This window comes from Melanerpes formicivorus, unplaced genomic scaffold (genome assembly GCF_026170545.1).
Source record: "Melanerpes formicivorus ecotype bairdi unplaced genomic scaffold, bMelFor1.0.p_v2 SCAF_19, whole genome shotgun sequence".
Lineage (NCBI taxonomy): Eukaryota > Metazoa > Chordata > Aves > Piciformes > Picidae > Melanerpes > Melanerpes formicivorus.
In genome coordinates, this window is record NW_027142371.1 from 11,224,447 (window position 1) to 11,296,130 (window position 71,684).

Sequence of the window (71,684 nt, forward strand, 5' to 3'; positions counted from 1 at the left end):
GGCCAGCTGTAAAATAAATACATGTGTAAATCAACGGGGCACACTTCAGACTTTGAACTGCAGAGCCAGGGAGCCCAGCTCAGTGTTTTCACAAGCTGACGATTGAGCTCTAGCCCTTTGTAAACTTTTACTGGATTGCCATGGACGTGGCAGGAGTAAACAGTCTGCCTCAGCAATTACAAACACGCGAGGAGGCTGCGGCAGCGGGCGGCCGCCCGGGAAGCCGTGCATGGCACCGCCAGACACGGGGCCGGGTGACTCACGCCCTCCCCAGCCATAAACCCCAAGGGACTGGTAGGAATTGCAGCCTGGCTGGACTGGAACTGGGATCGGGGCCCTTGGAGCAGCTTTGCAGTGGGGGCATCTGGGTGACGCTGCTGCTCCCCGTGCTGCCTTATTGACCGCTTAAATCCTCCGCAGATCAAAGCGGGGCTGAGAGAGTCTTCCTAATGCTGCTTGAACTACACTGACCTTTTCCTCTGGAACCTCTGTTAACTCCTGCCCATTACTCATTGTAAACAAAAGGGAGATCCAAAGAGTTTCCAAGGGCCAAGATGGATGGGAAATGTTAGGAAGCTAGTGAAGGATGCTCAAGCAGATGACATGATTTAGGGAAAGCCAAGGAATTCAGAGCCGCGTGGGCTGGAAGCCCTCCGCCCAACGTTGGAACACCTTTAACTTCATCTGCGTCTTGTGGAGAAGTAGCTTAGAAAAGGTGATGAGCTAAAATGCTGTGGTGGCTCAAATGTGACTTCTATAGTCTGGTCATGGGTTAGACAGGAGAGCGCTCACCAGCCCTGCCATGCACATGCCATGTCATGGTTTGCAGCTGTATCAGCCGATATCATCCCATCCCATTGGAGGGACCTTGAACTCCAGAGCAGCTCTGCTTGGAGCTTTGAACTTTGTGGCTCAGCTCCGCTTCCAACACAAACACTGTGCTGCCATATGGATATTTGGCATCACAGTTTATCCTCTCCTTTCATATCTTATCCTCTTTGGGAAGTCCTCTGGTATACCTCACGTTTTCTTTTCTTTGCAAAGACCATGTGCACAGGCTCAAGACAACATCAAACCCCATCACGGTCCATTATTCTTGTTGCAAAAATGCCCTTTTATTCATGCAATGTATCAGAAATGTCTGGTTAAACTCTGAGGACATTTCTGCACACACTGCAAAGGGAATGAAGAGCAATGCACCCTCCTCCCCAAACATGAGACCTGTAGCATGGAGGTGAGAGCTGCTGATGGACGCCAGCCATGGCCAGTCCTGGGCTGGGACCCAAATTCTCCTGAGTCCCTCCTGGTAGTCAGGAACATGCTGATAACTGAAAATGAGATGGAATTTTCATGCAGTGGTTTCTTAGGTTCATATTCAGGCACATTTGATAGTTCAGATAAATTCTTTATGCTCTCCACTGAGCTGCTGGTGAGCTGAGCCCAGCAAGCTGCTCTCCTTCCTGCTTGTCCTGCCCTCAGACAAGGTCAAAGTGCAGGGGAACTGTGAGTGCCTGCTGGAGCCAGCATCCTTCTCCAGGCCATCTCCAGCATATCTGCATCCCAGTTTTAATTTAAGCATCTTTTCCCAGCCATATTCCCCTCTGGCTGTCTGCACCAAGCCCTTTATCTCCCCTTGGCTGGAGGCAACGGCACAGGGTGCTGCGTGGTACCAGCAACGCCAGCTCTCCATCCTATGGTGAGCAGTAACACAGAGCTGCTCTCACTTGCCACCAGCCCTGCAGCACTGGCCAAGTGACTGCTGTGTGCCCAGGCATGCTTCCTCCCCCAGGGCCCCTCTGGGCATAGATCAATTAATCTCTGACTTTTCCCCATTCCCTCCCTGTGCAGCCTGGCCCTTGGCCCAGGAATTTTCCTCTGGCTGCCCATGGAGTCCACTGCAAACCTTCAGGAAGGCATGCTCCTGGCAGCCCTGAGGCTTTGGGGATCTTTGTCATTAGTTTGTGGGGATTTAGGTTTTTTTGGGAGTTGTGGTTTGTGGTCTGGTGCTGTGGGAGAGAAACAGAATATATCACACAGGAACTGGGCAGTTTGGTTACTTCTCATTGTTGTGGGTTGGCTTTAATGGAGCTGCAAGTGTGGGATGGGGAAGGAGAAGAGAGGAGGCATAACCACCCCACCATGCTGCCCTGGAGCAAGGGGCTTTATGATCACTTCAGCACTGACCACAGAGCGTTTACATGGACAGACTAAAGTTACTGCTGCTGCTCTGCCAGGTCAGGAGCAAGATGAATGAAACACTTGAACATGAAAAGCGAGAGACCACTTTCACTCTGAGAAGCTCAAGTTTTGCAGGGGAGAGGGAGAGCCGAGCCTTTGCCAGGGGATTTGGGGTTTGTGGTCTGCCGGGCACACAGTGACCTCTGCTGTCTTCTCCCCAGCAAATCCAACCCAGCAGGAGAAGGCAGCTGGACAGGCATCTCTTTTGGGCAATACGAGCTGTGATTATGGGCTGGTCGATGCTGCATTAATTGCACTGCAAAGTGCAGCCGCAGCCAGGACGCCGCACGCTCACCCCAGCCATTCTTTAGTGCCATCTTCAGGCAAAGCTTTAATATTGCTGAGATCAAAGCGCTGAGTGTGGCACTGGCCGGGCAACCAGTTCCTCATCCTGTGATGCCCAGGCCTGGGAATGATTTTGACACTTGCCAGGATCCTTATGGATGATCAAGGTCAGCAGGGATTTCCCCAAGGACTGCGGTGACAGGCACAGTGTCTCTTGCTTGAGATTAGGTACTGAGAAGTTTTTCCAGGAGCTGGAGCAGCCACAAGGTAAACTCCTGCACAGGAGGTAGTGTCAGCACTTTTCTGAATAAGTTTTTCACCTACAACAGCTGCTTTTGGGTCCTATTTAGAAATGGAGTAGCAGAAAGGGCTGTGCTGCTTCCTCCATTCTACCGGGTGAGATTTGGAGGGAGGATGGGGACATGGGGAGGGTGAAGACGGGGACATGGGGAGGGTGAAGACAAGGACTCCAAAGACAGCAGCCGTGGCACTGCAAGCTCTAAAATACTGATTGCGCCTCACTTTGCTCAGAGTGCTCCCAACAATATTTACTGGTGTGCATGAGAGCTGCAGGTCTGGATGTACAGCCCAGCTAGCCAGGCTGGGGGGATCTCCACTGTCTTGGGGAACTGTGATGCTCTGGAACAAGCAGAGGTATTATGGTGTTGCCTGCTCAGGACTGGAAGCAGTCACGTTGCAAGCTGGCATGCACATGCTGGGAGCATCTCCTGTGCTGTGGATAGAAGCAGTGAAAGGAGCTGAAGGGTCCCATCCAGACCCAGAACCCCAAGCAACTGCTGGGGGGGATCCCCAAATCTGTCAGAGCTCTGAAACACTTATATCTCAAAACTATGTCCTGCAGCTTTGGCAGTGTAGGGATGCAGCATGAGGAAGGCTCCAGCTCTGCTTGCCTCCTGCACACATCTGGCGCAGACATGGAGCCGATCCTGCAGACTGCTGCTTGTGCTCCTCTTCCGCTGGAGGATTTTTCAAAGACCAGGCTTCCTCCAGCTGATTTACAACACTTTTTAGAGCAAAGGGGCTATTCCAGAGAAGCCACCAATTATGTTGATGAAGAGCCTGACAGTAAATAGTGTCTTTTCTCCCTCTAAAAGAAAAAGACACGGAGGGAATTCAGCATCTTCCCAACATCAAAGCTAATAACAGAAGTGAAGTGAGACTCTGACCTTTAACAGCCTGCCTGTTAGTGTGGATTATATCATGTCAGCAGCCATCTGCAGTATAAACTATACCTGCCTTTGATGAGACCTCTTATAGACCTTTAAATGGGTGGAAATACTGCATGGTTTTCTGTGGAAAGGAAGCCACAGGAATACCAAGGCATTAGCTCTGCAGCAGATGGGATGAGAGTGTCCTGCCTGAGCTGCTGGATCACTGGCACTGCTAAGGCACTTGTGCAGCTGTGTCTGGGAAGCTGGAGCTGGGGCAGGTTGTGGATGTCCCTGCCAGCCCCAGGGGTTGGATATTTCAGAGTAGTTGGGCCAGTATCACCTTTTCCTGAGAGCAGAATGAGGTTGTGCCTCCTCTCTCCTATCAAGAGTTTATCTGTCTGGAAACTTTCAAGGTTCATCAGTCTGATTGACACATTCATCTATTTGGGCAGACTCTATCTCTGTTTTTGCTGGTCTTTCTTTTCTTTCCATCCAAAATGCCAACCCTCAGGTGCTTTGGGGATAGACAATCCCCTTGAGATGCACCATCCATCTTCCTGCAGTGTCCTTTCTGGTTTCATTAGGCGCTGGAGCAAACTTCGGGTTCCTTAGGTGATTAACCAACTAGCAAGACAATATACTTCTAATTTTGCTTGGGGTTTTACCTCCTCTTTCATCTGGAGACTGGGGAACAGCAAAATATAAAAAATTGCAGGGCTAAATATAGCAGGAGCTACTTCCAGTAACATATTAATCTAAGTGTCCAATAATTAAAGCTAAACAGGAGTAGAAAGTCTGTGTGAAGCATATGCATTGCCCCTCTGAATACCAAGTGCTGTCATTAGGAGTGTGGTAGCAGCTACTGGTGACCATGAGCCAGCACAGGCAGCCTGTGCTTACCACAGGGAGGGTGTAGGGAAATGCAGGTGACATTTAACTATTTGAAACAGTAAGAGAGTCTGGGAGAAACATTTGGCTTCAGGCCAGTTCTCCTGCAGATTACATTGGTGATTCCTGGGGGCAGAGCAGTCCTTTGCTTAACAGCAAGCACAGCACTAACCAGTGCCTGTGTGGAAGGAAAATGAGCTTCTTGCAGACACAGAATCACAGAATATTAGAATTCTATTGGTTGAAAGGGGAAAAAAAAAGCCTTTAAGATCACTGAATCCAACCATTATCTAACTTCTCCAAGTCTGGTGCTAATCCATGTCCCTCAGCACCACATCTACTCATGCGCCAGCAACAAACTGGAGAGAGCCCTTGTAGCTCTGGTGCCGTAAAGCTGAGTGTCCAGCCCAACTCTCCTGGGCAAGCTGTGGCTGTTTGGTGCTGCCATGCACCTTTGCAGGGATGTTTTTGGATGTCTCATCAATTTGCAGCACAGTAAGACCCCCACATTACTGCTGCTGTTTCTGCTATGACCCAGCCTGTGTGAGGGGATGGTGCATGAAGTGTTCCACCTTGAAGTCAGCTGTCAGGCTTTGCTGTGCTCCTGTTTCCAGTAAGGATGGAGCTGTTTGCTGGTTGATGCCAGAGGTGAATTAGGGAACCTTTTGTGCTGACATAGCTGTGCTGGCCATAGCATTGAAGGTTCCAGGCACAGCCTTTGCCCCCACCCTGAGACTCCTGTGCAATCTGGAGACTGATCTGTCACCCTGACAGCGCAAGGCTCAGTGCTGGAGCATTCTGGCGCTGCTTTAGTGTGGTGAGATGTGTATGAAAGCTCTTCTGCACTGAAGCTTTGAGCGCAGATAAGGGCAGAATGGGATCAGGGATTGCAGGTGCTGGCAGTAGGAGTTTTCCTTCCCTACAGAAGCACCTAGGTGTGTTGGAAGGTGATAGCCATGGCTCCCCACAGATGATCCAGAAATAGCAGGTCTGATGGAGCCACAGAACACCACCGAGCAGCTGATCTAATTTCCTAATATGTCAAAACATCTCCTTGACTTCTCAGGGGGACTTCTCCCTCAAAAGGAAGTTTTCTTAACCACATCAGTAAGAAAAGCAAAATGGAGGAGGCAAAAAAAGAAAGAAAAGAAAAAAAAAAAAGGAAGAGAAGGCTCCAAGGTGACCTAATTGTGGCCTTCCAGTATCTGAAGGGGGCCTACAGGAGGGCTGGGGAGGGACTTCTCAGGATCTCAGGCAGTGATAGGACTAGGGGGAATGGAATGAAGCTGGAGGTGGAGAGATTCAGGCTGGATGTGAAGAGGAAGTTCTTCCCCATGAGAGTAGTGAAGCCCTGGAATGTGTTGTCCAGGGAGGTGGTTGAGGCCCCATCCCTGAAGGTGTTTAAGCCCAGGCTGGACGAGGCTCTGTCCAGCCTGACCTAGTGTGGGGTGTCCCTGCCCATGGCAGTGGGGTTGCAACTAGCTGATCCTTGTGGTCCCTTCCAACCCTGACTGATACTATGATACTATGACGCTGACACCTGGAGATAACCCTTAAAGGCCAGCATTGGGCAGGATGACTCTGCTCCTAAACAACGCTGATTTATTAGGAAAACTCCTCCGTTTACAGTCCATAAGTTAAGGGCTCAGGGCTCTCTGCAGGGTGATGCTTCACTCATCAAGGAATATGGTAATCATGTTTTATGGAAATGTCTGAGACTCCTCTCGGCGGGCCCCGGCGATTCCTGTTATGAAATACACAACGCTCGCACGTCTCAAAGTCCTACACGTTGAGCCATAAAGACAAACATGAGTGATCTTGTATCTTCTGGGGGCTTTATGGTGTTGTAAAATATGTTTTATGTTCCAATCAGCAGCGACAATTTATGAACAGAGAGAGCTCGAAAAGATATACCATCAGACTATGTATTTTAATATAGTTTGAGAGAACTGTAATGCCTTGAATGACATTTGCTCTCAGCACACATGGAAAATGAATAGTAATGTGGCCAAGACGGATGGCTTGTTTCATCAGGAAGGGTCTTCTGTGCAAGGAGTTTTATGAGTGTGATAGACAGTAACTAGTTAGCTTAAGGAAGAGGATTTATTGGCCACGTGGCTACCTTCGTTCTAGAGAGCTCACAGTTTCTCAGTGCCTTGTTTGTGAAATTTGTTAGCATCAATTCCAAGAGGGATTTTATTGTTTCTTTCTTCCCCCCTCCCCTCCTCCTCCTCCTCCTCCTCCTCCTCCTTTTTTTGTTGGTTTTGTTCTTGTTTTTTAAACCCTCCTCATAAGTATTAAAATTAGAGCTGGAGACAGACACCAACCATTTTTTTATTAATGTTTCATTTTATTTACACAATGCCTCAGTTGTAAGGGATGGATTACGAAGCGCCACCGAAATGATCTGTTTTATATGCAGCTCCTCTGGGGAGCGAGAATAAACCTGCTCGGAAGTGGAAGGCACGCGGGTGTCAGGCAAGAGTTAGAGCATGCTCTTTGTTGAGTAGTGGTCACGTTTAAACATCCCATCTTTAAGATTACACCCAGTATTTATTGCCAGTGCTGGGGTTTTTTTGGTGTTTTTTTTTGTGAGTTCAGCATGTTTTGGTAAATTATCCTCAAAGCTTCTGTTGTAATTCATCTTTGGTTAAGCATCGCTGCAGCGCACGGTATGCAAAAGGATGCTCAGGCTGGTGGTGGTACAGAGGCTCCACTCTGCCAGCTGAAAGCAGCTGTTGAGTCCACAGTGACCAGGCTGTGCTTCTGCTCCTGTGCTCAAACTCTGGGATGGACCCAAGCGTGGCTAAGTTCTGCCATCCCACACCCGAGTTTCTTTTTGCTGCTCTTTTCTTTTGCCCAACCCACACTGTACTCTGCTTTGGTTAGGCCGCACCTTGAGTCCTGTGTCCAGTTCTGGGCCCCTCAGTTTAAGAAGGACATTGAAACACTTGAACGTGTCCAGAGAAGGGCAATGAGGCTGGTGAGAGGCCTTGAACACAAGCCCTATGAGGAGAGGCTGAGGGAGCTGGGATTGTTTAGCCTGGAGAAGAGGAGGCTCAGGGGTGACCTCATTGCCCTCTACAACTACCTGAAAGGTGGTTGTAGCCAGGAAGGGGTTGGCCTCTTCTCCCAGGCAACCAGCACCAGAACAAGGGGACACAGTCTCAGGCTGCGCCAGGGGAGGTTTAGACTCGAGGTGAGGAGGAAGTTCTTCACCGAGCGAGTCATTCGTCATTGGAACAGGTTGCCCAGGGAGGTGGTTGAGTCATCGACCCTGGAGGCATTCAAGAGGAGATTGGACGTGGCACTTGGTGCCATGGTCTAGTCATGGGGTCTGTGTTGATAGGTTGGACTCGATCATCCTTGAGGTCCTTTCCAACCTAAGTGATACTGTGATACTGTGATACTGAACACCAGTTCCTAGAGTCCTGTGACAGAAGAAGACAAGTCCCCAGTCTCATACCAAAGTGCAGGGTTTTTTCCAAATCCACCACTAGCAGAGAAAATTTGGAAAATCTGCTTTTTAAAAGCCTCCCCTCGAGAAAGCAGGGAGAAAGGTGACATCAGCCAGCTTTGCTTTCAAAGCAGGTGGGAGTCTCCTGAATGAACCGGCTTAGGATTTATTTAATGCTGGGGATTGCAGCTGTAGCTTGCTAGTCTGCAGAGAAGCAGAGAAGGTTTAAGGAGAGGAAAGGGTTTGGAGGCTGATGGGTCACTGTGTGAGCAGGGGACAGAGGGAGCAGCACAGTTCTTGCCCAGCTGAGCTCACCAAAATCTCCTCCTTTTGCTGTGGTGTGGCTGTGGGAGCTGCATGCTCAGAATGGTCAAGACCTGACCCACAACAGAGGTGCTCACAAGCCTCCGTGGCATCAGCATCAGCTGCTGCCACATCACCAGAGCAAAACCTGCCCTGCTTGTCACCTCTGATGCATTTATACAAAACTTCCAGTGCCAACTGTGGCTTGATGCCTGCAAATCAATGGCAGATTGTGTCAGGAATCAATGAGGACAATCCCAGCTGGCAGCCCTGTGGTGCAGGCAGCACTCTGAGCCATGAAGGACTTCTGTCAGCAATGGACTGAGTCAACAACAACTTCACTGAAGATAAGAGGGCTCCAGGGAGACCTTGTGGCAGCCTTTCAGTACGTAAAGGGGTCTGTAAGAAAGCTGAGAACAGACCCTTTAGAAGGGCCAGTTGGGACAGGACAAGGGATGATACATTTAAACTGAAAGAGTGAGATTTAGATCAGAAGAGAAGGAAGAAATTATTGACACTGAGGGTAGTGAGGCACTGGAATAGGTTGCCCAGAGAGGTGGTAGATGCCACATCCCTGGAACCATTTCAAATCAGCTTGTCTGGGGCTTTGAGCAGGGGAGTTGGACTAGGTGACCTTGAAAGGTGTCTTCCATTCTAGTTTCTCTGAAAGAAGTGGCCATGAAACATCGAAGGGTGAAGCATAAGCATTGCTGTATCACAGCTGCTTTTGCAGGAGCTTTTGGACCGTGAGAGTGGAACCAGGGAGCTATTGATGCTTTCAGAATACTCACACCAGAGCATCTAAAATCTCTCAGTGAGCTCCTAGTCCCCCTAAAGGCAATGCCAGAGGTGAACATTTCATTCCTTAACATCTCCCTTATTGAACCTCCTGATTTATTGTTACTCTAAGAGTTTTATTAATGCTGTTGCCTCTCCTGTGCTTAGTACATGCCCCTCCACAGTAATTAAGCATTAGCTAATATCTGCTCATTGAAAACCATAAGGGATCTTTATTATCAGGCAGGAAAAGACTGCATTGATTTAGAAGACACAGTTCACATGGTAATTTCCGTGCCACCTTAAAAATCACTGCAAAGTGATCTCTGGAAGGTAATAAACAAGATGCAAAATCACCATGATAACATAAATCCTCGTGAACTCACTTGATATTAATAACGACTCTGTCATGGGTCCATCCAAGGGAATTGCTTTGTAATGCAGTATCAATGTCCCATTAGCCTCAAGTGTTACTAAAGTAGAGGGGGAAATGGGTTGCTTTATAGGATATGTGGGATTTTATGAAACTCTTGTGTGTGGAGAGGAATGGGAGCACATGGGTGTACCCAGCAGTGATGACATCTGCTGAGGGTGAGCAGTTTGTCCTTTCAAACCTCTGTCACCTGTGTCGTGTCCGTGTCCCCCCCCCCACCCAACAACAACAAACTGTCCTTAAATTCAGGGCAGGAGAAGCTGAAGCAGAGAAAATAATCCCTAAGTATCAACATTCTTGTTCCAGAAGGCAGGAGAGACAAAAGGCTGATGGATGCATCTCCTCTCTTGCTGCCCGCCTCTGATACATGGGATGCAACCCCAGCTCTCAGGGTGTCACGAGGAGGCAGGAGCAAAGGAGGTGGATCAAACCCTTCTGGCTGGCACGTGGTGAATTATGTGTTAGCTCTACACACAGCCATTCATTAGAGATTTACCAGCTGCTTTTTGCCTAAATATTTGCTTAAAACCCTCAGCATATTTCATTCCATAGATTATTTTTTTCCCTACCAGTTATGAATCAGGGCTAAAAGCGTTTCAGAAGGAAAACACACTTTCCTGAAGTCAGATGTTGCATTCAATCAAACTCCAGGAGAACCTGAAGACCACTTGGAAATAAGAAGGGGGCTGGTGTGCACAGTGCTGGCAAACTGCTTGTTGCAGATTTTGGCTAGGGCCAGCAACTGGGACCGAGTCACCTGGGACAGAGCAGAGATCAGCTCATTTCTGCAATTTTCAGCCTTTTCTACTCCAGCAGAATCAAGAAGAAAAATGGTTCTTTTTTTTTGCTTTATACTGTTTAATTTTTCCTTTTCAGTGGTAGAAGCCAACTTTCCTGTCACCCCTCTGAGTACACAAGAACGCAGTAAATTTTGCTGTCAGTCTGGGAACACTTCTCCAACAGCCCTGGAGCTCTCAGCTGATGCCGGCCCTCGCTCAGAGGGACCAGTTGAGGGTAGCTGTACTGGCCCAAATGGTGGTGGGAATCACTGTAGCCAGGGATATGGGAAGGCTACTCCCTTTTTATCACTTTATTTAAGTTTTGTGGCCACTCTGAAGTCAAGATTCCAAACTTGCACTGAAGTTCTGAAATTCTGCCTGGAAGTGGCAAGCATATTTACAAGGGGTTGAAAAAAATCTTTGCATCTGCCTCAGCTAGCCCAGGGTTTTCCCCTGGAGCTTCCTGAACTGAGGAATCATAGAATGGCTTGAGTTGGAACTGAGGAATCATAGAATGGCTTGAGTTGGAGCCTGAAGGATCAGCTGGTTCCAAACCCCTGCCATGGGTGTGGACACCTTCCACTAAACCAGGTTGTTCAAAGCCTCATCCAGCCTGGTCTTAGACAGTTCCAGGGATCTTGAAGCAGTATTGAGTTTCATCCAGTGTTAAGATATTCTGGGATAATTATATTTCAGAAGTCTTCCTTTTTAGTACAGCCTGAATTTTTGTGCCATGCCAGCAGGATGAAGCAAACAGAGACAATCCAGAGAAAGCCCAAATTCCCAAGAAAAAACTGCTAGAATTTGCATCCAAAGTCAGAGGCTGTCTCCAGGCTCACCCTCCTCATGCACATCCAGATAACTATCAACTGCTAGGTGTTCAAGAGGGGATAGGTGTTCAAGAGGGGATTGGATGTGGCACTTGGTGCCATGGTTTATTCATGAGGTCTGTTGTGACAGGTTGGACTCGATGATCTTTGAGGTCTCTTCCAACCTTGGTGATACTGTGATACTGTAATGAACCTGGATGCCCAGGGAGGTGGTGGAGTCACCATCCCTGGAGGTGTTCAAGAGGGGATTGGATGTGGCACTTGGTGCCATGGTTTAGTCATGGGGTCTGTGGTGACAGGTTGGACTTGATGACATTTGGGGTCTCTTCCAACCTTGGTGATTCTGTGATTCTGTGTGATTCTGTGATTCTGTGTGATTCTGTGGATGAGCTTTCAGCTGAGGAGCTGAATCCTTCACCTCCACCTTTGTGGAACAATAGCAACAACCCCCAGTAAGGGAACTGGTGCCAGTGGGCACCAGTGTGTATTGCAAGCACTTTACCAATCCAAACCAGCTGCAAATCTGCCCCAAGTGACTTTATTATTATTGTTTGGTTTTTTTTTCCTCTAGCAGGTCCTTAATCCACTGGGTTAAAGCTTTACAATGAACAGAGTACAGAGCAGGAGAGCCCAGCACTTCAGATTGCAGCTGCTCGAGCCACTCATCCCCCTCATCTCAGTGTTTGAAATAAATCCTTACATGGGTATCTTAAAGAGCTGGACTAACTCCCCAAAGCATTAATGGGTGTTAAGTGGTGTGCTGAGATAAGAGTCCATCCCATTGTTCAGAATGACCGAGAGAGCTCAGGGGTCAAGTGAAATTGTGCTTATCTGCTGGCAAGTCAACCTTTTTTTTCCCCTTTCTTCCTGTGTTTGCTGTCTAGAATTTTCTACTGGAGGAGACCAAAAAAAGGAAAGTGTAAAGTAGCCCCTGTTTTAATCAGGAGTCAAGGGAAAGATTTTTCTGGGGGCTACTGGCAGATGAAAGGCAGGCGCAGCACTTTGGATGCCTTCTCTGCTTGAGGGACCACAAATTATTGTAAATTAAGGGGAAGTCAGAGCTCCCCTCATGAAAGAAATAGTGCAGAATAGTCCTTTTTCCCCCCCTACTAAATAATGAGCAGACAAAAGTCACAGAATCCCAACATGGTGGGGGTTGAAAGGGAATTCTGGAGATTATCCAGTCCAAAGTCCCTGCTAAAGCAGTCACCCACAGCAGGTTGCGCAGGATCACAATGTCCAGGTGGGTTTGGAATCTCTCCAGAGAAAGAAACTCCACAACCTCTATGGGCAGCCTGCTCCAGGGCTCCAGCACCTTCACAGCAGAGAATTTTCTCCTCACATTTAGGTGGAATCTCCTGAGTTCCAGTTTGTGCTCATTGTGCCTTCTCTTATCACAGAACAGCACTGAAAAGAGCCTGGTCTCACCCTCTTGACCTCATTGAGAAGATGCCCTCTCAGGCTGCTCTTCTCCAGGCTAAACAGCTCCAGGTGTCTCAGCCTTTCCTCTTCACAGAGATTCTCCAGTCCCCTCACAATCTTCACAGTCTCCACTGGACTCTCTCCTGTAGCTCCCTGTCTCTCTTGCACTGGGGACCCCAGAACTGAACACAATACTCCAGCTATGCCCTCACTAGGACAGAGCAGAGATGGAGAAGTCTCCTCACTACATTTTTTCATGAACAGAAGTTGAGAGCTGGACCTGCCAACTTTCTATTGGTGCCCCTGAACAGCTAGAGCTCCCAAGGATGGCACAATGAGAGCCCACAGGGCACCATTTCTGCCCTAGGAAAGCAATGCCAGCAAAGCACTCAGAGCTCTGCTTTTCCAAGCTGTGCTGGACCCAAAGTTTTTTGTAGCTGTAGCCAACGTGTTTCGGAGTGAACTGGGTGGGAAAAGGTCCCCAGCTCTGGAATGGACTTTCTGTTCTTGGCACAGCAAAGTCCACTCTCACTACCTGGGATATTCGCCCAAGATTTGATTAAAAGGTTGTTGCAACCAGGAAGAAATTAGGTTCTTATGTACTGGGATAGGTCCCAACACATCCATTTCATGGGGATGGCTTGCAGAGCAAACAATGGCAGTGGTCTGGGTATACCTTACCCAGGGGCACCTTTGCTGGTGAGGTGACATCAGAAGAGAAGGTGAAGTAGGAGAAATGCTCTCTACAAGGAAATATCTGGTTTGGTGGAAAGGGACCAGCTCTTTTAAAATAAAGACCATGAAGTCACAAGGGAAACAAGCTGCTGAACTTCTCTTCAGGGCGGTTCTCAGGACAAACTGTAAGTGTTTTGATCCCTCTGTGACATGGATCAGGCTGCTGGGCTATGCACAAACTGTTCTGTATAACCCTACCTGGTTTCCAAAGCTCTGCAGTTGTTCTGAGACCTGAATCAGCATTTAGCTGGTTGGTTAAATTCCCAGTGCCACTGAGATCAGTGGATGCTTTGCACTGACCTGCAGCAGGACCAGGATCTTACCTCCCTGTCCTTCTCTCTGTTCCCTTTCTGGTCATCATGACAGAAGGCTTCTCATGACTGCAGAAATTCCTTTTGATGTGAGTGGTCTAATTCCAACCAGAGCTGTGACTGGAGATGTAAATGAAGCCCAGTTAAAATGAACAGCTGCAACTCCCAGAGCCCAGCTGTCTGCCTGCAGAGCACACCAGGTAGGCACCAGCTTCACTCCCTGCCTTGCCCTGCAATCTGATGGCTCCCTATAAAAATATTATTTGAAGACTGAAACAATCAAATGTGCTCTTCCCCACGCTTGAAAACGCTATATCCATACACAATGGCAAGTATTGAAATGAGAGGCAAAGAACAAGCCTCTCTAACACGGTGTGTCAAAGCAATTTGTTGATAACCCTGGAGGAGCCCAGGATTTCCCCGCAGCTCTCTGGTTCCGGTGATGAAGGAACCCTGGAGCGCCGCAGAGTTTGGTGGGGGAGGCTTTGAGGGAGCTATCAAGTGTGAGCGCCGAAATTAGGATGTATATTCTCCTTCCTTCTGATGAATAGTTCCACTCAACATCAGCCAACTTATTCCTATTGACAGACCTATGAAATACTTGCAGAATCAACAGCTATAAAATGGGTGGCAATGCACTGGCACCATAAAGCCGTAACGCTCATGTCTATTGCAATCAAGGCTTTTAAAACCTAATTACTTCTGGGTGACATCAGTCATATATTTTCATGTGAAATTACAGGGGCATGCAAGTGCCCAGCAAAATAAAAGAAAACAAATGATGCCCTGTAATAAGGGAGAAGTGAACTATCATTTTTAATCTGGCATGAAAGCTCCGACTGATGAAGCTTAATACAACTTGTTAAAACACCTAACAAGCGAGGAAGTGATTAAGTATTGTCCTTTTGCCTCTGGGAAATGGGATCTGCTCTCAGCAAGCATGCAGTGACTGAGATAGCCCTTTGGAGCTGATTGAGCTGCACATAAAGTAACTTCTAATGATCTCAGTCCACTTTGAGCCATAAAGATTTAGAAGGGACAATATTTTAGAAATGATCAAGTTCCACTCTTTTTATTAGGGAGGATAAAACACCTTTGTGGAGGAAATTAAACAGAATAAATTGCTGGAGCCTTCTGCTGCTTCCATCATTTAGCAGACACCAAGTGGGAGCAGGAGCTCATCCACAGTGGAGTGAAGCGAGGGGAAAAGCTGGATCTGGCTGCCAACCCGAAGCTTGAGGAGTGTCCAGGCTGGGCAAAATCCTGTGTCTGGTAAAATCCCTCTGAACAGCTCCTTCGACCTTATATGTATAGAAAAGGACATAAGGACATCTCACAACCTCCAGCTCCATTACCTTTCCAGGTACATCCTTGTGAGATCTCCCTCCAACCCTACGGGGAAACTGAGGCACTCAGAAATCACAGCAGGGTTTGGGCCTGTTGCGGGGCCTGGGGCTTCCCAGGTTCCCCCTGAGCTGGAGAGAAGGATGAGTATCCTTCAGAGGAGAACGCAGAGGGCTCCAGGGATGCTTCCAACCTGCTCTCCAAATTGCTGTGCTACTGCCAAATCACCTCCAGTGCTAATCTCTCCAGAGGGAGAAATGCACAGAAGTGCCTGGTTCTTGCAACAGACCACGGCAGAACCTGCTACAGTTTGTTCTGCTGACTTTTATTAAGGACACGTTTTTCTGGAGATGTTTCTTTTATGGTGCTTAAATTAAGTTTTCAAGGTTAATTGTCCAATTTGATGTCTTTGCTTCAATAAATAATTCAGAGACAGTTTACGTCCTCCCATGTGAAGATGCTACTGAGGTTACAGTCGCAGCCAGGCACTTCCTCTGCTGTGCTATTAGCTAATGTGCTGAAGGTTTTTCCACCTCATTTTGGAACCATTTATGCTCTTTGAGAGGACATTTGAATGGAACTGAAGTTCACTGGAAGAGACCATAATGAAGACAGCCAAAGCCACCAAGCTATTGATAAAGTCACTGCCAGCGCTGATTGTCCACTGATTTTCCTGTTGTCAGCCACCAAATGGCAACAGCACAGCAATAATTCTAGGTCTTAATAACAACCCACCAGACTTCAGTTCAGCAGGTCAAATGGAGGAGCCTTTTACACGCTCTTTGGGGACTCTGAAGAGCAGCTAACTCAGGCAACCCTTTTCTGCAAGCCTCTGAATTGCCACCGGAGTTGACAGAGATGCTGTTAGAAAACACCACGCTGCTAAACTGCTGTGTGGTGGGCACGAAGTTGCTTCTCTTAGTCACATTTTTATAGCTCTCCTGCAAACAATCTACACAACTGGTTTTCCTATAGGCTTTATATAATGGGATCATAACCCTGCTGGGACTGCCAGGTACCAATGAAAAAAAACCAACCTATAAATCATAAATATTCCTGCAGTGCCTTAGTGCAGGTTCCAGGGCTGGAGGAGTCCCAGGGGAGTGCTGCTGGGCACTGTGTGTACTCCTACCCTCAGGGACCTAGACCTGGCTAAAGTGAGGGATGCTGCTTCTCTTATCAACGTTGGAGGGATCTTGTGGGACCAATTAATTATTGTTCATACCATGCTGTTGATACATGAAGCAAAAGGTTCACAATGCTTATTAAATCCTTGTCTTTTCCCTGCTAAACAAGCTCCATGCTGAGTGAACAGGATTTTTTAGCAAACCCACCAGTCCTGCTATCTAGAGGTGCTTTATAATATCAAACCCCCTTCATCCCTCTCCAGCACCAGCACAGGTCTGCTGGCACCTCATTCGCCTGTGGGTCAGGAGGTCGTGGAGGATTCAGGTGAGAGCTGGGGCTGGATCAGTCCCTGTGCTGACACTGCAATGCAGCTCCGATGCAGAGCTCCTGGCAGAGGGACATTGATTCAATGGTACAGTTGCTGTCCTTTAAACAAAGGTCATGTTGCAGGGGCCGGCTCTGCTCTATGCGTACCCGGAGGGGAGAACTGGACTGGGAGTTTGGATAGGAGTGAGATGCTGTGTCCCGTGTAAATGGTAGGGGTAGAAGGGGAGCCCTTGGTCCATTCACCCCATGCTGAGGTTTGCCCTGTGCTGAGAATGCTCTCCCAGGCTTAACAAACCGTGGGGCATCAGTATGACCTTGCTCTGCAAGGACGTGGGGGTCCAGCAGACTAAAAACTGGTACCCAGAGGATGATGTTTCCGTAGCCGTCTGGTTCCCCCACCACCTATTTGCTGATCTACTCACAGAGAAGAAGAGGAAGAAGAAAAGACCTGAATTTTGCCTGCCAGAGCAAATTGTGGCTACAAATATTCTCCCTTGGAAAAAAAACCTAAACAAACAAACACCCCCCCCCCAAAAAAAAACAACAACCTATTGGCAACCTGGCTCATAGCTGAGGAGGGCTCACAGAGCAGCAGATTCTGAGCAATGTATTCAGGAGGCATCTGATCAAAGCTATAAAAGGTGGGGGGGAGGGGGGGAGAAGAAGGAAGGGGGGAAAAAAAATCATCAAGGCAACATTGTAAAAGATGATAGTTGTTAAATCTAATTTCAATACTGTGTGTGCATAACCTCTAACTCGGAGGCATCTAAGCATTCCAGACATGGCCAGTGCATTGTAATTTTTGCATCATTTCACATTACTCACAAGGTACATTAGATGGACGCTGAAGGATGAATTATTCTTTTCAGCAAAACATTTTTGTGGAGTAAGTAAATTTATCTTGTGGGGAGAGTAAAAAGGAAGAAATATGGCATTAAAATGTGCAGATCTGAGTTGAACACATCTCTCTTTTACAGGGAAACCATGATTTAAGTGCACTCTATTACTAATGTTTAATAAAAGCCATAATTCAGGATGTCAGGCTGAGGCTGTGTGCATTGAAACTATGATTTGGGGGAAAAATGACACAGACATTTTTCAGTACAGTAGCTCTTCTTTAAGCCATTTGTCTGCAGGCCTAAATTAGCTTTGAAATGTACTTTATCTTCTCTAAAAAGGCATTGATACAGCGATTATGTTTTATCAATTAATTTTACCCAGGGCACCTGGAGCGAGGTGCCTCCTGACCTTCCCCTCCCTGGCGTTCACAGGGCTGCCCTGGAGTATCAGCAGGTCACTTTGCCACCCTTGATCTGTCCTTCTGCAACAATCTCAGCTTTGAGGGACGTTGGGAAAGCTTGTGTGTTCACACACTAAACCTCCACCTGCTTGCAAGTGGTTCTGTCAAGACATTTGCTGTTCCATAGGTGTCTCACCAGCCATGTTTTCAAGGTGGAGAACCCCTTGCACAGCCTGTACCATTGGCAGTAGATTGTATATTGCTCCATCAATGTTGGCTCTGAGGGGAATGCAGGTTGACTGATTGATGGAGAAGCAAAGCAGCTTTTGCATGTCTCTTCCCTTGACACTTTGCAGCCCAAGCTGGCAGGCAGATGTGAGCAGAGCTGACTGCGGGTTGGCCTCCTCTTGCTATATGGTTGATAAAGATTCTTCTGAAAGTGGCAATATCAAAGATTTTGGGGCTTCCTTTTGCAGAGCAAGCCTCCAGCCGTACCACAGTGATAGCAGAACAGCAATGCTGAGCTCAGAGCTGCATCCCTAGTGTCATAGCAGCTTGATGGGACACTGGCTTGGGAAGACAACCAGAGCATTGCCCTTCTCTGATCACATCACCACCTCTGAGCGGGTAATTCTACCAGTAGTGTCCCTCCTGCAGCTCCATTAGACACGTCATTAAGGTCTGTGTGTTCTCCTTTAGGTGTCTGAAATGCAGACTTATTCTTCCCTTGAGGTCCATTGGGCAGCTGTCACCTGGGAGTTTTTGTGCCCAAGACTGCAAACCCAGGCTATGAGGGTTAGATTGGAGCCTCAAGGTGTTTGTGGATATGTAGTCATTAGATATGCTCTTGACTTTGTTCTGCTTTCTGTTCCTCTGCTTTCCCTCTATAAAAGCCTTTTCTAGACTAGAAAAAGAAATAAATCATCAGCTGGTCTGATCTCTGCTCTGCACCTTCACATGTGTGCAGCTACCACTGAGCCTGTTCAGCTCCTGCTTTTCAGTGCTTTGCTCAACCTCCCTTCACGTTTAAGGAGGTTGGGGACAGCTCTCCTGTCTGCCCTAGGCATGCTGGTGTCCACAGCATTCCCTTAGTGACCCCAGCTGCCCAGCGTGGGGGCTGAACTGCTCTGCAGTCTGCCACAGATTGATCCTGACCTATATGATTAAAAGTCACACCATGATTAAAAAAAAATCACAACCCATTTCTCCCTCTTCCACTTCCCTTTTCCTGCAGTGCAAGGTGCAGGGCAGTGGGGCCTGCCTGAGTGGGAGCACACTGATAACTGAGGAGACCTTGTGCATCTGCTCAGGATGCTGCAAACCTGGCAGGAGCTGTCTCATTGCAACCGCTCCATCCTTGGGACTGTTATAAACCGCTGCCAGGACTGCAAGACCTTCCCAAAGTCATGTACACAGGTCAGTAACACCTGGATTTAAACCAAGCCAGAGCCCAGAGCAAGCAGTGGAGGGGGCTGGTTTACATCGGTGGGGGATCCGAGCCATTAAATATCACTTTCATTTACAATCTGACCTGCAGCCAGGACATTTATTAGCACAAACCAATTCCCCTCAGGGCAGGCAAAGGCTGAGGGTTGGATACCATGTCTGGCCCTCCCTGAGCCTCTCCTGGGGACATGCTACCTGTGAGAGGCTCTCCTCCCAGGCACCCCAGCACCCACAATTAAAGTCTCCTTAAACTTTAAAGGCATACTTAAATGTGTTTTTATGGCCCCATTACTTTCTCTTTATAACCCTGGGTGAAGGCTGGAATCCTGTCCGAGGCATCTTAAAGGTTATATGTACAATTAGCTGGTTCTCATCACATCCTTGAATATTTCACTTCATAAGCCAAAACAAACCCCCATAAATCTGATGCCAGTGACCATACAGAGCAGGAGGGGGGCAGCACTGGGGTGAGGGGACTCCCACCCCTCCCGGATATTAATGGGTGACTCAGCTACAGAGAAAACGGTGCTGGATGAGAGCTGGAGCTGCTTCATCATGAGTTCAGCAGGGATGCAGGCTCCCCCCCTCTCTCTTCTGAACCTGCCTGTGATGTTGGGGCAGAGTCACTAATGACAGATGTGTAAACTTGTGCATGGAGAGATGCCAATATTTTGCATACTTACACAGTGCTGCCATAAATATTAATGTGGTGCTAATATGGGAAGTTCCACCAGCTGTGTCCATTCTCCAGGGATACTTCAACTATTTATATTCGGGGTAATGAGCAAGCTGTTATTATATAATCAGGCTGTTGGAGAAGCCTTTGGAAGGAAAGTTTTGCTGAGCATTAACTGACAAGCAGAGTGTGTTTGGAGCCAGGAGACATCACAGATTTAATGATGGAGGGTTTGACAGAGCAGAGGCAGGACAGGAGGAAAATGCAAGAGAGGGAAGAACAAGGTCAGGAAGGTGCTGCTGGGCAAGGTCCTCAGTAATTCATAGAAGCACAAAATCACAGAATCAGAGAATGGGTTGGGTTGGATGGGACCTTGAAGATCACCTAGTTCCAAGCTGCTGCCGTGGGCAGGGACACCTCCCACTAGCCCAAGGTTGCTCAAGGCCACATCCAGCCTGGCCTTGAACACTTCCAGGGAGGGGGCATCCACAGCCTCCCTGGGCAACCTGTTCCAGTGTCTTACCAACCTCACTGTAAATAATGTCTTCCTGATACCCAGTCTAAATCTCCCCTCTTCCAGCTCAAAGCCATTGCCCCTCATCCTATCACCACAACCCCTTGGACAAAGTCCCACCCCAGCTTTCTTGCAGTCCCCTTCTGGTACTGGACAAGAGGAAAACAGGAGAGCAGGAGGAACAGGTGAGGTGAACAGAGAGGTGGTGGAAGCTCCATCCCTAGAAATGGTCAAGGTCAGGAAGGTGCTGATGGATAAGCTCCTGAGTAATTCACACTGAGTAGGACAATGAGGGGGTTTTTGCAGTTGCAAATTTGGCTTCTTCCATAGTACTCAGCTTCAGCCCTGGAAACAGACAGGACTGGGTAAATATCTGGTATTTATCTTTAGTCTTAAAAATGAGTTGTCTGCCAGTGGTGGAGTGGAGATGAGGTGCCAGCATGCTCGTGGCTTGGCTTTGAGCTCCCACGGACACAGTTCCTGTGGGAAGGAGGAGACAGCTCTCCCTGAGTCCAACATGGGCTCATATTAAGTGAATCACCCCAAACCCAAAACCCAAACAACCCCCCCAAATTCCCTACTTGCAAACACAGAAACCTAACATATCCTGCACAAAATACAAAGTTCCCAAAGGAGGTAAAAAGGAGAGAAGGTCAACGTTTGCTCAGCATTTGCTCCTCCGCACTGGAAACCACAAGCCAGAACGAACTTTGTTATGCTCCTTCCTCTCCAAGCACAACCTGCTTGCTTTAATCAGAGCTGGAATGATGCTGCTTTCATCTGACTTGAGAATCAGCCCTCTCCCCTTGTGCTAAAGCTGGATTTGTGTTGATTTTATTGCTGTTTTGGACTCCCACAACACAAGTGACTGATGAGCCAAATCCGTGCCGCATCCCTGAATGTATTATGCTCCTATTGTATTTTTTTTTCCCCCCCCTTTTAACATCAAATCCATGCTTTTTTTTTTTTTTTTTTACAAGGCAGACTTCTTCCTCCTTTAAAAATAAATAAATAAATAAATAAAAATACAAGAGAGCAGTTTGGAAGTGATTTAAATCCTCTCTCCCCTTTTTTTTGGGGGGGGGGTGGGGAGTGGAACGATGAATATTTAATTGAGTCGAAGGTGGATAAATGATCATTTTCCTCATCCTATATGGTAGTGAGTAGTAAATTACTTTACTTGGAAACCCAGTTATAATTGCAAAATTGATAACAGAGGTGTGAAAATTTACACCTGTGATAATAAAGACTAGCTTCCCATCATACATCAACATTATACCTGATGAGTTATCTCTTGTGCATGATCTAAATATTTCATAGAAGCCAGCAATCAGAGCCTTTGGCTTGCCAGCTAAGAAATAACCTGCTTTTATATTTCATATGCATATATATATCTCTATATATTACAACTAACAGGACGCTCTGCATGCACCTACACACCTGCACAGCAGTGCTCCAAGGGCGGGTGTTCGTGCTCCTGAAACCTGATGGAGAAGCCCAACATCGTGCTGCAATGCAGAGTTTAGAGGCAGCATGGCAGGGAGGGGAGGACAGAGCATTGTAACCTTGGGCAGACTCAAATTAAAAATGGTTATTTGGCGTGTGTCCCCCCCCCACCCCCGACTCTGGGCTGAGTCCTGGTGAGCTGCTGAGCAAAAGGGATCAGCCTTCCCTTCTCTGTCCCACCAGCTTTTCCTCTGGAAACCGCTGAGTAAAGGGATGCACAAAACTTGTGCTCAGTTTTGGCAAGGGTTGGCAGGCAGCATGCTGATCCCTGAGTGCTCTGGGGTACTGCTCTGGGCTCAGGCCCCTTGGGGGTTGGCACATTGCTAACCACAAGCTGAAGAGGTGATGCTGGGGCTGGTAAGTGAGCACTGTGATCAGCTGAGATCTCGGCAGAGCACACTGCAATGAACCCTCTACAAACAGAAATGAATACCCAGCAACCTAATGGGCAGAAGTGCCCTCATCTGTATTAGCCCAGGAGGAAACCAAACCCTGCTTTTGGCAGCAGGAGTGACCACTTTAATAACCAGCAAAGGTCTTGGAGCTAGCTCTGAACTCATTCATGATTTGGGAAGATTTCCTCAAGGTCAGGGGTGGAGTTTTTTCTAAATCTGGTCTCACTGGCTGCAAAAAAATGGTCTCTGTGGCACCACAGGCTTGGACCTTCGTGAAGCAGGGCTGGTGGCCTGTACAGTCATTAAGACACAGGGATTAGAACTTTCAGCCTGAATCTGAGTCTAATCCATTACCCCCTTCACAGGGTATCACTGGCAGCAGGAGCTGATACCCTCCCCTTAGACTGAAAAAGATGTTCTGCTTTAAAAAGTTTGGTTGGGTTAACAGCACTGCGTCCAGGATTTCTGCTCCACAGATGCCAAAGCCATAAAATACATAAATTGCCTCTTTCTCCTCATTTTAGCATGTCATTTCATGCTTTTATATAGATGTATATTTTATTATGCACTCTGTTTCTTAAGATATCATTACGTTTATCTCGGCCAGTTTATTAAAGAGAAAGATAGGGACGTTCCCATGCCTTCTGCAGGGTCATGATTGGCTGAGCAGGCTGAGAACATTATGTTAACAAGAGCATATTTTGCTGTACATGAGACAATCTCTTTGGGAGGGGAAGATGTGAATCATTTTCCTTCTCTTTTTCTCCCTTCCGATATTTTTCTTGAAGCTCATTTCAGCGGCGAGACAGCTTCGGCTTTGCCTAAACCAAAGCAAGAGACAAGATGCAAGAGCCATTGATTCACCTTAGGGAATACTTTGGAGAGATCAAAAAGTGCTCATGTGCAAGCTGTTTCCTGTGGGAGGAGCGTGGCAGCACAATCAATCCAGGGATGCATTGTAAAATCAATGCTCTGTATAATTAGGGCACTCCAAGGGTAAAAAAAAAAAAGGGGGGGGGGGGGCGGGGGGGAAAGGAAGGGTGGAAAAAAAAAGGGAAGATCTACAAGGCAGAACAGGAATCCTGAAGGGTGGAGAAATCACAAGCCCCTGAACAAACAGATTTTAAGCCCATTTCAGAGGCAGCGAGGGAAGACGTTGGGGGATTGATGTAAACTCCTTTTATCTTGGTCCCGGCTGCAAAATGCTTGGAGCTCTGGGATGATGCTCACACATAGAATCATAGAATCACAGAATCAATAAGGTTGGAAAAGACCTCAAAGATCATCAAGTCCAACCTGTCACCCAAGACCTCATGACTACTAAACCATGGCACCAAGTGTCATGTCCAATCCCCTCTTGAACACCTCCAGGGATGGTGTCTCCACCACCTCCCTGACATCCCATTCCAAAGGCTAACAACTCTCTCTGGGAAGAACTTTCTCCTCACCTTGAGCCTAAACTTCCCCTGGTGCAGCTTGAGACTGCATGCTCTACATGAGATGATCTTCTCAGTTCTCAGCAGGGACTATGAACCAGCAATGTGCTCTTGTGGCCAGGAAGGCCTATGCCATTCTGGGGTGGATTAGAAGGGGTGTGACCAGTAGGTCAAAGGAGGTTCTTCTCCCCCTCTACTCTGCACTGGTGAGGCTGCATCTGAAATATTGTGTCCAGTCCTGGGCCCTTCAGTTCAAGAAAGACAGTGAGCTGCTTGAGAGAGTCCAGTGCAGAGCCACGAGGATGATTAAGGGAATGGAACACCTCCCATAGGAGGAGAGACTGAGGGAGTTGAGGGCTCTTTACCCTTAGAGGAGACTGAGAGGTGACTTCATCAATGGTTATAAATATGTAAAAGGTGAGTCCCAAGAGGCTGGAGCCTGGCTCTGCTGGGTGGTGCCCAATGACAGCACAAGGGGCAATGGTGGAAGTTGAGGCATAGGAAGTTTCATGTAAATATGAGGAGAAATTTGTTCACTGTGAGGGTGACAGAGCACTGGAACAGGCTGCCCAGGGAGGTTGTGGAGTCTCCCTCTCTGGAGATGTTCAAAACATGCCTGGATTCACTCCTGTGTATTCTGGTGTAGGTGATCCTGCTCTGGCAGGGGGGTTGGACTGGATGATCTTTTGAGGTCCCTTCCAGCCCCTGCAATTCTGTGATTCTGTGACTACCAGCACCCTAATCTGTTTTCTTTTGGCAGCCAATGGGAAATAATTTTGATGTCAAACCCCTTTGGCACCCAAAAGAAGATTATTTGGGAAGAAATAAGTGCCCAGGAACCATTTTGGCTGTCCAGGATCAAACCTCTGTGTTCAAATCCAGCCCTGCCCTGCAATGTTGCTGGTAGTGGAGATTGCCCCCATCCCATCTGCACTTCCAGCAGCATAGAAAAACCTCTCACCTCGAAAGATTATTTTTGCCTTTCCATATTTCTAACCTTTTCTCAGAGACTGGATGGAGCCAGATCATAATTCCCAGCTAAACACAAATGTTAACTATAGATCATGAAAATACAGCGGGGCGTAAATAGTTTTCTTTTATATGGTACTAAATTAGAAGCAAAACCAATTAAGTTGGAAGACAAAAATTCCTTTGGATTAGCAATCACTTTTGCAGGCTCTTGGTGAAGGCAATAATGGGGTTTTGCCTGAAAAATCCACTTTCTTGGGCAGGAAGAGGCCACTGCAGGCTGCCAGCCCTGCCGCGGCGCCACGTAGCTCCTTAACAAAGCTCTTTGCAAATCGGGCTTTTAGATTTAAAGGCTAAGCCACCCTTCAGCCTGATTTTCGTTAGTTATTCAGTGCTAAAAGATCTCTGAAGACCCAACTCGGCCCCCAAAGATCCTCTCCAGAAATTAGGCTCCCAAGCAGGGCAGGGAAAAGAACAAACAAACTCTCTGCCTGAAATGGCCACCGGTGCTGGTTAATGTTCCTCAGATGGGTCATTAGGTCTTTTACGGATTGTCAGCATGGAGAACTGCTCCTGGTTCCAGGGCAAAGGAAACTACTTCGTATTAAAATACATGGCTCTTGTGGGACCCGGCACTTCCACTGGGCTGCCTGCAAATTTGGCAAGTGCCCTGAAGTTGAGAAAGACAGATAACCCTGCAAATCAGGAAAGGCAGCTTTTCATCAATAGAAAATTACAGATCCCTGGTGAGAACTCCCATCATTATCCATCAAGAAATAAATTGGCCTGAGTTCCTCTTAACTGGTTCATCTGCTGGCATCTTGTGGTGGGGAGGACCTTTGCCTTCCAGTCAGGCATTGGTTTATTGGGTGTTTTAATTGCTTGTAAGAATAACTCTTGTTGAAATGGTGGTAAAGCTGCTTGTGGCCCAGTTTCAAAGAAAAGTGTTTGGGTTTGGGGTTTTTCTTTTTGGAAGGATTCATTGGCCTGGAGTGCTCTGACCAGCCACACAGGTGGGAAGGGAGTGCTTCCTGCAGGGAAGAGAATCATAGAATTGCCTGATTGAAAAGACATGACCTTAAGATCATTGACTCCAAGCAGAACCTAACATCTCCCTGTACACAACTGTTTGTCCATGTCCCTAAGCACCTCATTCAAACGTCTGTTAGACACCTCTAGGGATGGTGACAGCACCACCCCTTTGGGCAGCCTGTTTCAGTGCCTGGTGACCCTTTTGATGAAGAAATTTTTCCTAATATCTGACCTAAACCTCCCCTGGTGCAACCTGAGGCCATTTCCTCTTGTCTTATCACTTGTTACCTGGGAAAAGAGGCCAGTCCCCATCTCCCTATAGCCTATTTTCAGGTAGTATAGAGAGCAATGACATCTTCCCTCTGCCTCCTTTTCTCCAAGCTGAACAACCCCAGTTCCTTCAGCTGCTCCTCATAAGACTCGTGTTCAAGACCTCTCCCCAACCTCATGGCCCTTCTTCTCTGGACATGCTCCAGCATTTCAATGTCCTTCTTGTCCTCAGAGGCCCAAAACTGAGGTGCAGAGGTGTATCCAATCTGCCTCTATAAATATGAGGTTAGAGCAATGCCTGTGCATATGAAACCAACTCCAGGAGGTAGGACTTGCTGTCAGAGCTTCATGTTCAGATGAGGATGGGAGACATCCTCAGGGGGATGAGAAACACCCTGGCTACAACCTCCCTTCAGATAGTTGTAGACAGCAAGAAGGTCTCTTCTGAACCTCCTCTTCTCCAGGCTAAACAACCCCAGCTCCCTCAGCCTCTCCTCACAGGGCTTGTGCTCCAGACTCTCCCCAGCCTTGTTGCCTTTCTCTGGCCACGTTCAAGAGTCTCAATGTCCTTCTTAAACTGAGGAGCCCAGAACTGGACAGAGTACTCAAGGTGTAGCCTAACCAGTGCTGATTATAAGGGCAGAATGACTTCCCTGCTCCTGTTGGCCACACTATTTCTGATGCAGGCCAGGATGCCATTGGCCTGCTTGGCCACCTGGGCAAAATTATTAAGATTATGTGGTCTCACCCCCCTGCCATGGACAGGGACACTTCCCACTTAACCAGGTTGCTCCAAACCTCAGTCTTAAACACTTCCAGGGATGAGGTGTCCACAGCTTCTCTGGGCAACCTGTTCCAGTGTTCAATCACCCTCATAGTAAAGAACTTCTTCCTAATGTCCAATCTAAATCTGCCCTGCTCTAGTTTCAAGCCATTGCCCCTTGTCCTGTCACCACACACTCCTGTAAATTAAACAAGCACAAGGCCAGCTCTGTCTAAACAGTGTTTGGGCCCCATTGGCAGAAGAAAGCTGCCATGCTAAAAGGATTTGTTACGCCTCAAATAAATGTGAGGCTGTGGCTGGAGAAAAGAGGGTTCCTGGAAGCAAAGTCTGTGCTCAAAGACCAGAAGACACGGAGGTGGGGGTGAAACTGAAACAGCCCCGCTAATGAGCCCGGGTGTTTGATGTCCTTGTCCGGTGTAAGGCGGGGATGGGGAACATGTGGAGAGGAGGCTTTTTCCAGGAGAGGGCACTCGTGGGAAACCGCAGCTCCAGCAGCTCCGGCCCCTGGCAGCGGGACCCTCCCACATCACTCCGGCCCCGGGCAGCGGGACCACCCCACATCCCCTCGTATCCCACCAGCCCGGGGCACCGGGACCCTCCTGTCCCCTCCTCATCCCTCCGGCCTCGGACAGCAGGACCCACCCGAATCTTCCTAATCCCTCCAGTCCCGGGGACCGGGATTCCCCCGACCCCTTCATCCCTCTAGTCCTGAGTAGCGGGGCATCCCCCGGTCTCCCACATCCCTCAAACCCCGAACAGGGGGAACCCCCCCTCATCCCTCCTGCCACGGACTGACGGCATCCTCCACTGGTCTTCTTCATCCCTCCAGACCCGGGCAGTGAGACCCGCATTGATGCCCCCACATCCTTCTGCCACCGGCTGTGTGGGGGGTCAGCAGCGACTGAGGAATTGGGTAGGGGGAGACGAATCCTCCATGCCCATCCATACGGCTTCTCTCTCATGCCCCCTCTGTGCTGGGCGGGTGCTGCCGTGTGCTTCCATTTGCTCTTGGTCCTGATTAAGAACAAAAAAAAAAGAAAAGGGGAAAAAAAAAAAAGACAGGAAAGGAAAAAAGAAAATAAGAGAGAGAGAGAGAGAAAGAAGAAAGATGATGTACAGAAAAAGGGGAAAAAAAAAAAGGAAAAAGGCAAAAAAGAAGCCCTCAGGCCACTGGTGCACTATGTGAGAGGGGAACATCTTGTATGCTAATTGGCTTTAGGTACTTACAGCAAGATTGAGACTTGTAGCGTTGCCACAGATTGTTGGAAATTCCTCCGATAAGCTGACAGATGAATGTGTCTCTCTCATGGAGAGGTGAGAGAGCAGCAAAATACTTCCAAGAGCACAGGCAGTGAAGCAGAGATATTTCTGGCATGTCAACACGCTGGGGCGGTGAGAACGCTGACCACTCGCTGCGGGGAGGATGGAGGGGGGGGGGAGAGGGAAGAGAAGGGGGGAAAGCAGCGGGCAGGCACAAAACGCTGATCCGTTGGCCACGTCCTGCCACCCCCACACTGGGAAGCAGCTTTTTGTATGAAGAGCTCCATCAGTTTGAATTAGTGCTTGTAAAGCGAGGTGGGGATGAGCAGGAATCATTCTGCCAGAATCTGGCCCATAGCGATTTGAACACAGGAGTGTAGCCAAGAAAGATGCAAGCTGAGATTAATGTCCCAGCAAAGCTTCTTGTTGGGGCCTCCTTAAGCCATAAACCATGGTAGTTTGTTTGGCTGAGTTTTTGATTCTTTTTTCCCCCCTAAGTTTGAGAGTTGATCCTGCTCATTAACATGAGCAGGGTTCACCTCTCCCGGGTCCCCTGTCTTGTTGTTCAGGTGATGCTCTCTTGGTGTGGAGCTCAGCAGGGTGGCAGGGGGCAAGGCTGAGCTTCCTCACCAGCACCCACCCTTCAGGCCAAACCTCCATCTCCCCTCTGTGCTGTAAAAAAATGAAGAGAAAAGCTTTGAGGCACAGGGATCCTATGGATTTTGCACCAGGGCACAAATGCTGTCACTCTGCCAGAGCAATGCTCTGTCCTGAAAAAACATCAGACCCTGCAGTTCCCTCTTTCTATTCCAAACACCATCACACTGCTCCAGTTCCTCCCCCTCTACCCCCCTCAGCTCTTGGGCTTCCCTCCACTTGCAAAGACATGAGGGCCATTTTTGATGGTTGAGACAGTTGCTGCTGTTCAAGACTTTTTGCACGATATTGGGGGGCATTTCTGAAGTTTTTTTATTTGGTTCATTTGTTATCTTTGAGTAGGGAAGGGTGGCTGAAGCAGAGTGTACCCCCAGGCATCAGCCATGACCAGTGGTGGCTGTGGCTCCCTCCTCCCCATTCACACCAGAGTAGCACTGAGCCCTGGGTACTGCTCAGGCCAAACAATGTTGCTTCTTATTTTGATCCACCCAAATGCATTTGCAGAAGGGTTTTCCTACCAGATTTCAGTGTGCAAGGAGCAGAAATGATCCTGTGGCTTTTCCTCGAGGCCCCAGTTTCTAGACTTGTGTTCAGCCTCACATTCCCTGAGAAAATTCTGCATCTGACCTTGAGCAAGGTTGCTTTCTACTGCTGTGCCTCAGTTCCTCCATCAATAAAATGGGCTTAATAGCACTTCCCTTCTCCAAATTGAAGTTTTCCTCACTGTGTCTAGCTTTCTGTCACTTGCCCACATCTGCACCCTGCATCCCATGGGACTCTTCATTTAATGAGCACGAGAGAGCCTATTATTATAACCTTCATGCTGTAGCTCCGTCTTTATCTCTGTCTGCTGTTTGCTGTGGGAAATATCTCAGCTTTCCCTTTTCATTTGCCATCAGCAGTCGCAGCAGCTGTGGTGCAGGACCCAGAGATCTGCAGCTGAAGTCTAACTGCAGTTGACAACTGTATGAATCTTATAGCAAATGTAAGTAGCTAATGCAAATATCAACAGTGTAGTAAGAAACACTTGGAAGCAGTAAGTGACTGATAGAAAAGTGATTATATGGACTTTATGTTGAAAAGTAAATATTTACTCCCCAGCATTGACAGATGCCTCAAGCACCATAGATCTAAAAGGGCATTGATTTGCACTCCTCCAGCCTCTCTTATCTCCTACTTATGAAAGTATCTGGCAAATAGTACATCATCTGCTTCCTCCACAGCCCAAGTGCCTCAGAGCAGCCACTCAGGTAATTTGTTTGGTATCCAACAGAGCAATAGTTAATTGTGGTGCTCGTGGGACCGCGTGTGGGGCTCTGCCGTAGCCTCCTGAAGTGCAGCCATCCAGCGATGCTCCTGCTCAGACTGTGGGCCAGCCCCTGCCCTGCTCTGCATCCACTCATGCATTACAAGGAATTTAAACACAAAAATAAAAGGATTTTAGCTGCATGAAATTTTATCCCTCAGAGAAGCAGCAGAAAAGAAAATGAGGTGGGAAAATGCGAGTGTGCTCTTTAAGAGCAGGCTTGGTGGCTGTAGCTCCCCGTGCTGCTCTCCTCTTTGCCCTCCTGGAATTGCCTTGAAATAACTGAAATGAAGTTGAGCTGCTCAGAGGCTGTCAGGTTTGTAGGACCTCTTGGCAATCAATTTAACCTCCTGGAATCACTTTTTTTTTTTTTCCCTCCCTGCTGCCTGAAGTTGCTGAGTCAGTGGTGGGCATCCAGGGGCTGCCTGCAAAGCTGGTCCCCGTCCCTCTTCCCTAGGGAGCCACCCAGGGACTTCTCTCCCGTGCAGAACTGCCAGTGGATAAGGCACCTCACATTGCTCCTCTGCCTTGCTGTTTTTGGAAGGGGCACTCACAGATGCTGTGTTTTAAAATGACCCACGTGTGACCATGCTGTCATCAGCCTGGGGTGGGATGCCCTTTTGGGGGTGGCTGTGGCTGTGCACACTGAGTGTAAACCAGCTTCAGCCTTCCTGCTCCATTCAAGAGGCAGAGAAACTGCTTTGGGATGCTCCATCATCAGACTTTCCCAGTCCCTTGAGCAAAGCAGACACGTTAGCCTCCTGTTACCTCTAAAAGAGAGAAACACATTAAGGTGCCTCACTTTTATCCCCTTTTGGGGTTCTCCTGTCTTCAGAAGAATGACTTTACCTGCAGGTGACATTAGTTGGGGCTGGCAGGGTACATTTGTGCATGCAGGCAGCGAAAGGCATCGCTCCCACTCGTCGGAGCTTCTCCACACTTCACACTGCAGCGGTTTTCCCTCCACAGTTGATAATTACTCACCTCAGAAATAAACAATCCCGAAGTGGAGGATACAGAGAGTCATTTGCCAAGGAAGGGAACTAGGAGCACTTTATGTCTCCTACAGAGCCTTTACATCAGTTAGAGGGATCTGCCCAAGCAGCTAGCTGAATGTTGTACTCCATAACTACATGAACATTTCTCTTTTGTTTTATTTGCTTGATGATAATTAAGTGTGAGAGTCTTACTCTGCAGCTTCTCATCCCGTGCTGTTCCTGGAACAGAAGATGGACCTGTCTTGAAATAATACGATCCAGTGAGATGCCATCCAGCAAGGACTCTGAGAAAAGCAGCCATAGAATCATAGAATCATGGAATGGTTTGGGTTGGAAGGGATCTTTAAAGGTCATCTAGTTCAACGCCCCCTGTAGTGAGCAGGGGCATCTTCGACTGAATCAGGTTCCAACGTGAAAAATTCTTCAGATTAAGCCCAGAAGGCAGCTGCAGTGTCAGGCTTTCTTCCAGAGGTTTCACCTAAAAGTGTGTTTAACAGAAAAAAAAGAAAAGGAGTAACAAACCCATTTGCCAAATTCATCAAACTGTGACCTTGAGACAGAGGTCACTAGAACATCACTGGCTTTGACAAGAGGGTCGTGGCACGAGGGGACAACCATAGCAACTTGGAAACAAATCTTTGCTGAAATAAGACATTTCAAGGAGAAATTTGCTGGTAATGGGGCTTTGGGTGTTTGCAACACTTTCAGATTCTGCTTTTTGCTTTCTCCAGAGCAGCTAAAGCCAATGAAGTAAATGAAGTTATAGGTGTTCTGCATCTGTATCGGGTGGCTCATTGCATCCAAATTGTGCAAGTGAGTCAGGGCTGGGTCTTGATACGTCCTGAACCCACATCATTTGCAAACTGCCTGTCCCTATTGCTCTCCTCCTCCATCAAGTCCTTCTGCCTGCACGCAGGAAAATGACTCCAGAGACTTTGATAAGATTATTCCTGCGAAGGAGACAGGCGAGACGGGACCCCCCTCTTGCAAATCCAGTGCTTTTTTCCCTCTTTCCTTTGTAGGTGCTCAGGCTGGAAGAGTATGGGCCAACAGAGACCTGAGTGTAAAGTTTTATTGTCACCAGAGCAGAGAGAGGTGTGTGGCTGCAGAATTTTCTTCATATATTTAAAATTCAGGTGTCTTTTATTTCTTTTATTTATTCTTTCCCCCCCCACCCCCCTCTCCTCCTGAGATGCCAGCAGCTCCGAGAGCTGCTGCCTGCAGTCTTAGGTGTGCATTAGCTTCCATTTGATTGCTGTACGGCAACTCTTCTTATCTTTGACAATTAACCATTTCCTAAGCACAGAGGGAGATGTCTCGCAGCGTGAGCGTAATGCACCAGGCATTGCACCAAAGACTGCAGAGTGCACCACTCCTTCTGTCAGTGCTGAGTCTTTGACACCTACAAGAAAAAGTATATTCCAGCCCTGTCAGATGCACAGAGCAATTATGCAGAACTGTCTTGAGGAAGGTATTCTTCTCTAGGACCGGTTTTGTGGTTTTGGGGTGGGTTTGGCTTTTTGGGTTTTGGTTTGGTTTTATTTTCTGGCGAGAGGAAATATCTCGCAAAGATCTTCACCTCCTCTCTCTTCCACGATTCGGTGCCACTTACAGTAAATTATATTTGTGCAGCTTCGTTATCGCAGCCCTGTAAATCCTGCTGCCCTCCAGGAAAGCACCCTCCGACTTTAAGATGCAAAATGGTGTTGTTAAGGGAGGGTATTAACAAAGGCAAGGCAAACAAGGTGGCTCCTTCCTTTGTACTGTCTGCATGGATGTTAATGAGAGTCGTCTCCATGTATAGGTCTAGCAGCTGGTTGCTGGGTTTGTTTTAACTGTAGGTGATTGCTGATTTGGGGGATTTTTTTGGGGGGTTCTTTTTTCTTTACAGGGAGAAATTCCAATCCTATTTGGGCTCCATTGTGTCACTAACCCCTGCAAACTGGGAATAAATCTATTGATGAAACATCCATGTGCTTTTTAATTGCTTCCTCCCTGTTTAGCTAAATATTGTGGGATGCTTTAGGGCAAGCTATGAACTTTCCAGCTTCATCTCTTTTCCACTCTGGTGTTGTCCTAGCTGCCTGCTGTTGACTCCTTGTAGGTCATTTCCAGCAACATAAGCAAGACAAGCAAACAGCAAAATTGCAAGATGCAAATGCCCTTCATTTTTGGCTTTGAGTCAAAAAATAATAAGTTGACAACAACCCTGCCAGAATATGCAGCAAGGGTGACTGCATATTTCTTCCTGCTAGCGTGACAGTACAGGGGAGCTGGGCACGAGCGAGAGACAAGCCTGTATTCCCCTGGATGCTGCAGCATGTGCCTTGTCTCAGGTTTTAAGGGGGTTTTGGGGATAAAGCAAAATGATTCCACGCAACCAGCAGCTCATTTCTCTTTCTTCAGCAGAAAAAGTAGGAGGAAAGGGTGGGAAAAGGGAAAAAGAAAAAAAAAAATAGCAGATGATTAAACATTTTTTAGAAACACTATTAAATGAAGCACAGCCTCGTTTGGAAAAGCTGCTGTGGGGGTAGGGAAGAAATACTTTTCTGGGTGATGTTGCTGGTGAAGATGGGAGAGAAGCTGGGGACCACAAGGGTTGGACCTGAGAGTCTGAACCTGCGTTGCTGGTCCTCAGCTCTCCATTGTCCCCTGAAATACCACCCAGGTGTCTCATGGCCCCCAGATACTGCAGGGTGGAGTCCTCTGTATCAGCACCCAAGGCTCTGCATCTCAAGACAAACTTGATTCCTACCAACAGTCTGGGGGCTGTTTATCTCTGTGTTTCTTCCACCATCCCTTTGCAGGGGTTAGTGACATAAGAGAGCCGAAATGGGCAGCTCTCATGCTGATCTGTCTCTTTTCTTCCTGTCCATGCTTTCCTCCCTCCACCCATCACTCTATAACTGTTCTTCACACATCACTATTCCTCTCATATCTTCTTTTAAAGTTTTAAAGATGATTTGCATTGCATCCTTGGAGCTGAAGGGTTTGAGGTGGCTCCTCTGGTGCTTTCTCTCCAGAGAGACACAGTTTCCCACCACCACCAGTCCCTTGGCACCAGGTGTGCACAGAGGCTGACTGTGATGCTGCCATGCTACCTGCTACAACAACAATGGGGACACCCTCATGGTGGGAATAGACCAAAAAGTTGCATGAGCTCCTGGACTCTTTGGAGGTCAAGATTTGGAACTCAGCAATCATCTCAAGATCTTGAGGTGGAAGTGTTGGAATGCTGCAACAATACTGCATGCAAGAGGAAGAGGCAATGGAGTCTGGCCACGGAGGGATGCTTATCTTCCAGAATTCAGCTTTCTCCCAGCTAAGCCTGTCTCTAAGTTAGCTGAGGTCCAGCTCCAGTGCCAGAGGCTCTTTATCTCCATGCAGGAGGAGACAGTGGAGAAGAATCCTGCAGTGAGCAGCACTTTGGGAGTTTTTGATAGATGCTGTCTACCTCATTACTGAACAATGAAACTTTATTGTTCCCTCTCTTCTATTGATTTTTATGTCTCCAAAGCATGCTGGTGAACTCTGAAATGAGTATCTGTCAGAGGAGGAGGACCGCGGCTGCTGATCTGCGTCTTTGAAGTGAGTGCCCATGGATCAAGCCTTGGCATGCTGCTACTTTGTGTCTCTGGGAGGGAAGGGCTTCCCCAGCTACTCCCTAGGGATTTGCAGGGGCTGGGGGCTGGCAGTGCGCTGAGGGTTTGTCCTTCAAGAGCACTCGGGCTGAGGGAAGGATGTACCTACTTCGAGAGCTTGTGGGCAGGGCTGCACCACAATCTCTCTGCTGGAAAAAGGTAATGCTTTGGCCAATATCCATGAAATTCAGCACGGATCTTCTGCAACTCCTTTGGCTTGGAGGTCAAAGCTCCATCGATAGCACTTCGTTGTAAATTACAGCCTGGGGCAGTGCTGTGCCTGACAGCCGCCTCCTATGGGCTGAACACTGGGAGGGGACTCTACCTCGAAGATGGGGACAGCCTTTTTTCAGTCTGTTGTGACAGGACAAGGGGTGATGGGTTTAAACTAAAAGAGGAAGATTTATACTAGAGAGAAAGAAGACATTTTTTACACCAAGGGTGAGCCCAGGTTGCCCAGAGAGGTGATAGATGCCCCATCCCTGGAACCATTCCAGGTCAGGTTGGACAAGGCTCTGAGCAACCTGAGGTAGCTCAAGGTGTCCCTGCTGACTTCAGGGGGATTGGACTAGATGACCTTGAAAGGTCCTTTCCAACATAACCCATTCCATGACTCTGTGATTTTATGACCTCCCAGATGCTCTCCCATCGATGCCTGTGGCCTCAGTGAGTGGCCACCCTGCCTGCAACATCAGATTCAGTATATGTGTTATTTGGTTTGTGTTTGTATATAGCCCTCAAGTGGGGAAGCATTTGCCCTGCAGTGTATATATACATATATACATATCTATATATCTAGGAACTCCACAATTAGTTACTATTTTATGCATAATTCATAAAATTATACCACATTTTCCAGGAATAATTAGCTGACTCTGTACCTCTAATGAACTGCAGGTTCAGCTCTGACAAACCCATGGGGTGACTCCAAGGGATAGCAACACGCAGGCGCCTTTAAGCAAAGTTCAAGCAGCTCCTAAATTAACCAAAGCAAATCCCCAAAGATGCAGCATTTATGCACTGAAGCAGGAGGGGAGGGCTCTCCTCTGACAAGGCTCATCAGCCACCACAGCCTGAGAAGCAAGAGAGAGAAAAATAAGACTTATTTACCTTTTGCTAACTGGGAGCTGGGCAGCTCAGGTGAGACTATTCCTCCTTCTCCTTGGTGTGGGTTGTTGCGAGGAGCTGTGAGAGAAAGGATCCCTGGTGTCTGAAGCACCAGGGTGAAAATGGGTGTAAATGGCATCAAGGTTTTCAGGATCAAATTGCAAACTTTTCTTCAAGTTCTGGTTGGAATTGGAGGGGAATTAAATCTGTTTGAGTTGTTGTGGGTTTTAAAATAGGGAGCCAGCAGCTTTGTCAAAATGCTCATTTCCAATACAGCTCTCTTGCCTCTGCAGCGCGGGCAGCAGGTCGAGGGAGGTGATTCTCCTCCTTCCTACTCTGCTCTGGTGAGACCTCACTTACAGTGCTGTGTCCAGCTCTGGGGCCCTCAGCACAAGTAGGACATGGAACTGTTGAAGCAGGTTCAGAGGAGGCCACAAGAATGATTAGAGAGTTGGAGCACCTCTGCTAAGAGGATATGCTGAGGGAGATGGGGTTGTTCAGCCTGGAGAAGAGAAGGCTCTGAGCAGACTTTACTACAGCTGTTCAATATTTAAAGGAAGTCTACAGGAAAGATGAGGAGGCACTTTTTATCAGGATTTCAGTGACAGGCCAAGGGGTGATGGCTTCAAACTGAATAAGAGGAGATTTTGATTAGATATTAGGAAAAAATTCTTCACTGTGTGGGTGGTGAGACACTGGAGCAGATTGCCCAGAGAAGCTGTGGATGCCCTATACCTGCAAATGCTCAAGGCCAGGCCAGATGGGGCACTGAGCAACCTGATCTAATGGAAAGTTTATCTGTCCATGGTCAAGGGTTGCAACTAGATGATCTTTATGGCCCCTTCCAACCCAAAGCATTCTGTGATTCTATGTTTCTGTGCTTCCTCTCTCCTCTCACTTACAGGCTGAAAAGCTGATACAAACCATGGAGCAAAGCCAGCACCCTGAGGGTGCTCTCAGCACCCAGCTGCTGCCTACTTTTAGCCAGGGATGCTTGCTCCATTGTCATTCCCTTACAACATTAACTACAGAGCAGTGATCCTAAGGCAGGGGAGCATCTTCTGCTCCAGCTAACCCACCACCAGCTCTTCAACCAGGTGCCGTGATGCTGGATGCCCACAGCATCTCCAGGGCACAAACTTTTCCTCCTAGTGCTGTAGTTGCCTCCTGCTCATGGATGTGGGCAGAAACAAGCTACTCACTGAAGATGACCTCAGAAACATGGAGATCTAATACTCAGCTACCAGCAGTCTAAAACATCACATTTAGACTCGAGGTGAGGAGGAAGTTCTTCACCGAGCGAGTCATTCGTCATTGGAATGGGTTGCCCAGGGAGGTGGTTGAGTCATCGACCCTGGAGGCGTTCAAGGGGAGATTGGACGTGGCACTTGGTGCCATGGTCTAGTCATGGGGTCTGTGTTGATAGGTTGGACTTGATGATCCTTGAGGTCCTTTCCAACCTAAGTTATACTGTGATACTGTGATACTGTGATTTTCCACGGACAGTGTGCTCCACAAACGAAGAGCACGGTGAGCCTGTCCCGCAGCAGGCAGCCACGCTGCTGGGGCATACATATCCACCACCAGTAATTGACTTTAAGTGGAGGGCTGGAAACTGGTAAGTATATTAACTTTATGTGCCTCTCTGACATTTAAGAAAAAAATTAGATTTCCAACTCTGTTGTAGCTACAAAGGAGGACAGGGAGAAAAGCCATGTTGTGTCAGGGGGTGAGTACATTAAGGCAGACTATGGTGACACCTGTCTGGTTGAGTTTAGGCTGACAAAATTCAGCAAAGAGGCCTCAGTGGAGGGAGGAAGATACTCAGGAAAATCATGGAATCATCCTTAAGGTTGGAAAAGACCTCTAAGATCACCAAGTCCGGCCATCAACCCAACACTACCATGACGTGGTACTGGCAGGGACCTTGTCAGAAGCATACCTCATCTTTTTTAATTAGGTTATAACTCAATTACAAATGCAGGGCTCTTCATTCCTAACAAGTTTTCCATAATCTTAATTTGATCTCATGTCAGAAGGGTACTTTCCTCTGATAACTAAGCCCAGCTAAGAGCTTAACTGGAATAATAGCCGATTAAAAGGGGTTAATAGATACACCTCAAACAGAAGTAAATTAACAGGAGACGTTGTCTGTTGGCTAATGGGATCAGAACAGTATTTGTTTAGTTTATGAATGATTAATCTCCCTCTCTTGGCATTCCTCAGATGCTAATTGCACTTAGGGAGCCCGTGTTTGTTTTTACAAGAGGTGGAGGTGGCAGAAGGAGGGCAATGGTTGGCTCAGAGGGGAGCTCCTTCACCCCGTGTAATGGGCTCTTGGCACAGCCTGGGGGAATACCAGTAAAACACTACACCAGACCTGACCCCAAATGTGTGAAACTCTTGAATTAAAGATATTATTAAAGTCAATTAAAGTATTTTATGGGAAAACTGTGAAGTGTGCAGATGCACCCAGTGACGAGACTCATTTCACCCTCCTGCCTGGACGAGGCGGGAGTTTCTCCCCACAAAACTAGTTGGATTTTACCCTGTGAAAATCCTCCAAACTGATCACAGAACAAGTAAAAGAAAGGCCAAAGGAGGGAAACCACTTCTCATGGCAACTTTTGCATTTGACAATTCAAAGCAGGGGAGCAGAAGCATTTGTCAGAAGCGCTGGGAGGGAAGCAGTAATTGCCTGGAAGCAGCCACAGATGCGGGGATCACTCCAGCTGCTGCTGCATCGCTAAGAGGTAACCAAATCATTTCCCTCTCTACGCACTTGTCAGCATTTTAATCCTCCATTATCTTTGTACCTAACAACACAAATGTGCTATCTCAGCCATACTGTGAATTTACTAGCAAACAAACCATTTTAAACCAAAAGGAAAGAAAAAAAGGGAAAGTTTTTCATCCCCAGCTTAGCACGTGTAAGGCATTTGCTAAATAAAGCCCTGCTAAGGGGGAGCCTGATTCAGAGAGATCATAATATCATAGTATCAGTCAGGGTTGGAAGGCACCACAAGGATCACCTAGTTCCAAAGCCCCTGCCATGGGCAGGGACACCCCACATTAGATCAGGCTGGCCAGAGCCTCATCCAACCTGGGCTTAAACACCTCCAGGGACGGTGCCCCAACCACCTCCCCGGACAACCAATTCCAAGAGGGCTTCATCACTCTCATGGTGAAGAACTTCCTCCTCACGTCCAGCCTGAATCTCCCCACCTCCAGCTTCATTCCATTCCCCCTAGTCCTATTACTACCTGAGATCCTGAGCAGTCCCTCCCCAGTCTTCTTGTAGGCCCCCTTCAGATACTGGAAGGCCACAATTAGGTCACCTCAGAGCCTTCTCTTCTCCAGACTGAACAGCCCCAACTCCTTCAGTCTGTCCTCATAGGAGAGGTGCTCCAGCCCTCTGATCATCCTCGTGGCCCTTCTCTGGATACCAAGGCATGTGCCACCAAAGCCAGCTGGCACCACCCAGCTCAACCTTTTAGCAGGTTTGCAAATTGCTTATTGAATTGGGAGCCAGAAGGAGCAGTTTTGGAAGGCAGGTACCCATCCCAGGCTCAGCGATGGGTCAGACTGATCTTTGAAGCTGTGACAATTGTTTGCTGAGACTGAGGTACCCGGGCTCACCACATGACTGAGCTGTGACAGAAGATAATTTTTAGTTCAGTTTGGGTTTATATGACCCAGGTGATGGTGGGGTATGACTTTATGGATGATTAAGGCTCACTGATGAGAAAATTTGTGTAGTGGAGAGGAAGGCTGGGGTGCTCAGCCTGCATTCACGCTCCTCCAGATCTTGACTTAACCAAAGGAGGGATGTTTGAAAGACACAAGGAGCACTGGGTAGACCAAGCCATCACCACTTCTGCACAAGACCTCTGCTTTATTGTTTTGTTGGTTGTTTTTTTTTAAGTTTGGGATGAATTGAAATGATTTGAGGGGAATCTCATTTTAACCTCCAAAACTCTGCTGTTGCCAAAATTGCATGCAAAGAAACAGGATGCTCTTTTACTGTTCTCCATAAATAATGTCACTTTGCCCTGTTTCCAGGTATTTCATTCATCACTGGATCATATAGAAAGCCTGAGCTGAATAAAACCTTCTGAAAGCAGATGAGGAGATGCACTCTGCCTTATAGATTATTTTGCAGTTACTGAAGCCATTTGTTTTCTCTGCCTGCTCTCCACAAAGGTGGAAAATAAACCCTCTACCTGGAGGCGTGACTTCCACTTTTTGCCTAACAGCATTGAAATGAATTCCCTATTGAGGGAGTCACCTAGAAATATTGTGTTTCATAATAAATTACTGGATTGTTGGCTTTCTAACTTGGTGATGCAAGCTGGAGGAAGTTCTAGCCAGACAGGGTTTGGGTAAGGTCTGATGGTGGGCTCAGAGCAGTGGCAGGGTGTGGGAATAAAGCTGTGAGAGCCTTTGCAAAGCCTGAGTTGGGGGTCTAGGTGTTGCTTGTTGCTGGAATGTGGGAGCAGATGGGAAGTGGAGAAGAACCAGAGCATTTATTAAGCACTCCCAGGTATCACCTTCCTGAGCCATTTGATCCCCCAAGCTATGGGGGATCAAAGCAATGGGGGACCTGAGCAAAGCCTTCGACACTGTCCTGCAGCACATCCTGGTCTCCAAACTGGTGACACATGGGTTTGATGGGTGGACCACTAGATGGATAAGGAACTGGCTTGATGGCCGCACCCAAAGAGTGGCTGTCAATGGCTCCATGTCCCAGTGGAGGCCAGTGACAAGCGGAGTCCCACAGGGATCAGTCCTGGGACCTGTCTTGTTCAACATCTTTGTGGGGGACATGGACAGTGGCACTGAGTGCACCCTCAGCAAGTCTGCTGATGACACCAAGCTGTGTGGTGCAGCAGACACGCTGGAGGGAAGGGAGGCCATCCAGAGGGACCTTGACAGGCTGGAGAGGTGGGCACAAGCCAACCTCATGAAGTTCAATAAGAGCAAGTGCAGGGTCCTGCATCTGGGTGGAGGCAATCCCAGGCACAAATACAGGCTGGGCAGTGACTGGCTGGAAAGTAGCCCTGAGGAGAGAGACTTGGGGGTGCTGGTGGACAAAAAGCTCAACATGAGCTCTCAGTGTGCACTTGCAGCCCGCAAAGCCAATCAGATCCTGGGCTGCATCAGGAGAAGTGTGGCTAGCAGGGCAAGGGAGGTGATTCTCCCCCTCTACTCAGCCCTGGTGAGACCCCACCTGGAGTACTGTGTCCAGTTCTGGAGCCCCTATTACAAGAGGGATGTGGAGGTGCTGGAACGTGTCCAGAGAAGGGCCACGAGGATGATCAGAGGGCTGGAGCACCTCTCCTATGAGGACAGACTGAAGGAGTTGGGGCTGTTCAGTCTGCAGAAGAGAAGGCTCTGAGGTGACCTAATTGTGGCCTTCCAGTATCTGAAGGGGGCCTACAGGAAGGCTGGGGAAGGACTTCTCAAGATCTCAGGTAGTGACAGGACTAGGGGGAATGGAATGAAGCTGGAGGTGGGGAGATTCAGGCTGGATGTGAGGAGGAGGTTCTTCACCATGAGAGTGGTGAAACCCTGGAATGGGTTGTCCAGGGAGGTGGTCGAGGCCCCGTCCCTGGGGGTGTTTAAGAGCAGGCTGGATGAGGCTCTGGCCAGCCTGATCTAGTGTGGGGTGTCCCTGCCCGTGGCAGGGGGATTGGAGCTGGATGATCCTTGTGGTCCCTTCCAACCCTGAATGAAACTATGAAACTATGAATACCAAACCCAACTCCAGCTGAGGTCTCCAGAGAGCTTGTGGCAAAATCTTTGGTCACAATGCTTTATAAACCCAAAGAGGTGATCCTGGGCACATGAAGGATGTACAGACATGACATTCAGCCAGCACACCCCTCTGCCCTGCATATCCACGGGGATTATTGCCTGCCCCTGCCCTGCAAATTGAAGTAGACCTCATGCATGGAGGTCTAAGAAACATAAGCAGATATGGGTGCAAGTATGGAGTGGTTGTGCAAAAAGGACAGAGCCTGCGCTCTGTGCTAAAGAAGGGTTTACCTTTCTTTATTAAACTCACCCAAAGGCAACCCTGGAAGAGCAGGTTAGATGTGGTGACAGGTCTTGAGTGCAGTGGCTGAGCTTCAGGACCCTGTGGATGGTGGCCAGGGGGAAGCCTGGGGCAATGGGTCCTTCTTCTAAGGGACTGGTTGAGTAAGTGATGCCCTCCAGCCCTCCCCTGTGCTGAAAGCCCACACCTTCAGCCAAGCCTGCCTTTTATACAGCCCAGAGCAGCCTCCCAGGAAGCAGTCTGAAAATATTCTGGCTTTTGCAGGAGCTTGCAGCTGCAGGTAGATGCCGAGTGAGGTTTTCAGAAGTGCTTGGGCATGGAATGCAGCCCATTCCAGTGCACATGCCACGGGGTGTCTGCCTGCATCATTAGGCACCTAATTGTCTCTGAAATCAGGCTCCAGGGAGTGGGATGGCTGCTGCCAGCGGCACCCAGGCGCCAAGCGTCTTGCAGAGCACTGTGCATATCCCACAGGACATGAGGCTCTCAGCCCTATTCTTGTACCCAGGTGCCCAGCTGCCTTCTCCCTGCCTCAGTTTCCTCATGCAGTAGCTACATTATTCACATGCCTTTGGTAAATCACAGAACCACAGAATCTCAGCATGGTGGAGGTTGGAATGGATCTCTGGAGATCATCTAGTCCAAGTCCCCTGCTAAAGCAGGGGCACCCACAATAGGCTGTCTAGGATTGCAACATCCAGACAGGTTTGGAATTTCTCCAAAGATGATTCCACAACCTCTCTATAGAAATCCTGGTCTAGGGCTCCAACACCCTCACAGGGAAGAATTTTCTTCTCATGTTTAGGTGGAACCTCCTGGGTTCTAATCTGTGCCCATTGCTCCTTGTCCTGTCACTGGGCACCACTGGAAAGAATCTGGTCCCATCCTCCTGCCCCCTGCCCTTTAGATGTTGACAAGCATTGAGAAGATCCCCTCTGTGTCTTCTCCAGGCTAAACAGACCCAAGTCATTTGACATGTCCCACTGCTGAGCCGTGATGGAGACAGAGGTGTTACCAAAGGGCTGATTATTGCAGCTATTACCAAAAGAAAGCCTTTAGCTGTGAACCTAGAGCACAACATGGCACTGACTCCAGAGAGCAGGGAGTAAGGTTAAAAACACCTCCAAGCAGAGGATGGCAGGAGCTGCCCTTTGTCCATCCCTATTTCTAACTTGTCCTTGCACAGAGGGGCTACGAGGCAAGGAAGTTTTTGGTCCTTGTGTGGTAACAAATGCCCCAGCCAGGTAACAAATTCCAGGCTGGAATCTGCCTCCTCAGCAGCCCACTGTGTGATTGCAGTGGGCATTGCATTAATTCCTGAAATGTCATTTTTAAATTGGTTTTACAGTTCACTGGGAGTGTGAGGCTGCAAGTGCCACTCACACACAACCAGGGGAAATACTACCAGAACCTGGTCTCTGCTGCTGACCCCCCCATGACTGGGACTGGCAGGAAGCAGCAAGGACCAAGTCAGGTGTGAGCTGATAAACTGTGAGCAAAGAGCATGCTGGATGCAAACATGGAAATGCACACACGTGCAGCCAGCTGGGTTGCTGACAATCACTCCTGTGGAATTCTTTGCTCCCATTACCTGAATTTCACCTGAATTTCACCTGTGTCCACGCTGCAGGATGAGATTTTGTTTCCTAAAGTGCCAGGCAGAAACCATGTCCTGGGTAGGTAGAAAGAGTGATTAAGGGATGCTGAGCTGCTGTGCCAGGGTATTGTGAGGAGTGGTCCTTGCACTGGTACAGGCAGCACCTTCTCTCAGGCTAACTCAGGTTGCCCAGAGAGGTGGCAGATGCCTTATTCCTAGAAACATTCCAAGTCAGGTTGTCTGGGGCTCTGAGCAGCCTGCTCTAGTTGGGGATGTCCTTTCTTACTGCAGGGGGTTGGACTAGATGACCTGGAAAGATCCCTTCCAACCCAAACCAGTCTGTGATTTTATAACTCAGAGTCTCAGCAGGATGCTGAGAGCTGCAGGGATCATAAAGAGCTTGAGGATCTGAACCAAGTGCACAGAAAGTCCTTCTGGTTTCAAGGAGTTAAGCACCATCCATGAGAAACTTCCTTGTCAAATAAATGATCCAAGGGGCAACACCTCCACAACACACACATGCACACACCCTGGAGACTCCAGTTAGCTCCTCTCCTGCCTGGAGGAAAGTCCCTTTCCCTGCTGAGCAGGTATATGTATGTTCTGATTCCACCCTAATGCAGGTTTAGCAGCTGCCAAGCTCAGGAACATCCCTGTGCTGCCCAGGGGTGCCACCAGAATGCCCTGGGCTGCAGGATGAGCTGGTCTCCTCCGTGTCCTGCTGTTGAATCCCTTTAGGTGAAAGTGGTGTCAGACACCAGACGTGCCTGCAAAACCCAACAGCTTCCTACCTCCCAGATCTGCATGCTCATCCTCAGATCTGGTGACTTTAGGGATAGAATATCTCTTGCTGTGTTTTGCCCCCCCTAGGACATCATAACCACTGCAGCAGTGAGTTCAGGGCAGGAGCTGCCTCCCTTTACCATCTCTGTGTCCCCCTAATGGGAAGAGCTACAGCTCCTCTTCACCACAGGCTTGGGGTGAGCTGCTGGACAGAAACCAAGCAAGTAAAGAAAAGAAAGATCCCAAACAAACAAAAAGAAAGGAACTCAATCCCTTCATTTCTGTTATGTGGAGGGGTTTTTTTTAACCTGGAAAATGAACTCGAGCCTGTAAGTCCAGAATCCCACAAGGGTTGTAACAGTAAGTCACTTTTCAGTGTGTAATCACACTTGGGGAGACAAATATCTGCAACGTGTCTGCATGGATTCATGTCTGGAGAGCCACCAGCCTCCTCCAGCCCCTTCAAGCCACCCAAAGGCTCTGAGAGACCTTGGCACAAGTTTGGTGTTTCCCCCATGGCTGTGTTTTATTTTAATTTTATTATTTTCCCCATTTCCCCCCCTCACCTACCCCCCCATCTCAAGCAGACTCTGCTCTCAGGAATCATTTGCTCTTAATTCTAATATGTCTCCTAAGAGGCAGGAGGCTGCACTGATCTCCGTGCAATGTGTCTGTCATCTTAGTTCAGGCATTTTAATTTACACTGCAGTAAAAAATTTGGCACCCAACATTTTCTACTTTGAAGCACGACGGAGAGGCCGTGCCAAAGGTTTGACTCTGCTGGCTTGCCTCTTCCATTTTGGGGGGTGTGTGTGTGTGTGTGCAGGGAAGGAGGGACATCAGAAATAACACCCCCACATGCACCCGAAATCTGGGTTGACAGTTTTTAATCCCATCAGCTCAGGATTGCATTGCTGGCATGGCACTGCCAAATGAGTGTCTCTCTGTCTGTCCAGAGGAGCTTTGCAGCACGCAGGAACATAGAGGAACTATCCTAAAGGATCGAGAGAGGCTGATTCACTCTAGGAGTAACAGAAAATGTGGCTTGCTTTGCTAGAGGTAGCTCTGGTACAAAGTGGCATCCTAACTCCCTTGGGTAGCTTTTGGAGCTGAGCTGGGGAAACCTCCACTGGAGGGATGGAGCTCTGGGGGTCCCTGGGACCTTTTCCCTTCCTCTTTCCCTCCACCTCTGAGTGAGCTGCAGATTGGTGCAGCCCCATGCTGAGCTCCAGGAGCCAAGCAGCCAAGGGGACTCCTCTGCTGCTGCAATGCAGGGCTGAGTGCAGGTTGCAGAAAATGAAGGACATACAGACACTGCAGAACCAGGTCCGGAGGCTGGAGGGGAGGATCAGAGCCCAGCCCGGTGCTGTTCTCTTCCCCATCTGTCTCCCTTTGGCTGTGTCCATTTTAAGCCAACGCTATCCATAAACAAGCAGCCAGCAAAGGGCACCTCGGCTGCTGCCACATATAGGAGGTGAAGGGGCACAAATGCAACCAGGACTGGTTTGCACTGTCCTGCCTTGCTTACCTAATGCTTTGGCAAGGAGCTGGAGTGAATTCATCAGCGTTTATCCCCAAACCAGCTATTGCCTCTGCCAGATAATACCTGGGGAGAGTCACCTCTCCCCTCCTGGGGCCGTTCCTGCTTTGCTTTTCAGGGAGGTAGCACTAATTGAGCTGGGCACAGGGAAAATGCACTGATAGGAACACATCGATCCAAAACTCTTAGAAAAACTTTGGAAGAGAGAAAAAAGGAAAGGGAAAAAAGGAAAGAAAAGGGAAAAAAAAAGAGGCAAGCAGGTTCCTTTCTCTCTTGTTGTGCTTGTGTATCACCCCCCACTGTTTTCAATATAAAACACAGAGAGGACAAAAAGCCACAGTAAGTGGGGAGAGAGAGCAGCCTTTCCATTCATTTCATGCATGTGAATTGTTCCTGTGAATTAGGATATTTTGGTCTTGGATAATTTCCCCCAAATTAGAAGAGGTGAGAGGTCATAAAGAGCTTCACTGATCAAAATTTCCTAGCAAGAGGCTGTTTTTCCTGCTCCTCTTAGCCTTGATTCTTGCTGATACCCACTGCCTTACTCCTATACTTTTACTGAGCAGCCTCCCTGACTAGCCCCAGCTTTTAATTTCTTGTCTTACACACCCCACCCTCCCACCCCCCCCAGGCCATCTTCAAAACTGCATAAACAGGAGTTAAAAAGATGAACACGCCTTCAGAAGACAGAGCAGATCAAAGATAAAGAGCGAAGGTGGGGATGAGGTATGTGTGCTATTGCACAGGGAGATGGGGAAACAGCCAGGCGTGAGGAGCAGGGTGAAGGATTGGAGCCATCTTGGCAGGTCGCATGCTGGTGATGCCTCAAGGACAAGAAACAAATGATCGACTGCTGGGTTTGTGATGGGATGGAGGGTAATGGATGATGGGCAAGGAGATACAGTCCTGTGGCTGGAAGGAGTAGGAGGGAGATGCTGGTGCAGATGCAAAAATCCACCCACTGCGTTACCCTTTGTGAAACATTATCCCTTCAGGTTTTTTCCTGTCCCGTTGCTCTCTACAACTACCTGAAGGGAGGTTGCAGCCAGGAGGGGGTTGGTCTCTTCTCCCAGGCAACCAGCACCAGAACAAGAGGACACAGTCTCAAGCTGCACCAGGGGAAGTTTAGGCTTGAGGTGAGGAGAAAGTTCTTCCCAGAGAGAGTTGTTAGCCATTGGAATGTGCTGCCCAGGGAGGTGGTGGAGTCACCATCCCTGGAGGTGTTCAAAAAGGGATTGGACGTGGCACTTGGTGCCATGGTTTAGTAGTCAGGAGGTCTTGGGTGACAGGTTGGACTTGACAACCTTTGAGATCTTTTCTAACCTTATTAATGCTATGATTCTATGATTGACTTGCTGTCCTGATGGAGCAGCTGATGTTCTGGGTGTCCACAGAGTGGGATAAAATGTAACGAGGGGAAAGAAAAGGACTGAAGACCCAAGGAGCAAGGAGAAGAGGATGCTGAGTGGTGGGATGTGAGGTTTCCTCCAAAGACACCCTGGAATTTCCTGAGGAGAAGAAATGCTGAGAATGGGAGAAGGAACAGAAGACATCAGATGAGGTCATGATGGTTGTGCACAGGTTGGCAGGCATCAGGGAACCTCAGTATTATGGAGCACAAGGGAAGCAGTGGGGAGATGGGCAGGCAAAAAAGCAACAATAAATATTTCAGCACCTGTGGTGCTCATGACAGCTGTAACAGGAGTATATCAAAAGCTCCTACAAACCCTGGAAATTTCATTAACAAGTCCACAATGCCTGGACACATATGGAATTATGATACTCCTCATCCTTTCCCGTGTCAAAATCCTCCAAGCCTCAGCTACCTTAAAAAGTTGTTTATAATAGATCTGAGAGTTTACATCTTCTTAATGCTACCATATAGGGTCTTTGCAGCTGGATATATTTGACTGATACAGAACATTCTTTATGGTGATCATTCCTTGATTAAAAAAAATATTTTTTCTGTGTCAGGCACTTTCTGTCACCATCTGCCATAAATCAGTTTGTCACATTGATGGTAATAAAACAAGAGGGGCTTGTTCTCTTAAACACCGCATCCAAGGGGGTTTTGCAGCATTGCTATAGCTCTCCTCAGATGTTGAACTCAGTGGTCCTCGTCCTGGTGGTCCCAGGAAGGCAGCATGGCTTGGAGGGCATGAGGGGAAGAGTTAAGGACTCTCCCAAGCATCACTGGTGTCACAAGGACCACAGCTGTGTCCTAGAACCAGGGGTGAGTCCTCAGGAGTGAGGACTGAATACTGCACCAGCTCTTCGCTTCAGACTATCCCAAACAGCCCAGATCCAAAGTGAAATATTCAAACCACTGGGATGTCCCATCCTGAGCAGTGGGGACCACAGGATGTGGGACCACAGGAGACCTGTGAGGGTCTCTGTCTAATTTAATAAGACAAGTTTAGGCTGGAGGTGAGGAGAAAGTTCTTCACCGAGCGAGTCATTGGAATGTGCTGCCCAGGGGGGTGGTGGAGTCACCGTCCCTGGAGGCATTCAGGAGGAGATTGGACGTGGCACTTGGTGCCATGGTCTAGCCATGGGGTCTGTGTTGATAGGTTGGACTCGATGATCCTCGAGGTCTCTTCCCACCTTAGTTATGCTGTGATACTGTGATAAAGCCTTTTCTTTTACTGCAATGACTGGCAGAGTCCCACAGAGTGATTCCAAAGCTGCATCTCCCTTCTGCAGAATCGTCTCAGAAATGCTGCTTTGCAAAGAAAAAAAGAAAGAAAAGGAAAAAAAAAATCCTATTTCTTGTAGTGAAATATTCTTCTTTGAAAAGACTTCCCAGCCTGCAATCACAGGACAAAGTTGCCTGTGCTGCAGGAACCTGTGTACCAGGCTGGCTCACGGGCCATCCATCTCCCACTCCTCACGTCCAGAGCTTCTCAAGTTTCAGGCTGGCATCTCTGATCGTAAGTCTACTTAAACCATTTTAATAGCACTAAATGGAGTCTGTGTTACTGCCCTTATCTGCTCTCTATGTCTTCCGGGTCATACATGCTTAGTTTACTGTCAGAGACAAGTTTTTACTGCTGTCAGCACTGCAGCGTGGCGGTACCTGCAGAGCAGCAGGCTGCGGGCTGGGCTCTGCTCCTGCCTTGTCAAGAAAATTACCACCCGCAATCTGATTCCCGAATATTTGTCTGGTGGTTGCTTAATTGGTGCCATCAAGAAAATGCTGGAGGAGAAAAAAAAAAACCAACAAAACACACAAACACAAAATAAAAACCCAACCGAAACAACCCACTACATAATGCAAAAGAAAAGGTGATGTTATCTATTTTCAATCCTTTTGTGCAACGGTAATGATAATTAACATAACAATGACTGACAATTAGGACTGCCCGCATTAAGTTAAGGACATGATTTTGGTTTCCTTTTCCATGCAAATCTGGACATCGTAGGGAAAGATGTAGGAGAGGAGAATAAGTCCACAAGCAGGGAAAAGGCTTTTAACCGGGCATATGCAAAGGCTTCCATCCCCAGATCCTCACCTGCTCCTGGCAGGGGTGACCTCCAGCACACACAGCCGGAGTTCCGCGCAGGGTGCTGGGGGTCGTAAGTGAGCACCCTGCCCTCAGTAGCAACCCCCAGCCCTCCCCAGAAACTTGGTGAGCTCTCTTTCCAATCGTGCCAAGCAGAACAATGCAGGAGGGGATGAGAAAAGATGCAGAAAAGATGCACGCATGGCTTCATTTTCATCCCCCTCTTCCCTCTGAACACTGCAGGCTGGATCTGCAGCTCCAGCAGCTCAAGTAAAAAAAAGAGAAAAAAAAAAAAAAAAGAAAAAAAAAAAGAAAGAAAGGAGAGGGGAAAAAAAAAAAAAAAAAAAGGTCTTTGTCAAATTAATAGATTTAAAAGTGAAAAAACCCAGCCGAGAGTCCAGGCACGCTTCTGAGATCACCCGCTTGGGTTTTGCACCAGCAGCACTGATGGAATTACTTTTGCTTTACACCAGCATAAATAAAAGCAAGATCAGGTCCACTATCAGGAAGATAAGGATGAAGTTTTACAGCCTCTCCTTCCTTATCACACCCAGACTTTTTAATACTTTGGAAGTATAATGAGCAAGGTTGTGCTGGTGCCCAGCTCTCCAGGCTTGCTGGTTGGTGCTTCTTGCCCACCCCCGCCAGCGAGTGGGCTGCCATCCCCGTCTCCCCTAGAAATTCAGAATGCAAGCAGCACCGTGGCTGGATAAATGATCAGTTGTTTATGAACAGATCATTTATTAAATCCTGTTTGGCTACAGTAATTCCTGCTGGTGTGAAGGTACAACAAATTGAAAATGAATAATCTCTCCTGCAAGTCACAGGGGCGAGAGACTGCACTCCCTGCTCCCTCCCTGGCTATATTTAGCACAGATACAGTAAACTCAGCCCTACATGGAAACCACTCTCCCCAAAGATCCTTTTCTTGGTGTCTCGATAGCAGGCTGCTGGGAGAGGCTGCAGAGCAGTTTGATGAGGAAGAGGAGGCCTGAAAGGAGGCTGTAGTGAGGTGGAGGTTGGTCTCCTCTCTAGGATCAGGTGATAAAATGAGACGAAATGGTCTGGAATTGGGCCAGGGGAGGTTTAGTTTGGATATCAGGAAAAAAATTCTTTGCTGCAAGAGTGGTCAGGCATTGGAACTGGTTGCCAGGGTGGTGGTGGAGTCACCATTCCTGGAGGTGTCCAGGAAATGTGTGGACATGGCACTTTGGGACATAGTTTAACGGCCACGGTAGTCTTAGGTTGAAGGCTGGACTTGATGATCTTATAGGTCTTTTCCAACCAAAACAACTCAGTGATTCTGTGATGTCCCTGGCTGTGTAAACAAGGTCGCTTCTGGGCATGGAGTTGCTGTGAACTGACCCCTGGGGCACAGCCCAAGAGCTGGGATAAATCCAATGGAACAGCTGTGACTTGCCCTAGCGGTCACTTCAGCTTTGGAGTTATCTAGTTACAAGCATCTTGCTCCTGCTTCATCCAGCTCTGGGTCTTAATATAACTTTTAAATCATTGCAAAATGAACTTTGCATTTTATGTCCCGGGACTATGAAAAAAATACATTACTGTAGGGTGCCCTGGGATAGGGACAGAGACAGCAATTTATATCATTTCCAGCAAAACATCCTAAGAAACATAAAGTAAACTGGAAAATCAATAATTATTATTAGAGTATCTCCGGCTCTCCAGCATGTGGAGCACTGCACATCCCCACTCCTGGATCCAGCCCATGCTCAGAGCATTTACAGCCCTGGTAGCAGTGATGCAGCATGGAAATGAGAGGAAGCAAGAGAAAAACTGAGGCAGAGAGCTCTTTCTAAAGAAAAAAATATGGCACAGCAAAATGTCTCTTACCTCAATGGCCACAGGGAATGAGGTGTCCCAGACCAACAGGAGCATCTCCATTGCTTTCATCTGCAAGGCACCATGGTTTTGGGGGCTAAGTGTTTCTGGCAGTGATGTAAACCTACTGAGATGATGCAGCACTACCCTGGATCATTTTAGGGCAGGTTTTATGCCATGTATCCTGGATATGTCTCCTCAGCCAGGACATTCCCCTCCCCAGGAGCTCTTAGCCCTGCACATTTCCTTAGTGTCAGTGGAGCAGGTGAAGGCAATGGAGCATTGTTGTCCTTCTTGCAGTATGCCCATCCCTTAGAGAGGCTAAAGCCCCACAGGGGTAGTTTGGGCTGGTTTCATCAAGGTGGGATTACTCTGCCACAGTGGTCCAAAAGCTTCAGAGAGACAGCAGATCCCATCCATGGAAAGGAGGCCTAGGCTGGGATGTGCTTAGGACATCAGTCAGTGCTCTCTAACTGCGTGGATGATTACCATACTCTACAAACATTCATCTCACTCCACCACCCAAGCATCTTTTGGGTAAAGTAACCATCAGAATGAAATCCCAGGAGATTTCCAAAGCTGATGGTACTCATGCATTACTTTTCATAGAATAGAATCAAAATGGTTTGGGTTGAAAGGGCTCTTTAAAGGCCATTTAGTCCAACTCCCCTTCAGTGAGCAGAGACATCTTCATTTAGACCAGGTTGCTCAGAGACCCATCCAACCTTCCTTGAATATTTCCAGGGATGAAGCCTCTACCATCTCTTGGGAACCTGCTCCACTCTAAAACATTTCTTCCTTACATCTAGTCTGAATCTACCCTCCTAATCTTCTCTATTTTGGGGGCAGTACTGCAAAAAAAACCCTGGGTGAACCAGCACAGCTGTCCTAACCACAAGAGCAAGCTTGGGATAGAGATTAACTCAATGGTGGCGAGTCCACGCTCTTCCCTCCCTCCTTCCCCTGCATCCCTGATGCCTCACAGAGCAAAGCCACGCTCCAGCTGGCACCTCGATGGGTTGGGTGCGAGAGCCACCCCTCTGCCTGGCTTTATTTTTAGTGCGTGCACAGAAGGCAGATAATGGCAATTGATGTGTTTTTTCCTTCAGGTTTAGGTTTCCTGTCAGCTGAGCCACAGATAAACCATAAACACGGAGAACAAACAAACAATTAGCCTCCCTCGGACCCAGGCGCAGAGGCACTCCGCGAAGGTTTATAGCCCTTTTCCAGCTTTACTGCCAAGATAAATCTCTCACCACCCGCTGCCCAATCAACCCCAATACAAAAACCAAAAAGTTTTTGTTGGGTTTGTTGCCTTTTCTTATTTCTTTTAACAGTAAATATTTGGTTTTGGTTGTTGGGTTGTTTTTTTTGTCGGTGTGGGTTTTGTTTGTTTGGTTTGGTTTGCTTTGGGTTTTAAGAAACGTTAAAACAAGGGTGCAGACAGACAGGTGGGGAGTGATGTGTAAATTATATATTGATCTAGAGGATGTGCTGGCTTAATTCTTCCTGGTGTGGGACCAGATGAGAGGCAGAACAACCTCTGCTTCCTCTGAGCTGTGGTTTCCACCACCACTACACCTCCATGTGCAACATCCTTCAGCCCCCCCGCCCCACTGTGAACAGAACAGGATAGAACAGAACAGAACAGAACAGAACAGAATAGAATAGAATAGAATAGAATAGAATAGAATAGAATAGAATAGAATAGAATAGAATAGAATAGAATTAACTAGGTCGGAAGAGACCTTTGAGATCATCGAGTCCAACCTATCATCCAACACCATCTAATCAACTAAACCATGGCACAAAGCACCCCATCCAGTCTCTTCCTAAACACCTCCACTGATGGTGACTCCACCACCTCCCTGGGCAGCCCATCCCAATGGCAAATCTCTCTTTCTATGAAGAACTTCTTCCTAACATCCAGCCTAAACCTCCCCTGGCACAGCTTGAGACTGTGTACTCTTGTTCTGATGCTGGTTGCCTGGGAGAAGAGACCAACCCCACCTGGCTACAACCTCCCTTCAGGTAGTTGTAGAGAGCAATAAGGTCTCCCCTGAGCCTCCTCTTCTCCAGGCTAAGCAACCCCAGCTCCCTCAGCCTCTTCTCATAGGACCTGTGCTCCAAACCCCTCCTCAGGTTTGTTGCCCTTCTCTGGACACATTCCAGCAACTCAACATCTTTCCTAAGCTGAGGGGCCCAGAGTTGGACACAGTACTCAAGATGTGGCCTAACCAGTGCTGAGCACAGGGGCAGAATGACCTCCTTCTGCCACACTGTTCCTGATACAGGCCAGGATGCCATTGGCCTTCTTGGCCACCTGGGCACACTGATGGCTCATACTCGGCTTACAATCGACCAATACCCTCAGGTCCCTTTTTGCCTGGCTGCTCTCCAGCCACTCTGACCCCAGCTTGTAACACTGCATGGGTTTGTTGTGGCCAATGTGTAGAACCTGGCACTTGGATGTGTTAAATCTCATGCCATTGGACTCTGCCCATCTGTCCAGCCTGACAAGGTCCCTCTGCAGAGACACACATTGAGGAGTGCATAAGGCCAAATGCTGCCTTGCACAAGCCTCCTTGTTGGCTTTATTACTGAAACTTGCTTTCCAAACTGAATGAAAAATGTCTGGGGGCTTGTTTGTTTCCCATTCTCCATTTCTATTTACTCCCTTTGGTAGATTTTGTTGGTCACTGAGTGGAAATTCCCCTCATGGCATCACTGGTGCATCACTGGTGTGAAAAAAAAATAAAAGGCTGATTCAGTTTTGGTGGTAAATTACCCGTGGCTTTGTATTTTATTTCTCCCTATGACTGTGAATTTTTGTCAAAACTTTGTGTGGCAGTTTCAACTTTGTGTCTTTATTGTCCAGCGAGGGAGAGCTGGGAGTGCTAGATTAATTTCCGTGGTGAGACCAATAAATTCAGCTCTCCTGCTGTAAAAGATACATTAATTTTGCTACATTCCCCTTTTTAATAGGCATGAAGCCACCTGGATAAATACTGGTTGCACACAGAGAGCAGCCATGGACCTGGGCACAGAGACTGTCAGCTAAAAGAAATAAATCAGATGTTAAGAAAACAATATATGCAGGGAAATGGCACTCTCTTGGCTTTGGTTTTTAGCATATTTGTATGGAGGGGGAGGGAATATGGTAGGCTTCAATATTCTCATCTACCTCAAAGACATGAAAAGGTGATGAAGAATATTCTCTGGGCTTAAAATATTTAGAGTTTTGAATGTTTAATGTTGATTTTGATAAATAGAATAAAGGAAATATTAATCTCACCTGTGGTGCACTTGCACATGGGAATGTTCCCTCATTATAGCTTCACTGCCAGTGGACAGAGCCTGTGGACCATTTTTAATGGATTCTCTCAGGGATAAACAAAGACACTTAGGGCTGAGCTCTGCGTTCTGGAGGAGCTGAGGAGAAACTTTCTGTTTAACACCAGAAGCTGGCTGGAGACTGGGAGAACAAACTGGTGACACCCATTGGCATGTCAGCTCCAGCAATGGGGAAAACCCAGCCAAGCCTGGGAATTTGACTGCATTGATGAGGAATTTGGGTTTGCTGCATGGCTTGGTCTTCCCATGGCATTGCCTGCTGACAACTGGGGGAAACTGGTCATACTGATGTTGATGGACGTGGCACTTGGTGCCATGGTTTAGTCATGAGGTGATTCTGTGTGATTCTGTGATCATACAGCTGGCAGCTGAAGCACACTGAGACACAGGCAGATGTCTTTGCTAGAGAGAAGATGCAGATAAGACACAATGTGGTACTTGTCACGTTTTGTGGCTGTGCAATCAGCCAGCTCTGCAGCCAGCACTGGTCAGAATTAAGCTGTGATTCTGTTGGGGAGGATCATCATTTAATAGGCTCATTGCAAAACCTCCCTTCTTTATGCTAGAAAGGAAAGAAACAAATCTCAGGTATGTGGCTGCCCTAGGGACCTCCAAGGTCACTTATATCAAAGCTCCAAGTTTGAAGGAGATTCTCAGGAAGTGTTAATCTTACTGGGTTGGGTTTTTTTTTGGTGTGTATTGGATTCTGGTCTCAAGGGAGTCTTGGTATCACATATTCAGAAGCCAATCAAAGATACATTGAACAACTTTTTTTGATGAATAGTTGGATGGCTCTATAGTTCCTGAGCCTGAAATTCAAACCCAGAGGTCTCTGGAGGCTTGCTGAAGTGAGGACAGGCAGCAGTGCCAAATGGTGTCTGAAAGAGCTCCATGTCCACAAGCATCCTCCTCACGGCAACGTGTTCCCATTTCTTAGACGGATCTCTGTCCTGTGCTGTCTAGCCAGCTCATAGATTGCCTGCCAAGTTCTCCTTGCTGTGCTATTACCTCATCCCTCTGACACACCACTTCTCCAATTTGACCAATTTTTCCTCTGCTGTCTGGAGGATGAACTCTCTGAGACAAACACTTTGCATTTGTCGGTGCTCTGCATCGTCCCTTTGCCCAGATCAAGCACAGGGTGGATGTGTGGGTGGACCTGTGGTCCTGCAGCAATTCCTCTGCAGGGACCCCAGGGACTGATTTTGTTTGTTTGTTTGTTGGGTGTTTTTGTGTGTGTGTGTGGGTCTCACAGAATCCCAAAATGGTTTTGATGGAAAGGGACCTTTCAAGGTCATCTAGTCCAACCCTCTTGCATTGAGCAGAGATATCCACAACAAGAGCAGGTTGCTCAAAGACCCAAACAACCTAACCTGAAATGTTTCAAGGGATAGGGCATCTACCATGTCTCTGGGCAGTTTGGGCCAGTGACTCATTACCTTCATTTGCAAAAACATTTCTTCCTTCTATCTAGTCTAAATCTCTTTTCTTTTCAAACCATCACCCCTCATCCTGTCACCACTGAGCCTCAGCTTTCTTGTGGGGCCCTTAAAGTACTGAAAGGCCACAAAAAGGTTTTGCCTTATCTTGCCTTCTCCAGGCTGAACAATCCCATCTCCCTCAGCCTGTCCTCACAGCAGAGGGGTTCCAGCTTTCTGATCATTTTTTTGGTCTCCTCTGGACCTGCTCCAACAGGTCCTTGTCCTTCTTGTGCTGAGGTCTCAACTTGTTTCAGGTAGGCAGAAGCCACTGTGAGTATTTGTCAAATGAAATAGGAGAAAATCTATAGGACAAAAGGTACAGCCATATTTCTTTAAAGCTCATAACAGTCCCATCACTGGCAAGAAGGAAACAAAGCAGGGGAGTGGAGAAGAAAGCCTACAGACCCAGTAGCCTTTGTGTGGCAGAGCAAACATCCAAGGCATCGCATGTAAATCACCATGCAAATGAGGCTGGCAAAGCTTTAACGAGGTAAAGCTACCACCAAGCTTCCTGATGCAGCCCCAAGGCTAGAGAAGAGTATTTCACTCCATGGGAGCATCCAGAGCTCAGGCACAAACCCTGCTTGCAAGGAGCAGAATGAAAAGGGCAATTTAAGACAAGGGTGGCTATAAGTAGCAGATGAGAAAACACAATAAAAGAGAAGATTTCTTACCCAGCAAGTGAATCCATTTACTTCAAAGGTACTACATTTCTTTGATACAACAGCATAACGTTTTTATTGGGGACTAATTGAGCCAGCGATATAATTGCGGCAGTAAATTAAGGCCTGAAGTATACTTTGAATTTAGGAATAAATTCGTAAATACTTCCTTATCAGTGACATGTGGGAAAATGGTCAGGCTGATTTAGCAGGGAGCAGTCCTTATGGATTGGCCACCTCCAGAAAATGGTGAGCCTTCTTTCCACATAAAAATGAGTGATACATTAACTGCTCCGACTGCAGGCCTTTCATTCAGGGCTTGGTGCAATCAGCTGTACCGGTGGGTTAATAAAAATTTAATTAATAGTTAATTAAGGCTTGCAATCAAGTAGTTCCATTTCTGGATGACTTGAGTGTCACAATGTTGACAGCGAAGTGCAAAGCATGGGTCAAAACTCATCCCTGTCCCCCAGTGCTGATGTCCACAAGCCAGAGATGGTTCACAGATCCAGCTTCAGAGCTGCCAGCCCTCTGCAGAGGTGCATGCACTTGCTTGCCTCCAGCTCTCAGAGCACTCTTGGGTCTCCATAGTGAGATCCAGACCTTGTCTCTGCACCCAAAATAGAACAGAGCCTCACTGATCCTGTCCCAGGTACCTACCTTGAATGGAGAAGGGTGGGTGCAAGCAAGGGAGAAAAGCTGCATTGCTTTTGAGCCTCAGTAAGGAGCACGAGGTAGCCAGAAAAGCTCTTCTTGGGAGGACAGGCTGTGTGTGGGTCTTCAAGGTTGAAGCAGAACTCTCTCTGGGTTTCTCCAGTCTGGATCTGCTTGCTGATTCCATCCATATCCATCTGAACTGTTTACTGGTCAAGAAAACAAAAGCAAACAAGCAACTAGCCAGAGACACTCTCAGCTGGTTGCTCCTGTCTCAGTCACTGCGCAGACAATTTCTGTCCAGAATAACCTCAAATTAGGTTAATAAATCCCACTCCAGTTATTCCACTGGAATAAAGTGTTTTGTTGTGCTTTATTTGTGGTTTGTTTTTGTTGTGCTTTATTTTTGGTTTGGTTTGTTTTGTTTCCAGCACAGAGACAGTCTGGATGTCTTAAGTGCTGAAGGAAGCTTCAGCCACAGAATACCCAGCAGAAAGTGGATATTAGAAAGGAGAAGAGCCCTTGAATAATGTGTTTCATGCAGAAAATGCCATCAAACTGCTGGCTTTTTCCCTTTTTTTTATGGAAGTGTATCCCTCAGAAACCGCTGACTTCTCTTTTATTATATTTAGCAATACAAAATAGCTGAGGATTGTGTTTGGACCCACTGCAGATAAAGTGCTGGGAAGACAGGCGCGGCGTGAAGGGACATTTATTTCCCTGGCGAAGATCCGCACCGTGCTGCCACGGCCGGTGAATCTTATCTCAAAGGCTTTTCTTGGGAATAAAACATTTAGCCTTTGTAGCTGGGTCTTGTTACAAGGAGCTGGAGAGAAGATTCAATTATGTGCCACGGCACAGGGAGAGGGAATGAGCAACAACCGAGTCCCGATGCAAAGGGGAGAAAGTTGTGCAGGAATCCGAGGTTCCTTGAATGGCACACAGGAGACTTGGCTGACCACAACAAGAAGCAGCTAGAGAGAAAAGGAAAGATGAGAGCCTAGAGTACACTCCAAGAGGGATGTGATCTTAGGAATGGGTTGCCTGCAGATGTGCTGTCCTGTGCTATCAAGATCTCTCTAGTGTTTCTCCTTGGAAGGGCTTGCAGATAGAGAAATACTGCTCTCCCCAGAGATTCCCCTATGAAACAAAAGCAAGAGCTCAATGAAGCTCCCTCAAGTGAGACAATGTAGCTTGATCTTTGAATTTATTATTGTAATTGCTACAGGAATTACTAATATCCTTGCTGCATCCTTGCTCTATCCTTGCTAACCTTGTCTCAAAACCAGGAGATGATATTGCACGAATGTAGCCCACTAGGCAGTTTTACACTGTTGCAGATGGACCTGACAGTATTAAACCCTGGCCAGATTTGGCCCAATACGGTGCCAATCCCTCGCTGAGCTGGAAACCTGCTCAGAGGTCGGCCTTGGCACCAAGCTGCCAGAATGCCCCGTGCCCTGCTGAGCCTCACCTCTATGTCCAGGCAGCCACTAGCAGATCCAAGAGCAGGGCAACCTGCTGGGTTTTCATCAAAGGCTCATTTATCTCTTGTGAAAGTACACGGCGTATCAAATGTTTAGCCTTGATTAACGATGCTAATTAAGCTAATGGATTTGAGTAATTTTACAAATGATATTTTTATGTAATTTTGTTTGCTGCTCGGCGGTAGCCAGAACTGACTGCCCTGTCAGCTTCTCTCCGTCATGTTCAGCAACGTGCATGGACATCCTCTTTAAGGTCATATAAACAAACGGAAGAGGAAAGCTCCTTCTCTTTCCCTCAGCCCTCCCTTTGCCCCCCCACTGCACATTCCCAGCGAGTACAGCAAAGCAGACTGCAAAAGCAGGATGTGAAGTCAACGAAAGCCACACTCTGGCAGGGAAAAAGGTTGGATTTGGGGGTCAGGATGTTAGATTTGGCTACTAGAACTTCAGCTCCTCATCCTAGTTCTACTACAATTCTCCTGGGAGCCATCAGGGAACTGGAACTCTTCTGTTCCCTATAGAATCATAGAATCAATAAGGTTGGACAAGATCTCAAAGATCATCAAGTCCAACCTGTCACCCAAGACCTCCTGACTACTAAACCATGGCACCAAGTGCCACATCCAATCCCCTCTTGAACACCTCCAGCGATAATGACTCCACCACCTCCCTGGGCAGCACATTCCAATGGCTAGCAACTCTCTCTGTGAAGAAATTTCTCCTCACCTTGAGCCTAAACTTCCCCTGGTGCAGTTTGAGAGTGTGTCCTCTTGTTCTGGTGCTGGTTGCCTGGGAGAAGAGACCAGTCCCCTCCCCTGGCTACCGCCTCCCTTCTAGGAAGGCTGTTGTCTTGCTAGGGCAGAGGCTTCAGATGGATTGTGTGTAATGCACCCAAAATTTTTGACTTGATGATCTTAAGGGCCTTTTTCAACCTACATGAACTACATTTGAGCCCTGAAGGTGATGCTGGACTGCCAGCTGAATACTTGACCATGTATAGACCATGCAGATTAGGTGGGTGTTGCAAAGAGAAGCTATTTGCATGGAAGAGAGGCTCCATGCACATCTAGGAGCAAAGGGCAGGAGTTGGGCATGCATGTTTGTGGGTGCAGCATTGCACACACTGAGGAGGTTTTAGAAACCTTGTCAGGTTTGTGCAGTGCCTGAATCCCCCCAGGTGGAACTCGTGGGTCTTTGTTTACAGGAGACCATCAAGCAGAGAGCCACGTAACTACCGACCATGTAATTACACTGTAAGGCAAGTTCCACATGTTGACAGGGTAAATAAAATACTGGGTTATTTTTTCCCCTCAGCAAGGGAGAGGGTTATCAAGACATCTTTAGGCTACAAATTATGTAGTAATTATGGCTTCAATAACCAAGCAACTCTTAATATCACTGCCAAGTGTTAGCCAGGAACAGAGACTGTTGCGTGCTGGGGCTGTGTGAACCATGGATGCTGGGGACTGAGCTAAAAGCTCCAAATACCACTGCCACCTGTTCAGTTCCCAGTTTTGTCCAGTGTAGTTTCTAAGCACTTCAAAGTGTGGCTTCCATCACTATCCAGTATCAGAGTATCACAGTATCACAGTATAGCCAGGGCTGGAAGAGACCTGGAGGATCATTGAGTCCAACCTGTCACCACAGACCCATGACTAGACCATGGCTCAACCATATCCCTGGGATATGGTTCTGCCCATCAGGGGATGGACTAGATGACCTCAAAGGGACCCTTCCAACCCAAACCAGACTGTGATTCTGTGGTCAGGAGAAGAAATGCTGAACTTTATCCCTGTACTCCCTGACTGTATTTATGCCCCATAGTCCTCAGTAGCATGAGCTGCTAACAACCACTCTGGCTCCTGGCTTCAGGCTCCTGGCTTCAGCCTCCTGAGTACCTTAGTCTGATGGCTTAGGAGGAACAGAACAAGGTGCCAAAAGCAAGAAAATCTCTGTCCAACCTTACTCAGCAACCTGCTAAAACAATAATTACATATGTAGAGCTACAGCTCAGCTGATAGCACTGGGCACTGTCTGTAAGCTTCAAGCTTGGCCAAACTTGCATAGATGTCTCATCTCTCATGCTGAGCATGCTTGCAAGAAGTGGCACACCTGGCAAACAAGAAGGCTATGTGGGTGAGAAAAAGGAATGAATAACGATTTCAGGGGGTTCGTATACTCAGGTTTTGTGCTTGAACTCAAGCAGTATTTGATGAAGCAGCACGTGTTTGGTGAACATAGAAACCAGGTCAATGGGTCAACAGGTAAATTGCTAAGAGACATCAGGATGTATGTCCTGCTCTATATGAGGACTCCAAGGAAGGAAGCAGCACTTAAGAATAGAATAGAATAGAATAGAATAGAATAGAATAGAATAGAATAGAATAGAATAGAATAGAATAGAATAGAATAGAATAGAATAGAATAGAATAGAATAGAATAGAATAGAATAGAATAGAATAGAATAGAAAGGATAGGATAGGATAGGATAGGATAGGATAGGATAGGATAGGATAGGATAGGATAGGATAGGATAGAATTGAATTGAATTGAATTAACCAGGTTGGAAAAGGCCTTTGAGATCATAGAGTCCAACCTATCATCCAACACCATCTAATCAACTAAACCATGGCACCAAGCACCCCATCCAGTCTCTTCCTAAACACCTCCAGTGATGGTGATTCCACCACTTACTTGGGCAGCCCATTCCAATGGCCAATAACTCTTTCTATGAAGAACTTCTTCCTAACATCCAGCCTAAACCTCCCCTGGCACAGCTTGAGACTGTGTCCCCAATGACTGGGGACTGCCTGACTGCAGCAGAATCTTGCTGTGGGATGGTGCCTATATTGCTTGGAGAGTCCACTCCTCTTCCCAAGGGAGATGCCCTCCACCAGCTCAGTGGCTGGAGGACACTGAGTTGTACAAGGTGTCCAGATTTCACACCTTATTGGTGAAATAGATCTCTGCCTTGGCAGATGGGCCATGGCCAGGGCTCCGCTGAAGCTGAACGAGATGTACCTGACCCACTGCCCCAGGGTATCACACAACATCAGACCTATTTCCTTGGTATTATCATTTCTATGTGAGCAAAGCCACATACTTTCCCTTAAACTCTACAACCCTTTAATTCAGTTTTTAATTATTATGCCTTATCATGCTCGGTGTGTTTCGGCTGCACTTTGGAAGCTGTCTCTTGTGGTTAATTTAACACCTGCAAATTCCCAGAGCTGTTAACCTAAATCTAGTGGATAAAGTCTTTGCCATACATTTAAAAGATCACAAGGTCAAGTCTACCTGGGGCTGAGCTTTTGTTACCAAGCACAGAGGGTATTTACTGTACTCCCTCTCTAGGAGAGACCACTGCAGGCTTCCTACTTATTTATCATCATTATCGGAGACATTCTGCAGCTGACTGAAATGTTATGCAAAAAACACCCCAAAAACATCTCAGCAGTGAGTGCTTTTGGGAATATTTCCTCACAATGCCCTGCTTGAGAAGGATAAATATTGATTCAGAGACTTCGGGTACATCCATTATCCTTTTAGGGAAAGCGCCATGGCGTTAATGAATCTTGGAATGTTGCTCCTTTTGTTTCTGAGAGGCTCTCCCCAGCATGCTCACCTGTTGGATCACTGGGTAGGGTGTCTCTTATTTGTTTTGGGGCATTCCCTCTAACTGCCAGCTTTGCTGAAATGAATGTGAGCCTTTTCACTGCCATCACACGAAGTCCTGCCTTTCCCCCCTAGGCTCATGTACAGTATGGAAAGGGTCACTAATCTTAGCTCATAAACCTCTTTCAAATGACAAGCTATTACTTCCTTGGCTGATAAGAACCAAGACTTGGCTGCCCTTTTTCTTAAAAAATGGAGGGGAAAAGAAAATCCTCGAGGGGTAAACCAAGGCCAAGCATTTCAAATGGTGTTGGATGAAAGGAGGAGAAAATTTCATCATCCAAGGTCACCACTTTGACAGATTTCTTGCTGTCATCCTCTTCATTCAAACAAGAAAACTGTTAATTTAATAGTCTATGAAGATCTCATCCACACCTACAACTGACTGAGAGGACTCAACATTGTTGGTAACCTGAGAAAGAAACTGTGAGCTCTCATCTTGGACCTGGGGAGTGATCTCCTGATCTCCTTCCTGTGAAATGTCTGATCAATGTGACTGAGACTGTAGCCAGCCAAGAGATCCAGAACAGTTACAGGCCACACCTTGAGTACTGAGTCCAGTTCTGGGCTCCTCAGTTTGGGAAAGATATTGACTTGCTGGAATGTGTCCAGAGAAAGAAAACAAAGCTGGGGAGGAGTTTGGAGCATAGCCCTGTGAGGAGAGGCTGAGGAAGCTGGGGTTGCTTAGCCTGGAGAAGAGGAGGCTCAGGGGAGACCTTGCTGTCTACAACTACCTGAAGGGAGGCTGCAGCCAGGTGGGGGTTGGTCTCTTCTTCCAGATAACCAGCACCAGAACAAGAAGACACAGTCTTAAGCTGTGCCAGGGGAGGTTTAGGCTGGATGTTAGGAAGAAGTTCTTCATAGAAAGAGTTATTGGCTATTGGAATGTGCTGCCCAGGGAGGTGGTGGAGTCACCATCACTGGAGGTGTTTAGAAAGAGACTGGATGGGGTGCTTGGTGCCATGGTTTAGTTGATTAGGTGACATTGGGTGATAGGTTGGACTCAGTGATCTCGAAGGCCTTTTCCAACCTGGTTTATTCTATGTTATTCTATTCTATTCTAAGATTCTATTCTATTCTAAGCTCTTAGGCAAATAAACTAACAGAATTGCTCAACCCTCCCACTTCTTCCATCTTCCCTGAGGGTATGAAAAGTGGATGATGGGTCAAAAGGTTCAGGAAGAGGCTCTGATGTTTCCTAGCCATGGCCCTGAAGGAATGTCTGTTTTTCCTTGGATGAGGAGCAAGCAGGACAACCATCAGAGCAGCAAATTGTGCTGCTCTCCTTGAGCTTAAAGAAAAATCTTTCAGAGGACACCTGTGACCCCCACAAGATCAATGGCAGACCAGATACTGCTCAGAAACACATATGATATTGGCACCTTCCTGGCACACCGCTCCAAGAAAAACCACCCATGGCCAATTCCTCCTGAAGATGAGGCAGCTAATTTGGGCACATAAATCAGGGGTTGTGGGGAATTGCATCGCAGGACTGGACTTGTAGTTCGTTCTTATCAGTGTTTCTCAGGTCTCTGCTGGCGGTCAATAGCACTCTGTCTGACGTGCCAAGGGGCATTATAATACAGCTGTAATTGCAGTCGCCTCATTTTGAAGGCTCCTCAGCAGTTGCAAACATGTATTTAAGTCAAAGCAATTGTGCTGATGTGTAGCTGATGAGGATCTGGCTTTGGGGTTTAGAGGCACCACTTAGAATTTGCTTCAGTCATTTTCCTGCAGGGAAGCAACACGGCAAACTACTGGCGTGCAGATGAGAAGAAACCAAGGTTCCTCCCCACTTCTGAAGAGGCTTAAGAGTGTTAGTTTATAGCAAGGGGACCTATGCTCACCAGGTTAGGAGATACAGCCCAACACAAATGGTATCACTTTCCCACCAGAGCATGAAGCATGGTCTCCTGCTGAGGTTTTCTCAAGTCTACCTGACATGTTACTTCCAAACAGAAATAGGACATATTCCATGGTGCACTTGTCCTCTGGGGAATTGGGAAACAGGAGCTGCCAGGACAAAAGTCAGACCCATCTCCTGCCCTGCAGAGAGCTGGTTGGATGCCAGGGTTGAGTGCAGGGCAGGAGTGGTACTTGATATGTCCTTGAACCTTTTCTGCTCAAAAAAACACCTTATTTGCAACTTGCCAGTACAGGGACCAGGCTAGTGGCTGGTGGTGATGCTACCATGCACATTAAAAACTGGAAGACATCTCCCAGCTGATGTTCATCCCCCACAAATGCAGCTGCCCTTCTCTGGTGCTTGCTCTATATCTTCCCCAGTGAGGAAGGAAACCTGAGAGCACTTTCTGGTGAGAGCAGCAGGCTTGACAGGCTCATAAATATCGCACTGCGTACCCTTTCCTTTCTGTCCTTTGAAAGAAAAGAGTGACACTAAGAAACCATTTGATCACACTGGATTTGTGCCATTTTGCAGTTCACTTGAATGAGCAGAAGGGGAGAGCTGGGAGCAGCAGACACCGGGGGAATTTCGTGGATGCAGCAGGGCTGTGCTAGAAAGAAAGGGCAGGCAGGACCTGCATGAGGCATTGGTGGCTCCATGGATCAGGTCAGCTGGAATCAGCCCTCTTGTCTGTTGGGGACCTGAAGACAACAGGGACCAGGGCAGAACTGAAGGTGCTCTTCTTTGGAGATCCCAATGCCAGTGCACATGGCTCCTGGGTCACACTATTGACTTCGAGTGAGGGAGGATGAGTAAGAGGGATGAACAGTACTTTAAGGCACCTCAGAGCATTTACAGCATGAAGTGCATGAGTTGTCCAGCTATACCAACATGTCATCATTATAGATGGATGGTAAGGTGATGTGGGATGGGTTTCACCCTGATGACCCCAGGCATTTGGTGTCTCTGCCCCATGTTACACATTTTCAGCCCCATTTCTCCTCACTGCACATTTATGCATGAGAGAGATGAAGGCAGGAACAGCTCTGCCTTGGAAAAAGAGTAAAAACCCAGCTTTAACAATGAAACTAAACCTCCTATCTAATTCCTCTTCATTTTCAGGGTTTGTAGCTGTAAATTTCAGCTCTTGACACAATCTCTAGTTGGGACAGATTGGCCTTTTGAAAACCATTCTTCCTCTCACTTTGGAGCTCTGGTTTGCCCTAAGATATGGGCTCTTAGTTTGCAAATGCAGTGTAAATTTATAGTGCTGTGTAGAAGAGAATAAATGAGTCTTTATACCAGGTCCTTGGATTTTTTACAGCTCCTATGAATAAAATACAAAGAGACTTGAAAGGCTTTATTAAATAAGAAGGTGGGTGTCTTGAGAATGATCAGTTGTGGGCATTGTAGTGGTGTTGCAAATTGTTGATTTTAAAGCCTTTGGGGCACTCTACAGTTGATCCAAATGGGAACCCTCCATAGGCTTCAGGGAGCTCTGACAGCTTCCCCCAGCTGAGTCTCTGTCCTGCATTTCCAAGGAGGTTTAATATGGTGCTGCATTTTTGGCTGGTTTTTGGCAAGGGGATGTCCCCTGACAACCCAGGAGAGAGGGAGAATCAATTTTTCATGTGACTAATGGCTTGGAGTATGAATACAGCATCATGAGCCTGCTGTGTTTGTTGAGGCTGATCCACTGGTCAGGTCAGCTGGAAACAGTCCTGTTGCCCATTAGGGAACCAAAGCCAGAAGGGAGTGGAGCAGAGCTGGGCATTGAAGGTGCCTCCCTTTGGAGATCCCAGTGCTGGTGCACATGGCTGCTGGATCATGCTCTCTGGTCACTTAAAGTGAGGGAGGATGAGGGAAAAGGGTGAACAATGTATAAAGACACCCCACTGTATTTATGGCAAGCATGGGACTATGAGGGACTGGGAGATGGCTCATATACAATAGCCTCAGTGCAAGCCAACACCACCACAGGAGCCTGAGATGGAGCAGGCAATCTTTTTGTCCTCTCAGAGGATCTAGAGTCCATCTTGTATCCTTCCCAGGTGAGAACATTCCTAGCCATGAAGCTGGTTTTATGGCACCAAGTCTCATCCTGGAGCTAATCCCAAGGGCAAGCCCTGGCACTCAGTTTTCTGCACTGTGGTGTACCTTCCAGCACGCTGTTTGCTCCTCTGACTTCTTTTTCTCAATGACTTTTAAAAACAGCTGTTCTCCATGCAGAACAAAGCCTTTCTTTCTCTTTTCATTCTTAACCAACATCACTAATTGGAATAAATTTGGCTACCTCAGCATCAGCCTGGAGCTGGACCCTTGAAGCCAAGGATTTTCCTCCACAACCTCTCCAGTGCAACACTGCACTGAGTCCAGCCCAGCAGCTCATACTAGTGTGGGGCTGAATGTCCTTCCCAGCATATCCTAGGAACCTCACATGGAATGGGATGCAGCAGGGCTCCCTATTGCCCTCCAGCTCTCCAGGTGCTGTTAGGACTGCATGTTAATGAGAACCTCTCCTGGCTCCTCCAGCCCAGAGCACAGAGCAGCTTTTAATTACCCACGGAAGGAGAGAGCTCCACAGCCATCCCATACTAATGATGACCCAGCGTCATTCTCCACACCACCTTCCTCTCTTTATGTGCCTATGAGTCCATATGGAGGGAGATAAGGAAGAGAGGAATGCCTGCTAGCCATATATTGCTACATTACTGTGTTTAAATGCATCCATATCCATATATGACAAATCAGTGGGCTGCTTTGTCTGACAGGGCAATGATCCAGGCATGAAGAAGCAGCAACAGTAAGTTGCTTAAAGATCATCTAGCTCCAACCCCTCTGCCAAGGGCAGAGACACCTTCCACTAGAACAGCTTGCTCAACATGTTCTTGAACACCTCCAAGGAAGGGGCATCCACAACTTCCCTGGGCAACCTGTTGCAGTGTGGTAAAGAATTTCTTCCTAACAGCCAGTCTAAATATATCCACCTTCAGCTTAATTCCATTCCCTCTCATCCTACCACTACAAGCCCCTGTAAAAAGTCCCTCCCCAGTTTTTGTGTAGTCCCTTCAGGTACTGCAAGGCCACTAGAAGTTCTCCCTGGAGCCTTCTCTTCTCCGGGTTGAACCATTTCTGCCACTGAAAAACACTTCCTGCTGCTAGATGTGGAAATGCCACTCAAAGACTTCACTCCCCCTCCCTCCCCCACCCCTAGCCCCATTTCCCCTCCCCCCCCCCCCTTTTTTTTTTTTTTCCAATGAGGAAATGGAAGAATTGAAGCATAAAATAACTTCTTAAGCATGGTACCATGATTGACAGATTCATGTCTTACATGCGGGATCACTCATCTTGCGAGGGAAATCCCAAGCTAAGCTCTTCCTTACTGTGTTTACTTTCCTGTCCACATACAGCTGGATTATTATTTTTGTGGGTGGGTTGGGTTTTTTTTTGGGGGTGTGTGTTTTTCACATTTTCACTTGCTAAATTTATCACAGCACATCATTTACTTTGCTCTGCAGCTCCAAGACCTCTGCGTGCCTTTCTCTCCTCACAAAATGAATCGCCGGCTCAAATATTTAAATGGAAAAAGAATACCACTGTACAGTATACAAGCAATTTGTTATCACAGTCTGCAAACAAGGTAGAGAGGGGAATATGCTAAAGTAAATTTTATGTATAGCTACTGTGTAAATTTGCCTATTTCCCCAGAGTGGTATTGTCACTATTAATCGTAATAGCGTTTCTAATATGGCATATTTCCAATATTTCCCCCTTAATTAGGATTCTGATCATACAATCCCATTTCATTCCTGTTGTGCTTCCCCTTGGCTTTCTGAAACCTGCCCAGCTCTTGTGCAAAGGGTCACGGCTGGTGGCACAGTGGAAGAGCAGGCAGGGACAGCCCTGCCTGCAGGTACCTGTCTGAGCCCCTCACACCCTGCATTCGCCACACCACCCAAGGACAGCCGGCACGTCCTTCATGCATTTTCTGCATGGGAAGCCCTCACTCAGCTCTGTGTTTGCAGAAACTGCCCCCAGTCTCTGTTTCTAACAACAGGCAACCAAGCAGGAGCTTTCCATCAGCGGAAAGGGCAGGTTGTTATTTGCTCCTCACTGGTTACTAAAATGTACATCTGTGTTTAGGTTTAGGGGACAACAAGATTGTTTGTGGAGGGATACTAGAGTGGTGGAGGAAGAGAAAGGAAACAAGATCATTTCCAAGCAGTTTTAGCTGTGTGGAGTGTCCTTGACCGTGACTGCAGAGGGTTTCTGACAGCAGGATGATGTGCAGCAGCCTTTCCTTGCAGGCAGGAGCCTGGGGACCACCGCTCCAGGTGAGCTCCACAAGGCAGGACAGAGCAAGCAGCTGAGGTGTGAGCATGAGGTGGCCACCTGAATGTTGAGCAAACTACTATCTTTAACTGTTTTCAAGTGTGATTTCTCCATTTATGTACACATGGCTTCATGCAGGCTGTACTTACCTCTGCCTAAATCCTGCTACTATGACTTCTGTGACACCCAGATACACTCCCTACAGTCTTTTGTATTTCTAAGACACAATATCCTCTCCCCCCTGCAACTCCCATTTCAAAGGACAGAAAAAGCAGCCTTGCACACATGGCACACAACACACATGCACTCCTCCCACCTGCATCAGCTACAGGATGCTGCTGCTGTGTCAGTACACGGATTTCTGTGGGAAATGTGAGCAGATCAATAAGCTCCAGATGAAAAGGGAGGGCGAGGGAAGACATTAATAGCATGGAAACAGTTAAATAAAGCCTTATCTAGTTTTGTTTAAAAGCTAAAGGAAATGCTAAAGGGAATCTTCACACATTCTCCTAGTGGGAGGGTGATTTTGGGTAATAATCTTAGTGAGTTCCTGCTCTGTGCTCTCAAGCAAGACCTTTAAACTTCTCTACCTCTGCCTCTTCAAGCATAAAAGGAGAACACTAGTCCTATCCTGCCTTGCTAATATACTCCAAATACCATGGAAGAGGTGTATGAAACAGTGCCTTGTATCCCCATGAGATGAGGAGGGCAGGGCAGAAGATCTCCACACACCAAGGATCAGGACAGCTCCTCTGACTTCATGGGAGCATCATCAGTTTTTCTCTTCTCCTGTTTTCTGTGCCCTTGGAAAGGGCAGAAAATGGGTCATTCTCAGCTGGGCTTGAACCAGCACAGCCAGGACTGGGGCTATTCCAGCAGTTCCAGTATTAACCCTCCAGGGTTATAACCTGTCCATAGAAAAGAGCTAGAGCAGAGGATCCTTTTCGTTTTCACCCCTGAGAAGCGCGGGAAGGGAACAATTTATATGGCACCAAAAATAACCTGCAGCCCTTTCAAATACCCAGAAGAAAGAGAATATTCAGGGTCCAGTAAATAAAGAGGGACAGGGTTGCTGTGACCCTTCCCAGCCTCTCCTGGGCCGAGTTCTGTGTTATTGCAGTAAATAAATAGCGAACTGCTCTGGCTATTTTTTTTGTTTTGTTAATAAAAACACTTTGAAGTGCTTTGCTTTTCCTTAATTAAAAACACATCAAGCCATGGATAAAGCACTGTGCAATGGCTTGTTGTGGCATTGCCTTTTATGGCTGGCAAGCAAATTTCTAATAAAATGGGTTTTGAAAGGAATATTGCCTTCATTCAAATCTCCTATAAAAACTACCCATCCATTAATTCCAATTAATGACACTACAGCATTTCCACTAACACTGGTAGTAATTCTTGGCTAATGGATGATTTTCAACAAAATCAGAATCAATGTAAGTTTGGACAGGACCCTTGCAGAATGAATTTACTGCCCCAGTGCTAGTTGAACCAGAGCACAGTGGGCTTCTCAAGCAGATAAATCAGAGCGGTTTGAAATGGTTTCTCGGCACCACCGTACACAGCCCATGCTGTGGGTTTTCTGGGGGCTTTACAGAGAGAATAAATCATCCTCTGCTGCTTGATCCTGTGGGTGCATCACATGAAAACTGCCTTGCACAGAAACGGTCAGGATTCATGGAAGAACCCTGACTGTAAGGGATGAAAGGCAGAACAAAAGTGAGAAGGGAAAATCACCTGATCCAAGCAGGCATCTCCCTCATAAACTCTGAGTGAAAGAAAAGCAGCCCAGCCCTTTTCCTATCCTGCCCTGCTCCATAACTCACCTGCTCTTACTCCAGCAAGACCCTGAGGCTTCCTTGTCTTCTCCATTGGTTCTAGGACTGTTCCTTCTTTGCTGGTTTCCAGGCCACCACCAGCAGCCAGGCAAAAGATCTGGCTTGTTTTGCCCTTCAAAAGGCAACCCATAGAAAACAATAAGGAAAAAAAATGATTAAGCCCCAAGAGCCATGTAGAAGTGAAGCTGTGACCCCTCCATCCAGACAGAAGGGAGTAAATTCAGGGTGGAGCAAAGTCAGAGCGGCTGGGTGTCTGATGAGAGAGTTTGCAACACTTCACCAAAGCAAGATGCAATACTTTCTCCCACCTGCATGTCCTGAATGTCCAAGTGTCAATGGGGCTGAGATGGACTCCAGCTTCAGGCTGGGATCAGTGAGGAGGCAGAAAAATAGGGTGGAAAAGTTGCATCTGCTTAAGGGAGTTTCTGGAAGGAACTCTGAACGAGCCAGTGTCTTTTTGCTCTTCTGGTTATATTTAGTGTTTTAATAAATGCATAAAATCTGTAATATTTGCTGTTCAGTCACCAAAAGGGAAGAGAAGAGCTGATTACACAATGACCTGGTCAGGAAATGTTGAGTAAAAATGAAGTTTCTCTCTGATAACTTCTCACAAAAACCGAGGAGCAGAGCACATGAGACACTGATGGCTACAAGGGTAAGAGGAAAAGAGAGGAGAAATTCACTCTACCCCTAATAAGGGGCTTCAGCTAGTGATGGGAAGGGTTAAATTATTTCTTCCTCCTCCTAAAGAACTTTAATTAACAGCTGATCATGTTGCTTAATCTATGCATCTCTGCCTACCTGCCTGCTGTTCTTTTGTCCTTTTGGAGAAGGAGTGGTAAAACTGAAATTGTTGACCTTGAAAAGCAATCATTCTGCAATCACCTCATTGGAAGGGCTAACAGCATCTCTGGGAGCTCCACATAAATGCCAAAAAGAGTGGACAGCAGTAAAAGTGGGGTGGGCTTGGACCAAGTAATGCCCTTTTCCCCTTTTGCATACCATCACTTTTACACCCTTAGCAGTGACCTTACTGCAAATGGAAACCTTTGTGTGGAAGAGCAGAAGTGTAATTAATGTAAAATTAGCTATTCAAGGGTGCAGATCTGGGATGCATTAATTTGCATCTGGTGACCAAAATGTGCCCATCACCAGAGCACAAGCAACAATAGGCAGGGCAGCCCCCACATTGAAGCCACTGCCGCCAGATCAGCACGGTCTGCACCCTTGAAACGCCCCAAAACATTGAACACATCCCATGAGTGCTCCTCTCTGGATAAATATCTCTCGCTGTCCACATGGAAGA

The 71,684-nt window shown here is 47.5% G+C and overlaps 1 long non-coding RNA gene across 2 annotated transcripts; it reads right to left on the minus strand.

Annotated features, from left to right (window-relative positions):
• Nucleotides 1-22,182: 22,182 nt before the first annotated feature.
• On the minus strand, nt 22,183-28,009 carry LOC137447131 (uncharacterized). 2 transcript variants are annotated; one of them, XR_010988799.1, is made up of 3 exons: nt 27,925-28,009; nt 27,494-27,711; nt 22,183-23,027 (listed from the first exon to the last, which is right to left on the minus strand). It is a non-coding gene; the product is annotated as an uncharacterized lncRNA (long non-coding RNA). The 2 variants fall into 2 exon arrangements; XR_010988798.1 differs by having other exon boundaries at nt 27,490-27,711.
• Between the last annotated feature and the right edge of the window lie 43,675 nt (nt 28,010-71,684).